Source organism: Hemiscyllium ocellatum, chromosome 35, assembly GCF_020745735.1.
Source record: "Hemiscyllium ocellatum isolate sHemOce1 chromosome 35, sHemOce1.pat.X.cur, whole genome shotgun sequence".
NCBI classification, from domain to species: domain Eukaryota; kingdom Metazoa; phylum Chordata; class Chondrichthyes; order Orectolobiformes; family Hemiscylliidae; genus Hemiscyllium; species Hemiscyllium ocellatum.
The window spans coordinates 27127341-27199429 of NC_083435.1; the positions used below are offsets into that span (position 1 = coordinate 27127341).

The 72089-nt window shown below is 39.3% G+C and overlaps 1 protein-coding gene and 1 pseudogene across 1 annotated transcript; both read right to left on the minus strand.

Moving 5' to 3' along the window:
• Positions 1-7015: 7015 nt before the first annotated feature.
• LOC132832583 (muscarinic acetylcholine receptor M2-like) lies at positions 7016-13605 on the minus strand (annotated as a pseudogene).
• A 45783-nt stretch (positions 13606-59388) lies between these two features.
• On the minus strand, positions 59389-60543 carry LOC132832584 (muscarinic acetylcholine receptor M2-like). Its single transcript, XM_060850673.1, has one exon. The coding sequence runs from the start codon at positions 60541-60543 to the stop codon at positions 59389-59391; it is 1155 nt and encodes a 384-aa protein (XP_060706656.1).
• Positions 60544-72089: the final 11546 nt, after the last annotated feature.

A 72089-nucleotide genomic window follows, 5' to 3' on the forward strand; every position in this document is an offset into this window, starting at 1 on the left:
CAAACGACAATATGTCAACAACCTGCTTCATTTGCACCATCTGAGCAACTCATGTTCTTGGTTAGCAACATGCAGCAACTCGCTAAAATTATATCAATGCACGATCAAAATCTGTGAATTCTAAATCGTAGAGAGACCAGGGCATCAGCCATATTAAAATAACACCAAATGCAACATCTATTCTAATTCAGGCACCATACTCTCTTTGACTTAAATCACCATTAGTTCAGTTCATTGGGAAAGAAGATCTGGAGCTGACAGAAATGCAGTAACATATTCACCACACGGACTGCAATTTTTTAAGTAGACAAATCTGCACTCCCTGTGAAAAGCCACTGAAAGACTAGTAAGCAATCTGGCATTGTCAGTTAGAGGGGCAGCTGTCCAAATTACTCATAATAATAAGTTTTGCATCTTTTGATTCGGATTTCTGTATCAGTTTGAAAATTGTACAATGACACAGGTTTAAGTTTCCGGCGAAGGCCATTTTATCCACCGTGTAGACAGTCCCTATACAATGAACATTATGACTTTCCAACATGCATCTTCACATTCTGAATACCTTTACGCATTATTTAAGATCAACTCGCAATCTCAGGCCCTCTTAAATGCCTCATGGGAACATCTTCCCTCACCTTTCCAGATGCAGCATTCCAGGCCCTCACCTTTTATCGTGTGATTTGTTTCTTTTCTGATGTCATATTTGCCACCTTTTCAACTTCTTTTAAGTGTCTTCTCTCGTTCTCCATCATTTATGTAGGGAGGGCAGCTTCTCCTTAGTTACTTTCCAGACATCTCATAATATTGTAAACTTCTATCACATCTTGTGTGAGCCGTCTCCTCTCCAAGAGAACAGTTCCAATTTTTATAGTTAATTTCTTTACATGTACTCTTTCACCCCAAGATTATTCTGTTTTGAATCTATTCTGAATGCATACAACATTATTGGTTCGAAACAAAATTTTGGTGTGGGAGTTTTTACTATTTTGAAGCACCATTTCAACTCCAGCATTTATATTTGTTTAAAAGATATTCTTTCCTTTGGGAGTGATTTTATTAGTTTTTCGAGCTATGTTTCTTTCTGATACAATATATGGGAGACTGATTGCATTGTTTCATGATGTCTTGACACTAACCCTCCGCGCATGTTAATTAACTTAATAGACAAATATAACAAGGTTTTTGACATGCTTACATGCAAGAGAGTAGTACTTGGAAAATTGGTAATTTTATTGCTAAATGCACGTTTGAGTGTAGTTCTCTTTAAAGAATTATGACACATATAGGTGCATCTGATCGTGGTTCATTGATAAATAGGATATCGGTGAGAATCTGGATTATAATTAGATGTGCTTCCTAACTGTGTTGCAAATGAATTGATATCATACTCTTCAATACATTCAATAACGAGTAAGACAGAAAACCTTTGCTTCTACCAATCTAACATCAGAGGAATGCTGGTGGAACTACATGGTTTTCTGTTTTGATATTTAACTTCGTATCTGCCCGTCAAATGAAACTAGCGTTCGATTTTTGCACACCACAGACCTTTTCAATGCTCTATATGGAATATCTAACGTTTCGCTTTACCAGTATGATTTCCTTGTCATTTGAAATATATTTGTCACGTGAAGCCCTTCGCACTTCCAAATCCAACCTGAAACTTTTCCTTAATTTATTTTTGATTAACTCACAAATCAAAAGGGCAATTGGCTTCATGTTTCGTGAACAGAAATATTTAGAATGTCTGGAAAAGGTTAGGGCCCAACTTAGCTTGGGTCTGAGCAGTGATCTTTTGAACAAAGAGTGATTCCAATCTTGATGAAGATTTGAAAATGCCACTTCCTATCTATTTCACGCTGACTTGGAGCTGAACTCTGATTTACACCTCGAGCTGGATCTAACATACCTTATTTTGGAATTACTATTGATCTGCTTATAACTATTCAGCATGCATTTCAGTTTGTTTGTCTTTTTTCGCAATTTCCTTCCCCCTGAAGTAACAACATGATATATAGATGTAAACCTAGTTTTCACTGCTGTGGTTTCGATTAAATATGCAGCAAGGTTCCAGCCATTCTTTGAACTGGTATTCTTCAATTTGAATTTGTGGCATGTTTCAAGAATGAAACGACAGAGTGCTGCCTGTGATCCAAATAAAACTGGTGTGTTTGCAAATTTCGATGCAATAATTAACAATTTGCAACTCGCTTGAAACAAAATGTATGTTCTCTGCTGATCCATTGAAATGGAGAAAGAAAACAGGGCGCATTTTACAACATTGATCCCTGTACATTTTTAACGGAGGAAAGTAGGTAGGTCCGTTGACATTCTCAATTTCCTGTGAAACCCGACAAACAGTCGAGTAGAATTAGTATAATACCTTTTCCTTTTCAGACCATAGAAGTATCTTACAATGTCTTGTTATCATAAAGTTGTCCTTCCTATTCTGCTAAACATATCTGCAGCATGCACAGATGGTTGCTTCTATTCTACTGCGACACACCATCTATGCTGACAAATACAACTGTCTAAATCTGATTGAACCTGACAACCGTATGCTGGCATTTTCACAAAGGTCCTTGAGTGCCTGTCATCATGCTCACAAAAACAGCGTGAATGCAATTTGCTGTATTTGCTGCATTTGTCAATTGGCACATCATGTTCTGCATTTCAAAATGTATTGCTTTCGAAATCAATTATCAGCGTTGGCTGCCTCCTTGTGGTATAATCACATACCCTTTCCATAACAAAGTTGCTATATCATTAAAATTTCAGTGGGTAGCTTTACTCCAGGATATCCCAGATGCACATTTAATGAATACTGTTTGCTGTTCGCAAAGTATGTAGACAATTAACTTTGTCAAAGTCAGCTCGTGACTGTGAATGTAATAAGTATTTAGCATGCAAATTTGTCTGTCATGCTGCAGCCGCTTTGTAAATTTCCAAAATTGCAATGATCAGACTATTTTCTTTCCAAGTCAATGATAACGCCTCCAATGTCCTTACTTGATCGTATTGCTGAATGACAGATTTCTGCAATTTGGAAATCCCTGGAATTGCAGCATTGTGGTGTGTAATGAAAACCCCAGACAGGGCCCCGCATTTGGTTTTGCTGTGGGAACAGATTCTTGGCGGATTAAGTCAACTACAAACGCATTTCAGTCAAGAATGTTGCATTTTACTTTAGCATAAAATGTCCCACAGGCAGATGTCAGTATTACGATCTTGAAATAGTGTTCTTGAAATCAATATGTGCACAGATGTCATCTTTGGAGCAAGTAGGGGTTGAACCCAAGCTTTCCAGTTCAGAAGTAAAACATTCAATCTCAATCATAGTAGTCATAGCTATCACTGGTTGCTAATGTATTGCCATAATAAGAATAAGTCATGACTCTATTTTTGCTCTGACATCTCTTGCTGCAACTATATTTAAAGTCACCCCGCCCATATATGAAGATTTATTTTTAACCTGCTTTCTCATTTTCTAATTCTCACAGAAACAACACACACAAACTTCCTAATTGATCGTTCTGAAACATTTGACACCCCTCGAACCAACTAATGAATCCATGATGGTAGTCTGGTCAAAGGATCTGCAACCAATACCAAGAAGATATCAGTTATTTGGCTAAACGGTTGTTTTGAATTGAATCTGATTGGTTTGTAAACAGACCACCTGCATGACCAAAAGTAGGACCAATCGCATATAATTTCCTTATCAGGCATATCACTGCTCCCACAAGGTAACTGTGGAACGTTACCTATCTCCATTTCTGCCTAAGCGTGTCTGGTCCATTCCATCCTTAATATCTTTAAGTAAATATTGCAATTCTACAAAAGTGACAATTAATTTTTCTGGAATATCTGGCAGTCTGTAGTAAGACAAGGTCCACATAAAAAGCTTTCTGGATTAATGAAACAGTAAGGGATCATAAGAATGTAGATATGAATTAAGTTGGCAAATGCAGTGTTTGTTCCCTCAGCAGGGGAATGGAATCTCGAAAAAATGGAGAAATAATTGTAGAGAAAAATAAGACATTCCGTCCATTCCACACAGTAATTGTCTTCAGCTGAAATTCTTTTCTCCTTTAGCATTATACCATAACAATTGCAAAAACTTACAAACTCCACCTATTGTCCTCCAGTAAATATGTCTCATGGTCATCTGACAAATCTGTGAAATTTCTGCACAAATCATTTCTAGTGCTTCTCTTTTAGCTCTTCTGGCTGAAGTCACAACATGGCTCAGTGAGTTGTGTACACTTCAAGAAGTTGTCATTCCTCTGCCGAAATAATATTTTGATCAGTCACAGTGTGTGCTCACTTGATAAACTGGGAAGCCATTTGCGATTCAGCATACGAAAACAAAATTCAGCACTCAGCAGATGTTTTGATCTGAAGGCGAATAGATTCCAAATTGCACGCATTTTATCCCTTGATTGGGAATCGCAATGCCTTCAATTGGATCTCAGTGACTTTTGAAGAAATATTAAATAATGTTTACCAAGTATCTCTGGAGTTTGGAAGAATGAGCAGAGATCTGATGTTGGTATAGTAGATGTTAAGGAGGATTGACAAATTAGCCGGATGTTTCCCTTGTGGGGCAATGAGGAATTCGAGCATAGAGCGTAGCATTTCAAACAGAGATGAGGAGAAATTATTTCTCTCAAAGGATCATACATCTTTGAAAGTCACAACTCTGAGAGTGCTGTGGTAGCTGGGTCACAGCAGATAAAGGGAAGAGGTGGATTTTAATTGGTAATGGGTTAAAGGGTAAAGGAGAGTGTGCAGGAAAGTGCAGTTGAGGCCAAAATGAGATCATCCATGATTGTAATAAATGATAGAACAGACTCGAGGAGTTTAAGTGTTTATTTCAGATACAAAGCTTCGTATTCTTGTATCTGCATCTGTGGTGAGATGTGCAGATGACGAGAAAGAAGCTTAAGTGGCTCTCTATGTTACTGCAGATACTCACAACATTGTTGTTGATGGTACTGATTGGTTTTGTTATCCTGAGCAAAGGTAGAACATGCATCTGCCTCAGATGCCCAAATAGAAAGCTAAAAATTAGAAATAGGCGTTATGTCGCTGGAAAGAAGTGAGATTCTGGAAATTAAATGCATTCCACCAAGTTTTTAATTCATGTCACACAGCACAAGTACTCTCTGATGGCAGACAATTCATTAACAGTTTTCTCTGAATGTATATGAATGGAGCTATGCACTGTGACACGTCAAAACCATTGCTTATCATCAATTAAATTGAAAATCATTCGCCTCATTGGCAAGATTGAAAGGGTGCAGCTAAGGAAATAGCTAGCTGAGAAAGGCAGTTTTGTGTCATGAAAATGTTCATCATCAAATTAAGCAATGCGCCATACAGATATAAGTTTTCCCGTGAATTTCTTTTACACTAATTTGCCTTGAAAAGGATGGGAATATTTACAAAAATAACTATGTTTGTCTCTTCACTTAACCTATGTCACTGTGGAGCATTTTCATCCTTAGATCTTGCTTTTCTTCTAATTTTATCTCAGATTTCCAGCATGTGCACCATTTTACTTTTGTTCAGATTTCTTGTGAGAATGAGTGTTTGAAAATAAGATCAACATATGCTTGGAAAGCGTTTTATGACTGTATTTTGTTCCTATTTATAAATCTATGCACCCATATTAATTTGTTTGGAGAAACTAGTTTACTTCAGCCTCGATTGGACATGCTACAAACCAGTGGAAATATCACGGGTCACGATCGAAACTGAAAAACGAACACTAACATGTGTCCAACTATTAATTTCATGCAAGATCAATTATGCTTTAAGTAAGAGTATTATTGATAATAGTTTAATCAGAATAAATTCCTGGATATGTTGGGCTCTGCTCCATGAGCCGTGAAGTTTTAGTATCTACACTGCAGTTACTCGATAGTTATGTTTTGCAGTTGGAAAACATTAGAGCAATACACCTCATGTGTAATGATCAGGAGCTAATCCTAGAAACAAAACGAAAGTGTTCCTATCCTGAGCTGATTTAAGCAGGCATTATGGAAATAAAATTCTAAAACAATATGCAGAGGCGTTATTTTTCATTATTTTTCTATGCACAAGGCTTTGGCCCACAATCAGAGACGTGGCTGAATTCTTGCCCATTCTAATGAAGCTTTTAAAAAAAAATACATCATGTTCAGTGAGAATTGAACTCAGGATTGTACCAGTCTAAATAATTTGGAGGAAGATTTTAAAACCTATGCTCATGAGAAATTGATTCGAGGCAGACATTTGCGGTATTGTCATGTGCGATGATTTGAATACAAATCCCGAGAGTTACCAAGACGAGACAGTGATGCTTAGAATACAAATAGTTCATTTCCTTCATTTTTTTTTCAAAAGTATGAATTACTTGACTTCTTAGCAGCCCAGTTGGACTTGTTGCCTGATTTGACGGAATTAAAGGAAGATGCCTTACCCTCCTCCAGTGAAAGAAACAGATCTGCCAATATATTCCGTTGCAATATGTTATTTTCATATAAAGTTTGGATACAATTCAGAGCTACACCAGACAGAAGGGAGATCGAACTCTGCAATGTAAACATCATACAAATCCACGAGCAAGACATCAACGCCAATGGAGATAAACAGCAATAACTCATCGTTATACAATGTACTGGAGACTCAGTTGAATGTACTTGTAATGAATTCAGTCGAAATCGAAACGTTCTTCATCACAAGAACAAGACACTACATGCAATGATGGTTACAACATTGGGCAAAGGCTTTTCAGTTTACATTGCATATGTTCCGATATTCAATATCGACATTTTTCGGAAAAGACTTTATCATTTCGATTGATATAATTCAAATCTTTGACATTATGGCATATAAGCATCTTAATTTGACTAATAACCTTTTCCAATGAGCTTGAAAAAAACTTGCATTGTTGGATGTAACTTAAAGAAGTGTTCGCTATATTGTGATTAGAACTGACATTTTATTTTGTTGCACTTATATTCTTGCACTAACACAGGAAAAGATGTTTGAACGTTTTCTTGAAGGTCGTATTGCACAATGCGTAGCAGGCAGGGTTTAAGGTGTTATTTATATAACAGAGCCAGGATCCGATGTTCCAAACTATGCTGGGGACCCAGATTAAGCAGAAGGTATCCATGAAAACCATGGCATGGTACGGAGTCCATGTAATTATGAAGGCCAGGAGAATAGCCAGAATGGTCCTAGTTCCCTTCTTTTCTTGTAATAACGCATCCTTTGTCCTCTTAGTATGTGTTGTGGTCACATTAATAGAATTACTTATTGTTCTGCTCTCTCTGTAATTCATATTCCTGATGTTTAAACCTGATACCGTTCGCACCTTGATGCCACAGACATCATTCTTTTGAATTTTGCTGCAAATATTTATTGAAGTGAGTGTCAAGTTGCCTAACCCGATATCGTGGAGAGCTGTTAAGTCATTAGTGCTCTTTGGTGTAGCATCTTCCTTGTTCGAATTTGATGATGCCAAGTCGAGTAAGTCAGACTCCCTGAAAAGTGTCCACTCTTTTCTTTGAAACCCACTAATACCTGACATTTCATTACTTATTGTGGCAATGTTCGTTGCGACCTCCAGCAAATTGTCAAAAGTATTTGCTGTTTTGCTGTGGTTTGATTTAATTAATTTGCCATTCACTACACTTGCAGTAACGGTGGCCTTACATAATTCAGATTAATTTCTATCATCCTTCATTCAACTCTTGCTCGCACAAGATATGTACACATACAAAATCGTCATTATGGTAACCGGTATGTAAAAGGTAACTATGATAGTGAAAGGTGAATGTGAGAAGAACAGTACATGACACTCAGCCACTTGGAAAACCCGGTCCCCTACAATGAACTGCCTGAAATAGCTGGAGCCCACAGGAGAAAAGACAACATCCAAACGGTTACAACCATCAGCCCTGCCATCTTAGTTGTTCTTTTCTTGGGTAGATAAGGGCATTGTCACACAGAAGTAGCATTCAAAGCTTATGACAAGGAGGCTCAGGAGAGAGGCGTTACTGACAACATAGTCTACAATAAGCCATAAATCACATGCAACTGGACTCGAAGGCCATTATCCATATACATGGTAAATGGTGTAAAGATTCAGAGAGAATACTCCAATGACCAAATCAGCACAGGCTAAGCTGAAAACAAAGTAGTTGTTAGTAGTATGTAATTGTCTGTTTATTTTTATAGAAATAATGACCAGAATGTTTCCAGTGGTGGTCACCAAACTTAATTTTCCTGTCACAACCACAATGCAGATCACTTCAGCCATTTTGTAAGGACACCATCCTCCAGTTCCAGACAAGTCTATTAAGATGTTGAGAGATTGATTTGCTTATGTTGCATTTGCCATAAGTCTCCTCTGATTTGTAGTTAGCACTAAGAATGCATGCATGAATAGGATAAAACCAAAGGATTAGGAAAATAATATTTCACAGTTAAAAAAAAATATTTCTACGAATTAAAATTCAACAAGGAAGACGTTTTAAGTAGTGCTGTTGTAAGCCTTAAGTATTTCGTGTTCGGATAGTGTTATGTTAAATGATCATTTCCACAATGTTCAACATTTGCAACTCATTTTAAGTTGTATGTAGTAATGAGTTAAACATATGACGGATATTCAATAAGTTGGCTGATGATTGGAAAACTGGCATTTTAAAACAAATGATGACAGCTTTGTGATCACCAGTTTGAGATTAACTTTATATTCGATATTTAAGGAGTTATTTTTCGCATTTTCCATTTGTGGAAGAGGAGCACCTACCCAAAGGAACGTAACTTTGGCCTTCGATTTCTAATGAATTGATTTGTCCACATCATTCTGGTCTCTCCATACCTTTATGTGGCAATGAAAATTGAAAGGTAATTAAATCATGCATTCGTGCACTTCGCACTCATCATCGGAGGTCTAAACTTCAAGAGCAGGAATGTTAACCTGGAGCTGCATGACTCATTAATTCTGCCACAAATTGAGTAGCATTTTCATTTGTATACATTATGGAAACAAAGTCATTGCAGTAATGGCATCGCAGAGGATCTATATTTAAAGATATGGTAGCAGAAACAGAAAAGGTGATGATTTGATGTGAGCTAAGTTGGCATTTCGCTCTTTGGAAAAGAAAGGTGTATGCAGTGTTTCTTTGGAGATGTTGAAAATTTGAGTCTGGATAATCAAGCCATTTGTTTTGTAGAATAACACGTTGTCAATAGGCATTAATAAAGTGATCATTCCAAATATCACAGTGGCTGACTGGGATTCGCAGATACATTTTTTAAGGCACATAAAGATATGAAAATATGAATTAGTCGCAGGAGTAGGACTTTCAGCCTACCAAACCTCTTCTAGCATTCAATAATAGAATGGTTATTTTTTTGTGCACGACAGCCTACCATTGATGTAATTAAATATCCATGATTCACAACACTATGTGTGCTTTCACGTTAGAAATATTCAAATGCACTACTCCCCGCCTCCTCAGGAAGTGAGTTTTTCGCATGTTTGTGTGAGTTAGTATGCATATGTGTGCGTCTATGGGGAAATATTGAATAGGGATTATAATTTAATTTCCAAAAGATGAACTCTAAAATGATGTGGTTACAGTTCGAGCCTGTCCAATCTTTCCTTATAAGACAACCCACCTTATACCCTCCCTCATTTCAGTGATCAAGTGATTCTTCTCAGAACAGTCTCCAACATTTTTGTGTCATTCTTTAAGGAGACGCACAATGTTGTGCACATCACATTTGATACAGTTACACCAATGCATTGCAGAATGACGCTTAACATTTCAATTTTGTATGCCACTCGCTTCAGCATCAGTTGTACATTTGCAATCGCTTCTCAAATTGCTTCTTGTAACTGCAGACTGACATTGGCGATTCAAGCATGAGATACTCAGAGCTTACTGAAAATCAGAAATCTGCAATTTCTCCCCATGTTGATAATATTCTTCTTTTGTTTCTCTTTTTGCATGGCAAATGGCCAATTTACTTTATTTCTGAACAACAGAAACATGACAGCTTGAATTTTATAAAATGTTCTGCCAGTTAATTGTCAATCATGATTAACTGACGTATGCTGCATGGCACATACTCTGCTTAGTTCATTTGTCCGCGAAATATCACACGCTTTTCATTCAGTGAAAGTGATAGTTCTCCTCAAATTACTGACAGTGAGTGAATTTTTTCCAAAAGCTTCGAAGCAATGTACATTTTTACAGCAGTATTTGAAATCAGTTCTATAATTTATCGTTAACATCTGGCGTCGAAATGAATGAAGATTTGTTGAGTGGCGTTGAAATGTTGTCTCTAAAGATTTTAGGTCCGTTAGTTGAAGAATTCTTGTTAAAATAACTTAATATCAGCGAAAATTTAGCTGGTGAGGGTAGAATATTTTCAGACATTTGATTGATTCCCTTAACTTCATGCATCATAATTAGAAGCTCAAGGAGAGAATGGAGAAATAGAATAATTTCAGTAAGATGGGAAAGAAGAACATATGCATCACATTAAGATCAGCTCGCAGACACCATACCTGATCACTTCTCAATCTGATAAATTTGTGAAGCCAAAATAAAACGTCTGGGACACTTAGAACTTTCCAAGGTTGAGTAATCGATTTTGATGTTGAGAATTTCTCATTGCTAGCAGTGGCATATTAAATAATGTTTAACAAAACATTATTATTTCCTATTGAAGTAATTATAAACATTTTATGAAAGAGGAGCTGAATACAATACTAGTATCAGATTTCCAATTCCTGTTTCTTCTCAAAGCTTAAAAAATGCAAGATTTAGAGTAACAGAAATTTTATCTGATTCTTCTCCTCTGAAATGTATGCTAACGATTTTTTTGCATTTTTTAATGCCTCACTTTCAGTGTATTCAAACCTCTGACAGAAAATACAATATTTACCAAGTATCTGCAGGCTAACTGTTCGTCTGCCATTTATCAAATGTTGCAATCGAAAAACACAGCAAAACGATGTTGTACAAACAATTGTAGGCAAGGAAGTTAGTGGCATGCGAGGAAAAGGAAAAACGTGAGGTCTACATATGCTGGAGAGGAGCAGTCGAAAATTGTGGCGCTGGAAAAGCACAGCAAGTCACGTAGCATCCAAGGGCAGGATAGTCGACATTTCACGCATTTCATTGTGAATGTCTTCATTCAATAATATTTGCAGTCGGGTTACAAATCGTTACCTTTCTACATGCCATGAAAAATGAATAATTTGAGCATTCATCGTGGGCTGTGGATATTCAAAAGTGTGCCAAAGTGAATTAATTACATTTTCAATGGCATATCTGTTGAAAATAAAATGAAACAGCTAATTTGTGTACAGCGAATGTCCAAAAGAAGTTCTGTGACAATGCCAATATGATATTTTTTGTAAACTTTATGATTCCACGCTAGAATATAAGCCAGATATTCAACAAAAGAGTGGCAAGGAAAATTTCACGCCATGAATGGAGGTCTGCAAGATCATTATTTTGGCATCTCAGTGCACCAATCCTGTTACATTCCCCTTGCAACTGGGCAGAATATTGTTTCAATCCTCTCACCCAACACTTCAATGTTGCCTCTTAATAGTAATGTGTCACCCGTAAGCACTGACCCTCTGATATCACAGAGCATTTATATCCCAGCACTGATCCCCATGCTACATTATTATGTCATACTGCCCCACCAACTGTACAGTGTTCTTTTACTGCTTTTGTCTCCGACAATACAACCCACTAAATTCTTAATGAGTTGTGGAAACATCTATTTGACTACCCAAAAGTGAAAATCTCAGCAGGACTGGTAGCATCTGTAAGGAGAGAAAAGAGCTGAAGTGTCGAGTCTAACTGACCCTTTTTCAAAGAGTTGCATCGTGGTTTGACTGCCTACAACAGTTCTTCATTAAGCAATATCAACACTTGAAACAACTGCTTAAAGACCGGATAGAGTATACCTCGACAGTATTAGAAAAGCAAATTTATGATTTTCTCAAAAGTGCCTTGCATAACGAGCATGCATGTCAAATTGACCTGAATTTTCTCGGCTTGTCATAAGATTCTGCTTTTTTTTTCCTGTTAATGTCCTTCTCCTCCACCCTCTCCACTTTCAGTTACTATTGCCATGGAGCTGAAGGGCCGCTGTGAAAGAGCCTACCAGCAGTGGTTTCTGCTGCTGACATACATGAGTTTAAATTAGTCAATGGCTTAACTTCTGACTGTTTGCCTTAGTTTATTATGATTTTGCTCATTGTTCCAAAAAGAGTGCACTGTTTTTAGATTCATGTCGATAACGTTTAATCAGCCAGGTGGTTGCACATTTTACCGGTCAATATCTGATATTACAAGCTTGTTTTTATTAAGATTGACTTCTGAATCTTCACTAGCATTGAATGCTCCTTGTCGAGAAAACTCCTTGTCAGTAAAACATCCAGAAAGGGTAGTTTCTACATGAATAATTCTTGGAGTCATCATTATAAAATTCAAATAACCCAATTCATCACTGGAATCTGCTTCATATCTCATATGGAATTGGTAACTGGGCTTTGTTAATCATACAGGCTCCCAATTAATTTTGCTAACTAGTCGATCATGATGTACTTTATCAAAATAATGTCACGTTTTAAAATGTTTAAAGACTTCTATTAGAACAATTACTAATAATAAAACTGAGCACGAAGAGCTAATGAATGGCGTTGAAAGAGGAATTGCTGAGCATGTTCCTTTTTAAAGTCAATTTTACATTCATAATGTAAAGTGATTCTTCTTCTCATAATCACGCTGGCATGTATCTTTATTTTTTCAGCGAATTATGCCCAGACTTTACTCTTTTGGACCTCGTTCATACTCACTGGGTCACTATCCGTTCATTCGTTTTGGGCAATAGACAAAACATTTGGGAATTCCTGTCTTGCCGAGCTCTGAAATTTCTACTCGTCCACAGGGCGGGTTCTGGAAGGCTGACTTGTGCTCTGATGGAATTTGCATTAAGAATTGTGCAGGAGAGGAAATGCCTCACGTGGATGATCATTAATATCTTTCCTTCCTTAAGGTATGATTTCTGACCGTGCTAATCAGACCTGAGACCTGAAATAAGGACTGCGCACAATTGTAAGGGTCTAAATTATGAGTCACATTTGTTCTACTCATTGCCTTCCTGCAATTGATATATTCAGCCGCCCAAGATCATACAACGGTTGACATCATAAGACCTCACTAAATTCTGAGCCTGTTATGATACTGTCCCTCAGGTGACACAACCGACCCGAAATAAATTGTGTTCTGCTTGTGGCTGCGTTATGTGTTTGAGGCATTAACTATCTCAAAATAAACATATGAAATAATGACTACTTAGGATAAAATCGCGCATGCACGTCTGCAGTGTGTTAAGGCTGATTTCAGTAATACAGTTTATTCCATGTTCAAGGAAGAAGATCTGATTGTTGAACAAAATATTACATTGGAGAAGGCAGCATCCTCAGTCAAGGTGAGAATGACCAGTTGGATTATTACCTGTGGAGGCAACTGACAGAATCATTCGTAAGTGAGCGAAAACGTAAAGTGTCATGATATTGAAGCAATGATTGGAAACGGCACAATTGAAATTGAATGAAATACATCACCTGCTTTGTGAAAGACAATTCATACTTTTTTATAACATCAAACCATGTGGAAGGTGAAACATTGGAATGAAATTGAAATGGAACGAAGTGAGCTGCAGACTGAAACTGCTTTCTGAATCGTTAAAGCAAACGGTTTCAACATTTCTCCTTGTTTTACGTGTCATACCTGCTATCCAATGCTGCAAGTATTCCATATATTTGTTGCAATATAGCTTCTGATTTTTATGTGTTGCATGTTCAGAAACGTTTTACTTGATTATGAAAAGGAGCCATCGAAACATATGGCGACTATGGGCAGATGTTATTGATTGGATTCAGAAGGAACGAAAAGATGTGTGGTAATCAAGTCAAGTCAATTTAAAACATTATCATTCACAGCAGGAAATAAGTTCGCATAAAGATCAAAATATCTGCATTTGCTGAATTACAATTGTTCGATCTGCATACTGTAGACAAAAAGTATGGAATGTGCAGATTCACCAAAAATACCAATGACTGCAACGAATGTGCAGGGAAGGCTTTCCACATGAACGATGATACAACTTGTCTTCCACGCATTCATTCCTGTCTTAATATTGGGGCAGTTTCACTTTCTTTAAGTAAGCGATATAATGCATCGAAAGCGGCCTCTTATTAATAAAGGAGGAAAACCTCTCGTGGCACAGTTTAATTCTACAGAGATTGGTGTTGTAGTCACTAGGAAAAAAACATAACAGGTGCAATTAAACAAGGCCAATTCAACCATTTGATTATCATAGCATTTACTGAATGTAGCTGTTCATAGAGTCCACGAGAGAAGGCCCAAAACGTGACCTATTCTTGAGAAACAATGCAGGACAGGCGACTGACATGTCAGTGGGGGCGCACTTTGTGGCCAGCAATCAAAATTCTATTATTTTTATTAGTACTATTTGTTTTATAATAGTAATGAGAAAGGATAGAACAGATTTAACATCTGAAGTTATAAATTGGAGGATACTAATTTTGATGGTAATAAGCAAGAAATTCCAAAAGTTGATTGGAGAATATGTTAGCAGGTAAAGGGGCAGCTGGAAAATTGGAAGCCTTTAGAAATGAGATCATGAGAATCCAGAGACAGTATATTCCTGTTCTCGTGAAAGGGCAAGCTGTTAGGTGTAGGGAATGCCGGACGACTGGAGAAATTGATTGCTTGGTTAAGAAATTGAAGAAAGCATATGTCAAGTGTAGACAGGAGAGATTGAATGAATCTTGAGAAAAGTGTAAGTTCAGCAGTTATATACCTAAGAGGGAAACCAGAAGGGCGAAAAAGGCGTCAGAAGTTAGGTTTTGTAAATAGTATTAAGGTGAACCCAAAGTCTTTTCACAAATACATTAATTTGGAACGAATACCAATAACAAGGCAGATTTTGTGTGGAGCTGCAGGAGATGGGGAGATAAGAAACCAGTATGTTGCATTAGTGTTTACTGTGGAGAAGAACATGGAAGGTATAGAATGAGGGAAATAGATGGTGACATCTTGAAAAATGTCCATATCAAAGAGGAGGACGTGCTGGATGTCTTGAAACGTATAAAGTTGGATAAATCCCCAGCAACTGACCGTGTGCCGTAGAACTCTGTTGGAACCAAACAAAGTGATTGCTGGGCCCCTTGCTGAGATAGTTGTATCATTGAAAGTAACTGGTGAGGTGTGGGAAGACTGAAGGCTGGCTAACGTGTACCAATATTATTTAAGAAATCTGGTCAGGGCAAGCCAGGGAATTATAGACTGCTAAGCCTGCCGTTGGAGGTGGGCAAGTTTTTGGAAGGGATCCTGAGGAACAGGATTTCCACATATATGGAACAATGGCTTTGTGCGTGTGAAATCGTGTCTCATAAATGCGAATGAGTTCTTTGAAGAAGTAGCAAAGAAGATTGATGAGGCAGTGTGGTAGACCTAATTTATATGGACTTCAGTGAAGGTGTTCAGGAAGGTACCCATAGGAGACTGATTAGCAAGGTGAGATCTCGTGGAATAAAGGGAGAACTAGCCATTTTGATACAAAAGTAGCTTGAAGGGAGAAGACAAAGGGTGGTGGTGGAGGGATGCTTTTCAGACTAGAGGCAGGTCATCAGTGGAGTGCTACTGATGGAGTGTCATCAGTGGTGCTGCGTCCACTACTTTTCATTATTTTATATAAATGATTTGAATATGAACATAGCAGGTAAGTTTACCGATGACACAGAAATTAGAAGTGTATGGACAGTGAAGAAGGTTACTTCCGATTACAATGGGATGTTGATCAGATCAGCCAATGGGCTGAGGAGTCGAAGATAGAGATTAATTTGGATAAATGTGTTGTGCTGAATTTTGGGAAAGCAAATCTTAGCAGGTGATCTACACTTCGATGTATGCTCCGAGGAGTGTTCCCAAACAAGGTGCCTTTGGAGTGCAGGCTCATACCTCCTTAAAGTAGAGTCACAAGCAGATGGAATAGTGAAGAAGGCGCATGGCATGTTTTCCTTTATGGGTCAGACAATTGAGGAATGTAGTTGAGAATGTTGTGGCTGTACAGGACGTTGGTTAGGGCACTTTTGGAATAATGCGTGCAATTCTCGTCTCCTTTTTATCTGAAGGATGTTAGGAAAGTTGGAAGGGTTCAGAAAAGATTTCCAATGATGTTGGCAACGTTTTTGGATTTGAGCCACAGAGAGAGGCTGAATACTCTGGGGTTGTTTTGACTGGAGGGACCAAGGCTAGAGGTGGGGGAGAGGTGGGGGCGGAGCCGAGACCACACTGAGATATGTGAAATCATGAGGGGCATGGATAGGATAAATAATGTCTTTTCCCTCGGGTGGGGGAAGTCCAGAGCGAGAGACCATAAGTTTAGGATGAGAGGGGAAAAATATTAAAAAGACCTGAGAGGCACCTTTTGCACACGAAGAGTGGTGTGTGTCTGGAATCAATTGCCAGACGAAGTGGTGGACGCTAGTATAATTGCAACACTTAAAAGGTATCTGGATGCGTATATGAATAAGAAGGGTTTAGAGGAATCTGGGCCTCGTGCTGGAAAAAAGGACTAGATTAGGCTGGCATATCTGGTCAGCATGGATGGCTTGGACTGAAGGATCTGTTTCCCTGAACTACATCTTTCTAACTCCATGACTGTATGATCTCTAGAGCAGTTTGGATTTGAATGTTTATTTCTTCGGTCAGTGATTGGGACATTAACAAATCACCTTGTAGCATAGGATTTATATTGATTGTGTGTGAATTGTGTGGCATTCACAACCATCAACTTCAGTTATGGTATCGAGCTAAACACAATCTGTTTCGAAATGTCTCACTCGTTTTCTTTATCTCATAACTTTGTTGCTCGATGTTGTATTAAGATCGCCTAGTATGGGTCAGTCATCCAATTTTTTTTCCACTGCTTTCTTTGTTTAAGAGGAACAAAGGATCTTGTGGAAGTGAGCAAATCACCGACGTTTATTTTCCCAGGTGGTTCTTCTGAGCCACCTTATCTTTCTATTTCTGCTCACGTACCCACATATCTCTCCAAATACAGAGCGTCCAGAAGTCATGACTTTCTGTGGCGATTCATCTCGATCGATCCTGCAATCTTCACACTCTTTTCTCAGTTTCCTGCTACTGAAGCCATGGATTTTTAGCTGAAGTCACCATTAGTGTCAGTTCACTGTCAAGAGGTCTTCATGTATACAAACAACGTCTATCCTCTGAATTTCGTTGATGTTGCACACATGTCTTTGGCTTAGGAACTGGTGAGTTCTTTTTAACGTGAGCTCCTGAGTCGGCAATGTTTTTCTGTGTTGAGCACTCAAGGATTTGACTGAGACACTAAATCTGACAATTGTTCATTCGTTTTCCTCTCATACTTATGTTGTCCTTGTGTCACCACCGCAAAGGAGAACACCGAAATTTGTTGCTGTTAAGAGTTTTGATTCTCAAGTTAGTTTATTGTTCGTACACACTTTGTGACTCAGCTTGCAAATAACAGTTTTGGTCATGCAATGTACATTTTTCTTTCCAAAAATCAAAATGCTTCTAAAACCTACATAGCTAATGTTAACGACAATGACTTGAAAGATTCTGTTATTATAGATGGATGGCAGCATGACAGTTTTGACGATCATGACAAAGGTATCTCTGATGTTGATAATCGAAATCGTTATGATCTTGATTGCTCTATCTGATTGCACCACTAGTTGTTTCTTTGACGTGGAATGTTTATTTGACCTCATTGAAATGTGGAATTGACGCAGCTTGACTTTGGGACTCTGGCAAACACGGTCACATGTCTTCCTGAATTCAGAGAATAGAGCCAGGTAAGGACTCCTTGACAGTCAGTCAGCATTCCTGCGGAGTGACGTTGTGGATCTGCACAAAGAAGTGGAGTAGGCCACTTTAGGAATGGTTTGAGAGAGCCTAGGCAAAGATTTTTAATGATGTAGCCAGAGAGAGCACATCGCAATTGCAGAGAGGGACGTTGGAAAACTTGTCTTGAATACCGAGGAAGGACAGGAAATTTAATAAAAGAGCAGTGCACGCCGAGAAGTCCCAGAAATAGATGAACCAATGGCAGCCCTGAGCTGATCTGGGGAGAGGAATCAGGAAGATCAAATAATCATTGACCTGGAAGTTCCCAAAAAAATAGCGAAAGGTGACCTGGGAATGGTAGCACCAAATTGTAAAATTGATGATGCCCCAGAAGATGTCACTTAGTCCAGCACATTTCACAGAAGTCGAAATGTCAGCTCACTGAGAAACATGATTTTAATTAATAGTTGTTTCTCCCTTTTGTCCAAAGACTGGATACTGATGTAAGTTAATGCCTTAAGTGCAGCGTGTAAACTTAACAATTCGTTTTGTTTATGGTGCTGCCTGGTTCTGGTTATTTGTGTGATATACACTAGAGCAGAAAATATGCTGCTGGAAAAGCGCAGCAGGCCAGGCAGCATCCAAAGAGCAGGAGAATCGACTTTTCGGGCGTAAGCCCTTCTTCAGGAATGAGGAAAGTGTGTCCAGCAGGCTAAGATAAAAGGTAGGGAGGAGGGATTTGGGGGAGGGGCGTTGGAAATGCGATAGGTGGAAGGAGGTCAAGGTGAGGGTGAAAGGCTGGAGTTGGGGTGGGGGCGTAGAGGTCAGGAAGAAGATTGCAGGTTAGGAAGGCGGTGCTGAGTTCGAGGGATTTGAATGAGACAAGGTGGGGGCGGGGAAATGAGGAAACTGGAGAAATCTAGGTTCATCCCTTGTGGTTGGAGGGTTCCTAGGCGGAAGATGAGGTGCTCTTCCTCCAGCTGACTTGCAAAAATTTAAGCAGCAAATCAAGCTATATTATCAAATGCAAGTAACTGATCAACCTCTTGCTGCTGCTTTATCGCCTGTTCAACCGCTATATACACGTTGAAAGAGGGAATGTTTAAGGGAGAAGTGTGAGGGAAATTTTTCACGCATAGAGTGGTAAGTAGGAGGCTGGAAAGCAAGTCAAAAGAAATGGTAGAAGCAGACACGTTGGCGACATTTAAGAGGCATCTGTTTGGTTACAAGTAAAGGGAGGGAATGGAGGGGTATGGACCGAATCAACAAGAAAGTCGTTTTTAGTTTAGTTGATGATTGACACAGACTTGGAGGGACAAATGACTTCTTACTGTACGGTATTTCTCTTTTATTCTTTGTGCTCTTTTATGCTCCATCAAACTAACTTTACTCTTCTGGACTTAGTTTCCTTTCCGCTTTTCTAGCATATACTTTCAGTTCCACACTTCAAGTGTTAAGAGACATTTACTGTAGCATGTAACTTGATAAAATTGTGAGATTTCGCTATTTTGGCAGAACCCTTCGCACTCTTTGTTTTGCAAGGTATAATTGAATAATTGGATTATAAAAGCTTTCCAGACATGTGAAAGTGCAACTATCTCCACGTTCTGATCTGCATCAGAAATTCCAGCAGCTGGAATACCTTTTACATGGAAGCACAATATTATTGGTTGGTTCCAAATTTCTTGTTCCGAAAAAATAACTCCATGGATGCCGAGGACGTGATTGTATAATACCTGACTGAAGGAACATTGTTAGCAAATACTAACACGTTCAGCACAGAACTTTTGGTTCGTGACAGGAAATTGGTATTTTTCTTCAGAAAAAATGAAATTTAAGTAATCCATTATAAATCACACAGCTGAAATCTTTTAATAAAATTATAGAATAATTATTAAGTGATATTGGTTTGTACAACAGAGGGAGGAAGTTCATTTTTAATTCCAGCATTTTTCTCTTAGTTATTCCTTTGACCAATTAAAATTAAGTGACATTTCAAGACAGTGAACAGTTCCTTTCTGAACCTACTTTGCGTCACAGCATAAATGACGGTATTTGTGCAGGAGCTCAGAAGCTGCAGCATGATGCCCACACTTTTGAAAATATCCAAGGTGTTGAACATGAATCTGAGTTTAAAATAGCTTTTAATTCTATAATGTACGAATTCTGCAACTGTTGTTACCCACAGGAGGAGAAAACTAATGGATATTCCAAAAAGTAATACAATGGACCTTCTTCGCTTCTTCATTTCAAGGTCCTCCATTTTTTGCCCATTGCTGTTTTGGATACGCAGCTTTTTTCGGGCTTGACTGGCCACGAAAATGCACTTGACTGTAATAATGTTAAAGATTAAAATCAAAACAAATGGCAGAATCGGGGTTAAGAGTTGATCGAACGAAGAAAATGCTATTCCGGCAAATTGAAAATAGATAGTTGGTGACTCGACACAGCCCCGTGGTTTATCGTCAATTGTTCCAGTTGGAATATACAAGAAAACCCATGATATGTTTTTTATGCAAAATAAAACATTCATTGTGATAATAACTCGAGTAGCAGTTTTCTCGGTGCAATATTTTGGTTTCAGCTTCTGACAGCAAATGGCTACAAAACGATCAAAAGTAAAGGCAACTGTGAACCAGACAGAAATGTCTATGGCAGTTGGAGATAGGAATAGAATAAGTCTGCAGACGGATGTGTAAATCGGGAAGAAGTTCAAGAAATATAGTGCAATAATCCTGTGTAAAATCACATTACAAAAGATCACCATGAGATCTGCGGTTGCCATAGCCAGTAGGTACTTAGTGATACCTTTAGATAAACCACATTTTTCTTTCAATAGAATGAGAATTGCTAACAGGTTAACTATGGGGGAAAACAACAAGCAAAAGTTAAGCAGCAAATAATAATTAATGGCAAAGTTAACTGTGTTAATGTAAGATTTAACATTCATCACTTGCATCAATTTATCTTCTTCAGAAGACTGTTTTGAGAGTTTCTCAATTATGTCACATATGAATCTAAATTCGATCATAATATAACGCACCAGTCATTATTTGATGGCACCAAGGATATTAGTTTGAGAAATAAAAGGAGCACTAACAAATGATGAAATGAAGGAACACAAAAATCAACATTTTTTCTTTAAAATGGATAGTAACAACATAGGGAATAGAAGAATGGAAGTAATTGACAGTACAGGAGAAAGCAATGCCTGGGATAAAAAAAATATGGTAGACTGAATCGGGAATAGAATTATATTGTAGCTGTCAATAAACATAAAAAGACAAAAGTTTTCGCAAGTCAGTAGTTAAATACGAATAATAGAAATGTTCAGATCAAAAAAAGAGACGAAATAGGAACAGAAGAGCGTGAGAAGGTGACGATAATTGAGTATTGGATGGACGAAAATAGCAAGGATTGAAACTTTTGAAGTGAATAGATAACGAGAAATGAAAATACTTTTAGAGAAAATTTAAATTGGGAGGAGCGAAGAGAAGATCAAAGATGGAGTTCAAAATTAAAAATTGCAGTACACCAGCTTATAATCCAACAGGTTTTATTGGAAACACTAACTTTTGGACTGCCGCTCTTTCATCAGGTTGTTGTTTCATCAGGTCCACACCCACCTGATGAAGAAGCGGAGCTCCAAATGCTAGTGCGTCCAATTACATTGGTTGGACTATAACCTAGTGTTGTGTGAGTCTAACTTTGTACACACCAGTCCCACACCAGCACATCCAAGTCAAAGATGGACATTGCTATGTGAGTGCATGGCAAGTGAGAGATCAACGCAACTGATTTAGCAGGCAAAAGGCATAAGCAACCATACAATTTAAGTATGTGATAGATGCACAAGAACTACCTTACCAGGTACTCCCGCTACTGCGAGGAGAGGGTAGTATATGGCCTCAAGCTGAGCTGTTTGTGTCCAAAACATTTTAATCCTGTCCTCCATTTTTGAAGTTGTTCAAGGCGACCGATCCATCTAAAGTGCTGAGGTTTTGTTTAAATATAAGGCAAAATTAGGAGCTGATTTATTTTGCATTCTGAATGATGTAATGATGTTCAATGCCTAAGGTTGTTTATTGCAAATCTTTGAACACAGATGGTTCTTACAGCATCTGGAGTTTCTTTGATGAAGTCATTAGGCAATTTAAAAAGTTCATCTACACCTTTGGGAGAAACAGGAGCAATTTATAAGAATAACATATTATCTTGCCAAGAGAAGTTTACTTCAGAACGAACAGACGATATCTGAACGTAGATGATCAATGAGGCATTTTCATTTGAATTCTAAAAACATCCTTTATAATTCCAGTCTGTATATTTTTTTAAGAACCTCGTACACGTCTCTTTCATTTTTAATTCTTAGTCATTCTTAGTAATTCTCTATTCTTGGTTAACAGTTTCCAACATTTCTCATTTCAAGTTACTTTCGCTCAATCCATCTGAACCTCTTTCCCTGCAATATTCACGAGGGCATGAGAAATTAGGAATTATGAGTTTACGGGTGCATACCATGAGAGAGTGTGTTTGTGTTGTAAACTCCAGCTCTTTTGAAAGAATTCAGCAATGACTCCCTCACAAAGATGTTTTCCTGCCATTGAGTCAGTTTGTATCAAACCGATTTGGAAGCAATGTCATCCACTGTTTCACTTCCAAGGGAAGGACATTCTTCCTCAAATACGAATATGGGTGTTCTCTGCTCACTCAACAAAACTTTGTAAAATTAAAGCAAGACTTTTTTTTATTCGAAACTGCATGAAGTAAGAAAGGCAACTTGCTATTTACATTCTCAACTCATTCATGGATCAGTTGGAAACCGTTTGTGTTTCTTCTCCGAGTACATCTGCATTGTACTGAACATTTAAAAGCCTGACTTATTTTAGCAAATATTGTACTTTTTTTCGTTGTCCTATAGAAGTGATCTTTCTGACAGTTCACACACTATGTATTATCTATTACTTTGTGGTGCTGTCACGTGTACTGTTCACTCCTCTTTGGGGCTCCATGTATCGATGCATGGCATTGTCACAGTGCCTTGCATCTTCAGAGAATTTGAGAAACTAATATCATTAAATGCAAGAAAGCTTATTCTATATGATTGTTTTTCAGCATTAAACCTTTTGCTATCCCAGTCCACTTCACTACTAATATATGTCCCAAATGAGTCGGCATATTCCCAAAGCCTTCATGTACACTCATACAGTTCTTTGCTATTTATTCTACCACAACTGAAGCCACATAGAACACATATGCATGTTTGCTCTTGATTTCATGGCTGGATATTCGGGATGAAGTCACTCGCCTGTTGGTAGATGCCAGTGCTTGAATGAACCCATTCTGTAATGAGCATGGCAGAGAATCAGACTTCTGTTTTTCCACCTACATCAATGTACCAGAAGTAGTTGCAAGTTGAGAACCAATATGTCCAGTGATGTGGTGACATTATCGACTGAACTATCATCCTTGCCATACTCAAGGCGTTACATCCCAAAAACGTTCCAAGAAGTATGATAAGCATGGTTTTCATTCAAGAAAGCCATGTTGACAATGTTTCTTTTGATCTACGTCTATTTGAAGTTATATGTATTGAACAAATATTCTGTTCAGTGGGTTTCCTTTGTGCAGTGAATGTTTTCATGTTTTGCCATTTTTAAATTTAATTTGCCAAATCTCAATTAATATATAAATGTTTCTTTTGAATTGTCGTACTTTTATCTACGCTGCCTAAGTTATCACTTCATTTCATCAGCAAATGTGTTTTGCACGCTTTCCATTTTATAGATTTCATCTTACTTGCCAACATTTTGACATGATATTTTCACATAATACTTTATGTGTTTTTTTTAAGAGTATGGGCACTAGTACAACTGAATCCGCCTTGAAAGATCTCCGTAGTTGGTAATAAAACAATTGAATCAAAACAATCAAAGCCATTCATTTATAAATGAATCCGTGCTTTTTTCCGATTTAAACGATGATGTCTCAATACTGCTGTCAAGTATACATCGGGTTCTTCTTTAGAATGACAGAATCTTTGATTGATATGGTTCAAAAAAGGTCCCTTAGGCTCAATGAGTCTGCATCACAAATAAAAACAAACATCTGGACGATCGACAACTCAACTGCGCATCCAAATACCTTTTAAAGTTTTCTCACTCAAATATATTCTCAGGCAATGTAGTGCCAACTCCCATTGATATAGCAATGAATTTTCTTTCATCAAATCTCCTCCACGCCTTGTGCAATTTGCCTGAAATCTACACTGCCTCGCTATCCATCCTTAAACAAGGAGAACAGCTGCAATACCTGTCAATGCACCTCATAGTGTTGAATACATCAATTTGATCCTCTCATAGCTTCTTTTGCTCAAACGAAAGCTGCATGAGCAAATCTAGACCCTCTTCATAGCTAAATTACTCCATCAGTGGTGACATCATGGTGAGCCTAGTCTGCGCGCTTCCAGTGCAATCATATGCTATCCAGTGCATCATGATCGGAACTGCATAACGAACTTCAACTGTCGCCTAACCACAGTTCTGTACAACTGAAGCTTTAGCTCCTTGCTCTTATAAATCGTTAAGCTTTCGCAGCACTGCTTCTCCTTCCAATAGACGAAGAAGCAGTGCCTGAAAATTTGTGGTTTTAAATAAACCTGGTGGACCACATCCCTGTATCGCATGACTTCTGAAATTGTCCACCTACTTCCACCAATGGCAACTCCACATTATAAATCTATACTGTGAAGAGAAATGTCTCATATGTCTTCTTAACTGCCCAATTGACCATTCCTGCTACTTCCTGCTTGCTCCCTCATTTATTGGGGATATCCTTGCCACTTCTCTGGACAATGTGTAAAAGTTTCAAACATCCTGACCGTTAGCACAATGCAATCACCTTGAGGCAGTTCTACACACACTTGTTAAACCTTTAGTTACCAATTGGGGTCCTTTCGATTGTGTCATAATGAGCAAATTTAAACAGAGTTCTTGTCTGCCCTTTGTCACAATGCTTCCCTCATTCATTGTCTCAACTGCGATATTTTCACTACAGTTTAAACGTAATTTACTGAACAGAATGGCTTCATTTGGTGGCCAGTATTTATCATGGGTATAGTATTGCCTCTGAGTCCGTCCCATGCATAGACGTGAATAAAGGATCTCATCCGATGTTGTCTGAAACATTATGAGGAAGGCTATTCGACTAGCTGCGTTCTCTTTTGGATAAGATGTCAAACGGGGAGGCTGACTGTGGCTTTAGAAGACGTGGCATGTCCCACGAGCATAATTTCGAAGAAGAGAGTTGTGAATATCGTTGCAGTCTTGAGGCCAAATTTTATCTCGAAATAATATCTAACTTTTTGCGACACGCCTGTGGACACAACCGTTGCTGTGTTTGCTTTTCTTCAGTACAGCAAAACTTTGGCACCAATGTCATTTATAATAGATTGCAATATCTTGAGGTAACAACAAGAGCTGCATGAATGTAAGTTTGCTTCCGATTCACTATCATAAGCTGTCCAGGTCTTCTTTATTGTTTTGAATTTATGTTCTCAGAGAGAAAGCTAATTCTAGTTAATGGATCTTTAAATGTTGGTGGCATAAAAAAGAAATCAATAATAACCCCATTGATGCAAATTAATGTATTGATCTTAATGGCTGTTTTGAATTAAATTTGAACTTCCATCCAAGATACAATCCCTTCATTTGTTGGTTGTTCCTTCCAACTTGACTGAAACTGCGTTGCCATATCCAGTCGGCAGCATTTTCAATATTGCAGTTTGCTTAAACCAAACATATGAAAAAGTTCTTATACATCGTGCCAAACAGCATAATCGTTCAAAAATCTGGAACAGGCAAAACACCAATCATAGCCAAAAAAACCAATCATGAGCACATGCTTGTAAAAAAAATTCCGAAGTGGGATGTGAATCTGTGAGTGGACAACATTTGCTGAATGACCCTGATTATGTAAAGTAAAAACAAATCTTGCTCTGAATTTATATTGGCAGGCTTCACAGCATAACACACTTACACTTACTTGTAGCTACATATACTGTTACCTGTGGCCCTTTTTGATTGCAGGCAACATGGAATTGGGTTCCTCTAATTTAACGAAATAGGTTAATCATTGGCACTAGTAGGAAAAGTAAATATTGCTGTGACTGTCACTTATAGAAATAGTTGAGGTATCAGAATTTTGACGTAAAGAACTGGGGAGAGGTGTTGCACAAGAAGATTTGGAACAGATATATAGATACAGACGGAGCTGGTAACGTGGAAGGAATAAAAGGACTGAACCAGTATCTTCTTGGTTACTTCCTCAAAAAAATCTGAAGGTATGTTGTAAGGCAAAATTTCCCTACCGCGAAAACATTCTGACTATCACCAATCATTCGTTGCCCCTCAAAACAATTTTGTCAGGAGTGGAGTGTTTCATATATAACGAGAGGCTTGAAAGACTGAATGTCTTTTTTACTGCTGTATACGATGTTGAGGGGGAACCTTATAGAGGTGTATCAAATCATGATGGGTATGGATAAAGTAAGTGATAGTTGTCTTTCAATTCGTTTGGGGCATTTCACGAATGGAGGCATATTTTTAAGGTAAGAAGAGAAGGGTTTAAATAAAGCAGATACGAGGGAAAACTTTTTTACACAGAGAGTGGTTCGTGAGTGGAATCAATTTCCAGAAGAAGTACTGAATGCAGGTACAGTTATCACGTTTAAAAACACTTTTAGATAAGTGCATGAATAAGAAATGTTTGGAGAGATAAGGATCATGCACAGGTCAGTGAGACGAGTTGAGTTTGTGTCTATATTCGGCATGGACTCATTGGACTCAAGGGTCTGTTTCCATTTTGCCTAACAGCCTGTCTTGATGAGTATTGGCTTGATGAGCAATACTTGTCTTGTCTGTTTTTGCAGGATGTCCCCACTTTATAGTCCGATTGAAAACAATTTCCGATAGTAGCAGTACTGAGACACATTGTTTTGCCGTCATCCGTCCTACACGAACCCTTTTACCTTTACCAAATTCATTCACCTATTTTCTGCCCTTCTTTATTTCTGACTCCCCTATTCACCCGTATACACAATATTTATTTCAGTACATTCCTTCAAAAATAATTTCTTTCCCCCTTTTTCCAGTGTATAAAACACTACATGCAGGTGTCAGAGGGTTGATTTAAAGTATTCCCATTGATGATTCCTCAACAACCGATCGTGATCAGAAATTCAGGTCTTGACTGAATTGGAAAAGTGATTTCTCATCTCTCAAGAATTTGAAGTTACAAATACAAAGATTAAGAACACATTAAATGTAATTTCAACACCAGATCAAGTGCTGAAACCAAAATGGAAAGAGAAATAATAATGGAGATTTTTTGTTCAGAGCTTGGAAAGACCTGAATTCGCTCACATATTCCCCTTTGCTTAAGTACCTCGAGTTTTGAATCTCGATGCCTTCAGCTCGATCTCAGTGTCAAACATTGTTTTATGAAGACATATTGAACAGTTTTCATCAAATAACTCCGTAGTTTAGAAAAATGATCAGAGATCTAAATGAGATATAGAAGATGCTAAAGGCGATTGACAAACTTAATGCTTTCCCCCCTTTTGTGGCAATACAGAATTAGAGAATATAGTGTGATAGATTTCAGACAGAGATGAGGAGGAATTACTTCTCTCAAAGTGACATAAACCTGTGGAAGTCACCATCCCCGAGGGCTGCGATGGCACTGAGTTAATTTAAGGAAGCGGCAGATTTTATTTAGTAATGAGTTAAAGGGCCTTGGCTTGCAGGCAGGAAAATGGAGTTCAGGCCAAATTGAGATCAACTATGATTGTATCAAATGATGGAACAAACTTGAAGAACTGAAATTCCTACTTCAGTTCCAACTCTTCATGCTCTTACATCTGTCGTTGTGGTGGGGCATGCAGTTGATGAGAAAGCAGTTATGCAGTTCTCTGTGTTACTGAAGCTGCGCACCGTGCTGTTGGTCATGCTAGTTTTGTGAATCTGAGCCAAGGTCGAATACGCAACTGGCTTGGATATCGAAGTGAAAGGATGAAAATTGTAAGAAATTAGTGTCTTGCTGGAAAGGCATGACATTCTGAATACACAAAATGCATTCCATTGAGTTTGCAATCCCCTATAAAGCAGTGTTGTCTATGAATATATATGACTTTATGCACTTTGACAAAAGAAAACAGTTCCCTTTCATCAATTTTACGAAAGAGCACTTGCCTCATTAGCAATGATGAGAGCCGACAGCAGTGAAAGCCCTGAGCTGGGAAATAAAGGTTTGCATCGTGATGAGTGTAATAATTAAATTCAGCAATGGACCATGCAAAAATAAAATTTCCTGAGGTTTTCTATTCCACGTAGGTTGTCTCAAACAGGATGGGAACATTTAAACAAACAAGTACACTCTTCTCTTCACGTAACGTGTCACAACTCTGGAGTTATCCCCTGCCAGCTTTAGCTTCACCGGTTATTTTCTCTGACTTTTCCAGTACCTGCACCATTTTGATATTCTTCAGGTTTCTCGAGAGTTGGAATGTTTGAGCATAAGGCCAACATGTGCTTGGAAATTGGCTCATGTCACTCTCTTCTATCTGTAAACGTGTGAATACACGTTGTTTCCTGGACAGCTTTTTGTTAATTAGTTTACATGGGCCACAATTGGACATGCTACATGCCAAAAAATAATATCGTGATCAGCACTGAAACTGCAAACAGACGCCAACCAATGTCCATGTATCAAGTACCTGCATCGTGAATTCTCAGTTGAGTCAGCATTTTTGATAATAGTTTGGAAAGAATCGTACTCAGCACTTTTGTGTTCCACTTTACAGTGCGGAGAAGTTTTTGTATCTACATTATAGAAAACTGTGTTTTGCAATTGAAAACTGGAAAAGTAGTACACCCCTTGTGCAATAATCAGCGGTCATCCCGAAAAACAGAACGAAAGTGTTTCTATCCTCAAATGACTCATGCAGTAAAATGCATTCAGTCAAAGAGCAGCACGCATGGGAAAATGTTCTAGTACAAATAATTTTGAGGAATTGTTTAAAGCTGATATGCATAAGAAATTCATTAGAGGAAGAAGTTTGTTATATTGTCAACAAAAGAGATTTGAATACAAATTATGAGACGATCGGTGGAACTAAATACTGTTTCGAATAGAAGTTATCCTTTTCCTTCAAATTCATTTCTCAAAAGCATATGAATTGCAGCTGCTCAAATGGGCTTGTTAAAAATGCTCTCATCAGAATCACAATGTCCTTTTTATCTGATTTGGTTGAATTCGGGAAGATTCATTACCTTTTCCAGTGGCAGAAAACGGATCTGCCAATATATTCAGTTGCAATACGTCACATTTATTTATACTGGAGATAGAGTATAGGATCTGCTCCAGATAGAAGGGAAATTGAACTTTGCATTGTTGCTCAAGTTAAACCTCAAAGCTAGTGGAGATATACAGCAAAAGCTCACCCTCATCAAACACAGTAGAAGTTTAGTTACTGTTTCACTTTATTAAAGAGGGTTGCAAAGTGAACATTCTTCAACAAAATTTCTTACACGTCGTTTCAGTTTAATCATGTATACTTTCTAATATAAAATATACGAGTAAAATGTGAGGTCTGCAGATGCTGGAGATCAGAGCTGAAAATGTGTTGCTGGTTAAAGCACAGCAGTTTAGGCGGCATCCAAGGAACAGGAAATTCGATGTTTCGGGCCAGAGCCCTTCATCAGGAATGAGGAGAGGGTGCCTGGCAGACTAAGATAAAAGGTAGGGAGGAGGGAATTGGGGGAGAGGCGATGGAGATGTGATAGGTGGAAGGAGGTCAAGGTGAGGGTGATAGGCCGGAGTTGGGTGGGGCGGAGAGGTCAGGAAGAGGATTGCAGGTTAGGAGGGCGGTGTTGAGTTCAAGGAAATCGACTGAGACAAGGTGGGGGGAGGGGAAATGAGGAAACTGGAGAAATCTGAGTTCATCCCTTGTGGTTGGAGGGTTCCCAGGCGGAAGATGAGGCGCTCTTCCTCCAACCGTCGTGTTGTTATGTTCTGGCAATGAAGGAGTCCAAGGACCTGCATGTCTTCGGTGGAGTGGGAGGGAGAATTAAAGTGCTGAGCCACGGGGTGGTTGGTTGGTTGGTCCGGGCGTCCCAGAGCTGTTCCCTGAAGCGTTCGGCAAGTAGACGGCCCATCTCCCCAGTATAGAAGATATGGAAGGATCCGCCACAAATTCACCTGCACCTCCACACACATCATCTATTGCATCCGCTGCACCCAATGTGGCCTTGTCTGTATTGGGGAAATGGGCCGCCTACTTGCAGAACGCTTCAGGGAACACCTCTGGGACGCCCGGACCAACCAACCCAACCACCCCGTGGCTCAGCACTTTAACTCTCCCTCCCACTACACCGAAGACATGCAGGTCCTTTGACTCCTCCATCGCCAGAACATAACAACACGATGGTTGGAGGAAGAGCGCCTCATCTTCCGCCTGGGAACCCTCCAACCACAAGGGATGAACTCAGATTTCTCCAGTTTCCTCATTTCTCCTTCCCCCACCTCGTCTCAGTCGATTCCCTTGAACTCAGCACCGCCCTCCTAACCTGCAATCCTCTTACTGACCTCTCCGCCCCACCCCACTCCGGCCTATCACCCTCACCTTGACCTCCTTCCACCTATCACATCTCCAAGTCCCTCCTCCCTACCTTTTATCTTAGCCTGCCTGGCACCCTCTCCTCATTCCTGATGAAGGGCTCTGGCCCGAAACGTCGATTTCCTGTTCCTTGGATGCTGCCTAACCTGCTATGCTTTAACCAGCAACACATTTTCAGCTAATATAAAATATAGACATTTTAACAATAGATATTACCAGTTCGTTGGATACAATTATTGCATATTGAACGTAAAAATCTGTACTTGACTCACAATCCAAATGGGCTTGCAATTTACTTGCATTGTTAAATGGAACTTACGGAGATGTCTGCTATATTTTATTCTTACTGAGATCCCATTTTGTCACTTTTTTTTGCTTGCACTAACACAGGAGCAGATGCTTGGACATTTTCTTGAAGGTCTCAATGCAAAATGCGAAGCGGTCTGTGTTATGGGAGTATTGATAAAACAGAACTAGTATCCAATGTTCCAAACAGTGCTGTGGACATATATTGAGCAGAAGGTATCCGTGAGAACATTGACGTTGTATGAAGTCCTTGTAGGTATAAAGGCCAGGAGAATTGCCAGGGTGGTCCGAGTTAACTATTTTTATTCGTATAACAGCACTAACTGACCGCTTGGCATGCGTTCTGGTCACATTCATAATGTTGTCTGTTATTCTGCTCTCTCTCCCATTCCCATTCTTGATATTCGTATCGGATATTTTTCATATTTTGATGTCACTGTCAACATTATTTTGAAGTTTGCTGAAAATATTTATTGAAGAGCGTGTCAAGTTGCCTAACCTGAAATAGTGAAATGCAACTAAACATTCGTGCTCATTTGTGCAGCATCTTCATTGTTCGCAATTGATGAAGCCAGGTTGAGACAGCCAGACCCTTTCCAGAGCAACGTCTTTTTTCCTTGAGTAAAGCGGCGAGGAGAGATGGTAGAGAGAAGGCTGCAGTGTAAGTCAGTTTTTCCCACTTAGAAATTGCCTGACCTCGAGAGTCGGGCCTCAATTTTGAACAGAGAAGCGAGGAGAGCGGGCGGACAGAAGCAAAAGCTGCCGGGTAAGTCAAAGTTTCGCACTTCAAAATAGACTCACCTCCAGAGCTGCCTGGAAGTTTTTAAGTTGGTAGGATCTCCCTCCCACTCACCTCCTCTGACCTTACTAAGGTAAATTTTCAGGTTTTCCTTTTTTTTCCTTTTTTCAGATTAGCGGGTTTATGGCTGATAGGGCAGTTGCATGTTCCTCATGCAGAATGTGGCAGATGAGAGACATGGCGCATGCCTCTGCCAACCATAGCTGCGGGAAGTGCGCCCAACTCCAGGTCCTCGAAAACCATATTGTAGAATGGAAGGTTTAAAAAAAGGTTAGAGAAAGAAATTGTGAATAGTGGTTAGTTAATTATTCGCTGAAATACTTTAAGAATTAAAGTTGTTAATTTTACTTTATATTGTTCTTGCCCACGAGAATTTTTACAGATTACTGAACTGGGCAAATCTTTTCAGTGTTGCTGGTTTTAAAATAAACAAGAAAGTTTGCCCCGTGTCATAACATTGAGTGGCATTGCCAAATTATCTCAAAAGACTTTAAGTCCAGTAGTCCAATTGTGTTTATTAAAATACTTTTGTGCTCTTCAAGAAAACAAAACTCAGAAGTGTAGGATATTATCAGACGTTTGACTGATTCTTCTAAGTTCATGCATTACCAGTATAAGTTCAAGTAGTAGACTGAGAAACCCAAAAATATAAGCAAGTTCAGAAAAAGACTATATGCAGCCATGTGAATACCAGCTCATGTCATCATCCCAGATAACTTCTCGGCCAGGTCCAACTGTTAAGAGAAACCAACAAAGGTCTAGGAGAGACAGGGATCTGTATAAAATGTTGAGTGTTCAATTTTGATGTTGTGACTTTCAAATTTCTGGCAGTGACATATTAATGAAGACTGAGCAACACTTATAGTTTTTCTGTTGATATAATTCGGTTATTTTATGAGAAGTGTTGAATACCACATGATAAGATTTTTGTTTCTTTTTAAAGCTAAAAAATAAACAATGCGACATTTAGGACAACAGAAATTTTACCTGAAGCTCTTTCTATGAAATGTATATTGAAAATGTTTGTTGCTGTATATTTAATGGTTCTGTTTATGTGTGCTTCTTTTCAGAGAGAATATGTAATAGTGATCAAATCTCTGTCATCTAACTGTTAATTGGCCTTTAAACATATTTGGAAGACAAAATACAGTAAGAAGTTGCAAACACAAATATCAATGAGGCACTTAGCGACATTAGAGAAAAATACCCGATCAAAGGGGAGTTAGCATAAGACGATAACAGAATAGAAAGTGAGTTGATTACTGAGAAACACAGTAAGATCAAACTATCTGTCTGAGAAGGTTGTCCTGCTGTCAGCATTGCAGGTTAATAGACTGTGAAGTGCACCACAGTCAGAAACACTGATAGTGAGGGAAGAGTTTCCTACGGTCTTAATCTCAGCAACTTAGTCAAGAAAGGGAGTCCTGTGGTCAGTAGGCTGTAAAGTCGTCTCCAATGTGTATCTCACACCATCACAGTGAACCAGTCTGGAAACAATATCTGCAGTCAGCTTCGCATAAACCGCCAGGGATGTGTATCCCGCGGTCAGCGTCACAGTGAATCATTCAGAAAACATTTTACGAATTGAGATTCACAGCAAAATAGTCTGGGAACAATTTCCTACAGTGAACATCACAGCAAAATAGTATAAAAATGTATGAGAAAGTAATGCCATGCAAATGGGAGGAATGAATGGGTAATGTACAGTAAGGTGCGTTTATATGCTATTCTCAACAATTGCAGTTTTTAAGATATTTGTTTTGAGCTTTCAGTTTTTCAGAACAACTGTGCAGCAATGTGGAGAAGAAGGTCCTCGAGGTTTTGACTTTATTTGATTTCAAGGACAAAGTAAAATTTTGACTGAGAGGGGTAAGTCATGGAAAGCCCTGGCGGCTTGTCCTTCTTCATGTTAGGAATAGTTCCATTTCTGGGCATCGAAAGGTGTGCCAAAAATATCTGAACGTGCAGCCCATCCTAGTACGAGTTTCAGAGCTGACACAGGCGTTGAGGAAAATGAGGCATATTACTAATTCTGAGAGTATGGTGAATAATGCCTGCAGAGAGGTTGTCACTATGCATGCTAAAACGTCTGCATTCAGGGTAGGACCTTTGCAAATTCCTGATTTCACGGGACACTTCAGCCTCCCATTCTTATGTAATGGCAAATAGCAAGATTCTGAGGTTTTCTGAGTCTTTCATAGTATTTACAGGTTGTCTGACATAAAAAACAAAGCAAAAAAAAACAAAGTGTACTGGTAATGGTCGAAACTAGGAATCAAGGAGTGCTGGATTAACAATTTAGGAATTTACATTCAAATGACATCATGGCAGATGGGAGAACATCAACTTATTTCAATATTACTCTCATATCCCTGCAACTGCCATCGATTGTGATAAAAGTGACTAGTTTCACGACGTTCTTTAGGAATGGAATCTATAATTGGTACCTCGTCTGCAATCTCCAGCACTTTGTTTCACATCTAACTACAATCTCCAAGTGCCTGCAAATTGATTTCATACAAGAACATTTACAGTGTGTTAACAAGTTACGACTTTGCAATGTGCCAATAAAATGGATGAATTTTTATCATCCAAATGTGCACCAGAGACAATTAACGACATTTTAAATATCATATCTGTTGAAACAAAAAGGAAACAGCTAATTTTCACAAAGCAAGTGTCTGCAAGAATTTCTGTGACAATGCCATTTTTTGTGGTGGTGGGAGCGAGGGGAGGAATTAATCATTGTATAGTAGAACAAAAGCCAGATCTTCATCGAAACAGTAGTGTGGAAAGTTTTGCCTCACCAACGCAGGACAACTATATCACGATTTTGGCATCTCATTAAAAAGAGATATTTTCAACAATGCAGCAATCCATTTGCATTGCCATTTCAACAGCACAGAATATTCTCGTCGTCTTCCACCCAAAATTTCAATGCTGCCTCATTCCTAACCCTAACTACGACATACAGATTGATCTTCTACTATAGCAGAGCTTCTTCCTGCACTAATCCCAGTCAGTACTGCCAGTGATTTTGTCATTACTGCCCCACAAACAGTGCCCCAGAAATGTCCTTCACCGATCTTTCTGCTGGGCTCCAGCAATGTAACCCACCATCAAATCTTAATGAGATGGAGAACAATGTATTCTATGAGGTTGCATTGCAGTTTTATAACCAGTTTTTCAGGAAGAAACAGCAACATTTGAAACAATTGCTGAAAGACTCGTTACTGTATAACAGGACATTATTGGTGAGAAAACTGACAGAATAAATGCAACATTGTTCCTAACGATGCCACGCAAAACAATCATAGATGTCAAAATATTTTGAATTTACTCAGCTTACCTTACATATAACTTTACGTTTTTAACTTCTCATGATCTCCTCTTACATTCTCCCTTCGTATGAAAGACCTATCTGCTTTGAGATACTGCGTATCATGGAGGTAGTGGGCAGCTGTTTACTGTTCATCAGTGCAACAGTATCGAGATGTGGAGAAGAGCCCAAGAGTTATTGAAGTTATTTGATTTTAAGGATAAACTATGATTTTGACTGAAAGGGGCAAGTTATGGTAGGCCCAGGTGTCCTCTGCATACTCTATACTGCAATTCAGATACAGTTCTAGTGCTGGGGATTGGAAATTGCGTCGGAACTATCTCCAGCTGCAGCTCCTCCGAGCATGGCTTTCAGAGCTGGAACACTGGTTGGAAACAATGCGGTACATCGGTGATTTTAAGAATATGGTGGACAGTGCCTGAAGAGAGGCAGTCGCTCAGGAGGCTAAAACGCCAGTTGTCGGGGTAGGACATTTGACAGGCGGTGCAGGAGTACAAATCGGCCGCTAATTCCCATCTCACCAGGCCAGTTCAGCTTTCCATTTGTGTGTAACAGTCCTCAGCAAGACGAAGTGATATTCTGTGTTGATTTCTTATGCACTAATTCTTTCATAGTATTCACAGGCTGTTCTACCCACGAAGAAAATAAAGTGGTGCAATGACAATAGACTTGTCTACGAATCAATGAATGCCAGATTAGCAATCGAACAAATTGCATTCAAACTTCACCAAGGCAGGTTGGGGAACATCAATTCATTTAAATACAAGTCTTTGAAATGGGAACTCTGCAACTGCCATTGGTTACTTCAAAAGTCATTTGATTCACAACATCCTTTGAGGAAGGGAATCTGCAGTATTTACCTCGTGTGCAATATATCACACTTGGTTTGACATCGAACTACATTCTGAAATTGCCTTGCAAGTGATTCGACATCAGAGCATTTAGGGTGGGATAACATGTTATTTCATTGCTTCATGCCATGCAAAATGGATCGTTAGAACATTCCTAATCAATTACAGGGCGTCCAAGCTTTCTCCAGAGCCAATTAATTAATCTTTAAATGGCATATCTGTTGAAAAAGAATGAAGCTGCCAATTTGTGCAAAGCAAGTGTCCTCTAGACGTTCAGTGATAATGCCAAGATACGCGTTTTTTTTGTGAAATTGATCATTCCACAGCAGAACATAAACCCAACCTTTATCAAAATAGTGGCGTGGGAAGTTTTGCCTCATGAAAGAAAGTCAACAAAATAATTCTTTTGGCATCTAATCGAAAAGAGGTATCTTCACAAGTGCAGCAATCCTTTTGCTTTGCTGTTCCAATATCGCAGAAGTTTCTCTCACTCCTCCCACCCTCAGTCCTCCCACTCTTACTCCGTGGGGCGGCACACTCGATTATTGGTTAGAACTGCTGCCGCACAGCACCAGGGACCCAAGGTTGATTCCCACCTCGGGCGACTGTCTGTGTAGAGTTTGCACATTCTACCTGTGGTTGCGTGGATTTCATCTGAATGCCCCGGTTTCCTCCCTCAATCCAAAATCATGCAGGTTACGTGAAGCTGTCATGCTCAATTGCCCATAGTGTTAGGCACATGAGTCAGGGGTAAACGTGTAGTGGGGGAATGGGTCCGGGTGGGTTACTTTTCGGAGGGTTGGTGTTGAACCGAAGAGGTTGCTTCCATACTGTAAGTAGTGTAATGTAATACTGTGGCACTGCACATGCCCTGATCCTTCATACTGCAGAGCTCATTCAAACACTAATCCTGGACAATTCGTTTTTTTTTTACTACTGCTCCACAAACCGTTCTTTTTACTGCTGATTTTGCTGACGCTCTGACAATGCAACCAGCCATCAATTCTGATCGAAATGAGCAAAACTTTGTTCTGCAATGTTGCATTGCGTTTTTCTAACCTGCACCAGCACTTCAGGAAGAATCAGCAACGTTTCAAACAATTACTGAAAGGCTGAGTAGAGTATAAGAAGCACTATGGACATGAAAACTGACAAACAAATGCCCTGTAGACCTCCATCCCCCATCACGAAGGACTCAAAGCTCTCCACTTCTTGCTTTCCCGCCGCACCAACCAGTATCCTTCCACTGACACCCTCCTTCGACTGACTGAACTGGTCCTCACCCTGAATAACTTCTCTTTTCAATCCTCCCACTTCCTCCAAACTGAAGGAGTTGCCATGAGCACCCGCATGGGCCCCAGCTATGCCTGTCTCTTCGTAGGATATGTGGAACAGTCCATCTTCCGCAACTACACTGGCATCACCCCCCACCTTTTCCTCCGCTATATCGATGACTGTATCAGCGCTGCCTCGTGCTCCCACGAGGAGGTTGAACAGTTCATCAACTGTACTAACACCTTCCATCCCGACCTCAAATTCACCTGGACTGTCTCAGACTCCTCCCTCCCCTTCCTAGACCTTTCCATTTCTATCTCGGGCGACCGACTCAAGACAGACATCTACTATAAACTGACTGACTCCCACAGCTACCTGGACTACAACTCCTCCCACCCTACCCCCTGTAAAAACTCCATCCCATATTCCCAATTCCTTCGTCTCTGCCGCATCTGCTCCCAGGAGGACCAGTTCCAACACCGCACAGCCCAGATGGCCTCCTTCGTCAAGGACCACAGATTCCCCCCTGACGAGATCGACGATGCCCTCCACCGCATCTCCTCCATCTCCCGGTCCACCGCCCTTGAGGCCCGCCCCTCCAACCGCCACCAAGACAGAACCCCACTGGTTCTCACCTACCACCCCACCAACCTCCGTATACAACGTATCATCCGCCGTCATTTCCGCCACCTCCAAACGGACCCCACCACCAGGGATATATTTCCCTCCCCTCCCCTATCAGCGTTTCGCAAAGACCACTCCCTTCGTGACTCCCTCGTCAGGTCCACACCCCCCAACCACTCAACCTCCACTCCCGGCACCTTCCCCTGCAACCGCAGGAAATGTAAAACTTGCGCCCACACCTCCTCCCTCACTTCCCTCCAAGGCCCCAAGGGATCCTTTCATATCCACCACAAGTTCACCTGTACCTCCACACACATCATCTATTGCATCTGCTGCACCCGATGTGGCCTCCTCTATATTGGGGAGACGGGCCGCTTACTTGCGGAACGCTTCAGAGAACACCTCTGGGACACCCGGACCAACCAACCCAACCACCCCGTGGCTCAACACTTTAACTCTCCCTCCCACTCCACCGAGGACATGCACGTCCTTGGACTCCTCCACCGGCAGAACATAACAGCACGACGGCTGGAGGAGGAGCGCCTCATCTTCCGCCTGCGAACCCTCCAACCACAAGGAATGAACTCAGATTTCTCCAGTTTCCTCATTTCCCCTCCCCCACCTTGTCTCAGTCGGTTCCCTCAACTCAGCACCGCCCGCCTATCCTGCAATCTTCTTCCTGACCTCTCCGCCCCCACCCCACTCCGACCTATCACCCTCACCTTGACCTCCTTCCACCTATCACATCTCCATCGCCCCTCCCCCAAGTCCCTCCTCCCTACCTTTTATCTTAGCCTGCTTGGCACACTCTGCTCATTCCTGATGAAGGGCTTATGCCCAAAACGTCAAATTTCCTATTCCTTGGATGCTGCCTAACCTGCTGTTCTTTAACCAGCAAGACATTTTCAGCTGTGATCTCCAGCATCTGCAGACCTCATTTTTTTTACCTAAGCAAATGCATCATTCTATTCAAATGTGCCATATATACCGAGTATGAATATCAAAGTTTATTGAACTTACTCAGTTTATCTTCAAATACCGCTTTACTCTTTTGCCTTCCATGGCCTGTCCTCCATCCAACTTAAGAGAGACTGATCCCATTTCGGTGGCTATTTATCATGGAGAATATGGGTAACTGTTGCTCAGCATCCAAGCATGGACTTCTGTTGCTGATGTCCATGAGTTTAAATGAACCTGTATTACTAGCCTCTCACGTTTTGACATAGTTTATTTTGCTTTTGCTCATTATTCTAAAAATAGTACATTGTTTTCTAATCATGCGGTTAGGTTTAATCAGGCAAGCTGTTGCACTTGCACCCGTCATTACCTGATATTGAAATTGCGATCATTTATTAAGGCTGACTACTGTGTCACTTTTAGCATCGAATATTCTTTGTTAACAAAACTGCAGGCTAGTAATATATTAGAAACAGTAGTTTCTGAACATAAAATTCTTGGAGCAATAATTTTAGAATATCTTTCCAAACTGAAAATCATCCAATTTCCCAATGACCTCTGCTTCATAACCCGGCACTGCTGATGTTAATCAGATTGGCTTCTCATTAATATTGTTAATCAGTCAATCGTGTCAGACTCTATTAAAGTAATGTATCGTTTTAACATGATTAAAAACGTTTTTTACACCAATTACAGCACAGCAAAACATGTTGAAATGCTCAGAGTTGATGAATGAAGTTTGGCTGAAGGTGCTTCTTTTAAAGAAAATTGTTAGTTTCAAAGTTCATAGTTTGGTTTCTCTTCATTGCACGTGACAGTATGTGCTATAATGTCTTGCCTCCACATTTCGCCTTACTCTGGTTGTTTTACCCATGGGCATTTTAATATTAAGCGAATTACCTAGTAATCTTTTGGCGATGGTATTTGTTTGGTCACGGGGTAAATACTTTGCACTATCTTTTAGCCATTGATCGGCAAGTTGGAGATTCTTCTCTGGCCACTGTCCAAGCTGTGACATTGGTCCACTCAGCCAAGGGAGTAAAATGTAAATCTGACTGGAAACCTGAATTTGTGTTAAGAAAAATGCACATTGTGCAAAGGAAGTAAATGCCAGAAGTGGGTGATCATTAATGCATCTCATTCCTTGACACGCGGTTTCAGACACTTCAAGTGAGATCTCAGCCCAGAAAACAATATCGGCGCAGCCTTTCAACGGTGAAGATCATTAATCATATTTGATGTATGCATTGTCATCGTCGGATTGACTTCTTCAGCGATTGAAAGCAATACATCGGATGACATTATGCAACTCACCAAATTCTGGGGCCTTTTTTCCTATTGTCTCTAACGAGACACTTAGAACCCGAAAGTAATACTAATTTATATTTGAGGCTGGGCTATCTTTTGGCGATATTAACTGCCATTCAACAGCAAAATAGTCACAGCATTACTTAAGACAAAATAGGGCATGCATGGTTTGTGAAGGTTTGTACCTCAGATTGACAACACAACTATCCTGGGACAGGTTCCGAAATTACATGCAAGAGAATTCCTAGAGGTCTGGCACTCCAACCACAACGCCATAAACAAACACATAGATCCAGATGCCATCTTTCAACCCCACAAAAACAAACAGGAAATGACATCACCACAAACCTCAGGAACCCCATCCAGGAGAAAGATATAAATAGAAAGCAGGAGACAACTGCATGATTCATTACTAGTGTCTGTGCATTGCAGCTTGCTCATTCTTCATTTTGACTGAAGTCTTCCCGTTTTGTAGTTTCATTCGGTGGACACTCTTTTGTGAGGAATATCTGGTTAGATTCCTCAGATGCAGTTGTAAATTTCTCACTGAACCAAGGTTGATTACATGGCCTGATTCCCTGTTCACGTTAGAAATTTGTTATATGGGCACATTAGTTACTGATTATGGCAAAGTACCTCACAGCAAATGCTGATTATCCACCGGGCTTTATGGACTCGCAGTTGTGAGATGCCTGATCAGTTCAAAATCTATCCAATTTAGCGTGCAGATATGTCGTCACGAGTGGACCTTCATACTGATACTGTCACTTGCAGAAGCATCTGTCGCTTGTGTTGGTGATTGCAAGTCATAATGCGTTCTCCCTTTTGTTGAATAAATCAACACTTGGTTATGGGACAGTTTTTTGATATCAGATATAATTTCTGAATAGTTGTGCTGGAATATTATCAGTTCAGCGATTTGTGCTTTTCATTTTTTTGTTGCAGTTTCGTAGTTCCTCCCCTAGTAGCAGTTCCTTCACGTTTCGTGCCCTGTCTAGGTGACATCCTCAGTGTTTGGGAGCCTCCTGTGAGGCGCTTCTGTGATGTTTCCTGCATCATGTTAGGAGGAAACATCTCAGAGGCGCTTCACAGGAAGTTCCCAAGCACTGAGGATGTCACCTAGAAAGTGGATGAAACGTCTGCAACACAAATTCCCAGCTCAGCGAACAGAATCACAACAATACAGGTTGGAGTATTTACTTGCAAAGAGTTAAGTAGCAGATCAGCCTTGTTTAAACAGATGCAAAGAAGTAATCACTTCTTTCTTCTGCGTTTCGTCTGTTCAACAACTACGCTCAAGCTGAAAGGTGTAAAATGTAAGGGAGATGTGCGAGGGAGGTTTTTCACACATAGAGTGGTAGGAGGCTAGAATGCACTGCCAGAGGGGTGTTTGAAGCTGATACATTGGCGACAATTAAGAGACATCCGTTGGTCTCATTTCAGAGGCATGAATAGGGAAGGAATGGAGGGATAAGGACAGACTAAGTCAGAACTATTGTTTTAGTTTAATTAGAGCATGACGATTGACAGAGGCTGTGAGAGGTGAATGGCCTGCTCCTGCACTGTATTTCTCTTTTGTTCTTTGTGTTCTTTTATGCTCAACCAAACTGAATTTACCCTCCTGAACTTAGTTTCTTCTCCTCTTTTCGGGCAGATGCTTTCAATTCTCCTCTTTAAATGTTTAAATGCATTTATTGCGACATGTAACTTGATACAACTATGAAATTTCTCTTTTCTGTCTTTCCCCTTCTCACGTTTTTTCTTTAAATTCAGATTGAATAACTGGATTAGAACAGCTTTTTAATTTTTTTGAAAGTGCAAATATGACCTTGTTCTGGTCTGTGAAAGCAATTACAAACAATTTGAACGACCTGCTGGAATAACATTTACAGGTAAGCACAATATTACTTACTGTAGATTCTTAAATATTTTTGTACAAAAAATATCTCTACAGATGCTGAGAACATGATTGCAAATGTATCTTAGTTAACGAATTTGTTTTTTTTATAGTAATGTGCTCAGAACTGATGTTTACTTTTGCTTTGCGACGGTAAATCGGTATTTCTCTTCGGCAAAAATGAAATTTAAATCAAACATTATAAATTACACAGCGGAACTCCTTTAATAAAATTGCATAATAGTTGTTAAACGGCATTGTTTTGATAAACTAAGGGAAGCAGTTCAATTTTAATTCTAGCACTTTTTCTCAGTTATGTCTTTTACCAACCAAAGTAAATTGACAGTTCAGGTCTTTGAACAGTTCCTCTCTGAACCTATTCTGTGTCACAGCATAAATGACAGTGTTAGTGCAGGAGCTCACAGTTTTAAAATTGTCCCAGGAGTTGAATATGAATCTGAGATTAAAAACAACCTTTACTTCAAAAATGTGAGAAACATGCAACTGTTGTGATCCACAGGAAGAGAAAACTAACGGATGCTCCAAAAAGTAATGGAATGAACCTTCTCCGCTTCTTCATTTCAAGGTCCTCCTCTTTTTCCCCATTGATGTTGTGATTACGTAGCTTCCTTCGAGCATGAATAACCACTAAAATTCACCTGACTGCAAGAACGTAAAGTCTAAAATCAAAACAAATGGAAGAATCGGGGTTAAGAGCTGTTCTAAACAAGGAAATGCTATCCCAGAAAATTGAATATCGATAGTTGGTACCTTGACACAGCCCCGTCGTATATCGTCAATTGTTACCTTAGAAATATGCAAGAAAGGCCATGATATTTTTTTTCTGCAAAAGAAAACATTCATTGTGATGATAACTCGAGTAGTAGTTTCTTCGGTGCAATATTTTGCTTTCAGCTTCCGAGTGCAAACGGCTACAAAACGATCAAAGGTGAAAGCCACCGTGAACCAGTCTGAAATGTCTGTGGTAATTGGAGATAGGAACGGAATAAGTCTGCAGACAGAAGTGTAAATCGGAAATCAATTCAAGAAATATAGCACAGTAATCCTGAGTAGAATCACATTGCAGAAGATCACCATGAAATCTGCTGTTGCCATAGGCAACAGGTAATGTGTGATGCATTAAGATCGACCACATTTTCTTTTGCATAGAATGACAATTGCTAACAGGTTAACTGTGGGGGGGAAACAACAAGCAAATGATAAGCGGTAGATAAGAATTAACGGCAAAAAGGTAACTGTACCTGCCTGCTTCTGAAGGCTGTGTTGATGAATTTCTCGTTCATGTTATATATTTTTCTTCTTCAATCTAGAGTCTATTGAAAAATAATGCATCGGCAAAAGTTAGATAACAGCAACATATTACTTTTAGAAATAAAGGGGGCACCAATAAATAATGCAAGGAAGAAACACAAAAATCAACAAAACTTATACAACATTGTAAGATAACAACTTAGAAAAGGGGAGAAAAAACTGTCAGAGAAAACCTGGAATTTTGATGTTGTGGCCATTTCAGAGAGACAGGTGGGGCAGGGACCAGAATGATTGCTGCAGGTTCCGTGATTTTGATACATCAGTAGGAACAAAGAAGATTGTAAATAAATGTCAAAGAGGGTGGCATTGCTCGTCAAAAACAATATTATGTTTGCAGAACGTCGTTTGAGATCTCATCTACTGAGATAGTATGAGCTGAGGTTAGAAGCAGGAAAGGAGAGGTCACCCTGTTGGGAGTTTTTTATCGGACTCAAAATAGTTCTAGAGATGTAGAGGAAATGAGAGTAAAGATTATTTTCGATAGAAGCGAGAGTGACATGTTAGTTTTATGGGGACGTTAACTTTCCCAATATTGACTGGCGATACTCTAGTTCAAACAATTTAGATGGGTTATTTTTGTTCAATGTGTGCAGGAGAGTTTCCTCACGCAGCTGGTAGACAGGCCAACAATGGGTGAGGCCACATTACATTTTGTACTGGGTAATGAACCGGGCCAGGTGTTAGATTTGGAGGTCAGTGAGCACTTTGGTGATAGTGACCACAATTCGCTTATTTTTACTTTGACAATGGTAAAGGATAGGTACATACCGCAGTGCAAATGTTATATCGGGGAAAAGGCAATGATGATGCGATTAGGCAAGACTTAGGATGCATAAGGTGAAAAGAAAACTGCGGGAGATGGGCACAATTGAAACGTGGACCATATTCAAGGGACAGCTACTGAGTGTCCTTGATAAGTATGTACCTGTCAGGCAGGGAAGAAGATGTCGACCCATGGAGGTGTGGTTTATTAATGTCTTGCCAAGTGGAAGAAGAAGGTTTACTTCAGGATGAGATGTGAAGCCTAGGTAGGGTGCTTGAGAGTCACAAGTTAGCCAGGAAAATCGTCATGAAAGAGTTACGAAGAACCAGGTGGGGACATGAGAAGTCATTGGCCGATAAGATCAAGGAAACCACTAAGGCTTTCTTTCGGTAAATCAGGAATAAAAGAATGACAAGAGTAAGGTTATGGCCAATGAAGGATATTAGTGGGAAGTTGTGCGTGGAGTCAGAGGAAATAGGGTAAGTGTTACAAGAATATATTTTTCATCAGTTTTCACACTAGAAATATCCAATGTTGTCGAGGACAATACTGATATATCGGCTGCTAGACTAGATATGGTTGACGTTCACAAGTAGGAGGTGTTAAAGTGTTAAAATAGTTAAGTCCTTTCTCCTGGGTGTGATTTATTCTCGGATTCTCTCAGAAGCCAGGGAGGAAATTGCCGAGGCTTTGCCTTTGATCTTAACTTCGTCATTGTCTGCAGGTATACGACCGAGGAGTGGAGGTTAGCAAATGTCGTTCCCTTCTTGAAGATGGGCAGTAGAGACAACCCTGGTAATTACAGACCAATGAGCCTTAATTTGGTTGTCGTTAGAATATTGGAAAAAGTTATAAGTCATAGGATTTATAATAATCGAGAAACGAATCACTTGATTGGGGATAGTCAACATGGTTTTGTGACGGGTCGGTCATGACTCACAAACCTTACTGAATTCTTTGACATGGTGAACAAACTAGGGGATGAGGGTAAAGCAGTTGAAGTGATGTATATCGATGTCAGTTATGCGTTTGATAAGGATCTTCACATTAAGCTATTGCACAAAATACGGAAGCATGGGATTGAGGGTGGTTTAGTGGTTTGGTTCAGTATTTGGCTAGCTGAAAGCAAACAGCGGTTTCGTGGTTGATGGGGAATGTTTGTCTTGGATTTCAGTTATTGGTGGTGTCCTGTAAGGATCTGTTTTGGGTCCACTATTGTTGATCATTTTTATAAACGAACTGGATGAGGCCGTAGTAGGATGGGTGACACTAAGGTCAGTAGAGTTGTGGATGTTATAGTTTACAGAAGGACATATATAAGCTGCAGAGATGGGCTTAGAGGTGCTAAATTGAGTTTAATGCACAAAAGGGTGAGCTGATTCACTTTGGCAGGTGCAACAGGAATGCAGAGTACTGGGCTAATAAGATTCATGGTAGATGAGCAGGGTGATCTCTTTTTCCGTGTACACGCATCCCTGAAAGTTGCCATGCATGTTGATAGCGTTACAAAGAAGACATACAGTGTGTTCGCTTTTATTTGGAGAGGAAATGAATTTCAGAGTCATGAGGTTATGCTACAGGTGTACCAAGCTCTGGTGTGGCCACACGTGGTAGATTGCATACAGTTTTGATCATTGCATTAAAGAAAGGATGTGGAAGGTTTGGAAAGGGAAGGATTTACTGAATGTTGCCTGGTATAGAATGGAGGTCTCACGAGGAAAGTCTGGGGGACCTGAGGCTGTTTTCGTTGGAGACAAGAAGGTTAAGAGTTGACTTAATTGGTATGAAGAAGATAACCAGAACGTTAGGTAAAGTGGAAAGTGAGAGCCTTTTTCCTCATGTGATGATATCTCACATGAGGCATAGCTTTTAATTGAGGGATGATGGACATTGGAGAGGTGGCAGAGGTAGTTTTTTATTCGGAGATGAGTAGGGGAGTAGAATGCACTGCCTGCAACAATAGGAGACTCGGCCAATTTAAGGGCATTTTAAAGGACATTGGATAGTCATATGGATGAAAGTGGAATTGTGCAGGTTAGATGGGCTTCAAATTCTAAGCCAATCCTTCCCTTAACTGATCATCTGCCAAATATCTTTTACAACTCCAGTCTGTTTTATTTTGTAAGAGCATCACCTACAACTCTTTCACGTTCATGCATGTTAATTCTGAGTAACTCTCCATCCTTGTTTCTGAAATTCCAACATCTCTCTTTCCAAATTCTTTTTACACAATCCATCTGTATGTTTTTCCCTTGCATGGCACAAAGAGAACATATATGAAATATTGAGGAGGGCGTAGAAAATAAGGAATTATTTTGTTTCACTTCCAAGACAAGGACATTCTAGTTTAAATAGGAAGATGTATGTTCTCGGCTTTCTCAACAAAACTTTTATTGAGTATTTGATTTTTCCCGTCATCCTGTAGAAGTGATCAATGTGACACTTTAGGCATTATGTATCATCTATTAACTTGTGGCACTTCATTTATACTTTTCGCAACTCCTTGAGGCTCTATCTGTCCTCACATGCCATTGTCACGGAGCATTGCAAGTTCTGAGATTTTGGGAAACTAGTAGGATAGCTGATCCTAAACGACTGTGACTCAGCATCTATCCTTTTGATATTCCATTCCAGTTCACTGCATCTGCTAATATATGTTCCATAACATTCTCATTCGTTTAGTATTTTATTTTAATCAGTTGACAATTTTCCAATATCTTAATGTACTCACCCACATTTTTACTTTTCTCCTTCCACAACTGAAACCATACAGGGCACATATGCATGCTTGTTCCTGATTTCATACATGGACATTCTGGATCTGGTAACTTGCCTATTTGTAGATGCCATTGTTTTAAGGATCCCACTCTGTAATGTGCATGATAAAGAAGCAAAATTCTGTTTTTTTTTCACCTGCATCAGTGTGTCAGAAAAGTTGAGAACTAATGTCGTGACATTACCCACGATACCATCTTCACTGTCATACTCTAGCAGTTACATCCACAAAAGTTCTAAGAAGTTTGATAAGCATGGGTTTCCTTCAAGAAACCCAGGTTGACAATGATTCCTTGTAACTGCAACTATCTGAAGCATTCTCTATTAACGAAATACTCTGTTTCGTCTGTTTTCAATTCGCAGTGAATGGTTTTCTCTTTGCCATGCTTTAATTTAATTTGCCAAAATTCAACAAATATATCAATGTTTCTTTTGAATTGTTAAACTTTTATCAGTGCTGCCTAAGATACCATTTCATGTCACCAGAAAATGTGACTGCCCACTTTCCATGTTGTGGATTTCATCTCGCTTGCCAACATTTTCTCATGATATTTTATGCTGCTTTTCTGAAGAGCATGGGCACAAGAACAACGGAAATATCCTTGAAAGATCTCCTGTGCTTGTCGATAAATCAATTGAATCAAAACAATTAAAATGAATTTGTTCCACTTGGAATCATGCATTTTTCCTCAATTTAGTCAACGATATCTCAAAACTGCTGTCAAGTATATATTGCATTCTTGTGTGGTATCACAGATTCTTAGATTTATACAGCTCAGAAAAGTCTCTTTGTCTCAACGTGAGTCTGCAGAGAAAAAAAGGAAAAAAAAACACGATTGTTATGTTCAGCTGCTCATCCAAATGCAGTAACATTTAAAGGTTTATCACTTCAAGTATACTCTCAGGCAGTGTATTACCGACTTTCATCAACATCACAATGAATTTTCTTTCATCAACCACATCCACACTTCCTGCAATTTATCTTACATCTATGCTGCCTCGTTATCGACCCTTCAACAAGTGAGAAAATCTGCAACCATTGTGAATACATCTTGTAGTGTGGTATGTATAACACTGGTCCTCTCCCAGCTTCCTTTGCTCAAATAAAAGCTGCCTGATGACATCCAGACCCAAGTCATAGCTAAATTTCTCTATCTCTGGCAACATCATGGTTGAGCTTCTCTGCAGACGTCCAGCATAATCAAATCTTATCATGTGTGTAGTGACGAGAACTGCATAAAGAAGTTCAACTGTCACCTAACCACAATTCTGAACAAGTTTAAGTTCCCTGTACTTATAAATCTATAATCTTCCAGAATGCTGCTCCTTCTTCTACTAGACGAAGAAGCAGTGGCCCAAAAGCTTGTGGTTTCAAATCAACCTGTTGGACTGTGACCCTGTGTTTTATGACTTCTGACTTTCTCCAACAATTGCAACGCCACATTATAACTTTATGCTATGACTTGTAAAGAGAAATGTCTCATAGTCTTCTTAACTCTTCTATTATCCATTCTTGCTACTGTCTGCTTGCTCACCAGCCACATTAAACTGAATGTCCATCATTGTTGGGGATGTCCTTGTTCATTCTATGCACAATGAGCTAAAATTTTCAAATATCTTTAGCACAATGCATCAGCTTCAAAAATTCTACAAGCACATTTAAACCTTTAGTTCCCAATTTGGATGCAGTCGATTCTGTTACAGTGACTAAACTTAAGCATAGCTGAAAATGTGTTCCTGGAAAAGCGCTGCAGGTCAGGCAGCATCCAAGAAACAGGATATTCGACGTTTCGGGCATAAGCCCTTCTTCTGGAATTTTTAATCCTTGTAGAGGGAGGAAGAGAGCTTCTTCAAGGAAGGCATCCTTGCAAGAGGATTCTCAGTAGGTTAAAATCTTCGAGGAGAAAATGATGTGTGCAGATACTGGAGATCAGAGCGGAAATGTGTTGCTGGAAAAGCGCAGCAGGTCAGGCAGCATCCAAGGAACAGGAGATTCGACGTTTTGGCACAAGCCCTTCTTCAGGAAACATAAACTTAAGCACAGTTTATATTTCCATAATGCTCTGAGTACCAATTCTCCCCTCATTCATTGTCTCAGCTATGACTTCTTTTAGTGCAGTTTAAACATAGTTCACCAAACAGAATGGCTTCATTTGGGGGTAAGTTTCATTTCACGTTCATACTTCTGCCGCTGAATACATCCCATGCAAAGCTGTGATTAAAAACTCTCATCTGATGTTTTCTGAAGCAGTATAATGAAAAGCATTCCACCCGGCTGTGTCCTCTTTTGGATAAGATGTAAAAGTGTGATGCCTACTATGGCATTGAAACATATGGCAGGTACCACTAGCACAATTGCGAATGATAGAATTGTGAATGTCCTGCCTGTCTTGAGGCTAAAGTTTAAGTCATAGCCATTACTGGAAAAGAAAATCTGACTTTGAGACACACCTGTGAACAATGCAGGTATTGTGTTTACTTTTGTACAACCACAGCAAACCTTTGACAGCTGTGGAAATTGAAAAACTTTGCCGCACCTTTCAATTGCAATATATTGCAAATGTGTTGGAAAATGAAAACGTTCTGACGATCCATAATCATTCGTTGTCTGTTAAAAGTATTTTGTTGGGAGTAAAGTGGGTGGGGTTGGTTTGAGTTATAAGGAAACGGTGGATTGGCTGGGTGGTTTTTCTTACGTGAGCAAAGCATGTTGAGGGTAACCTTTTAAAAATGCACAAAATCATGAGGAGTTTTGGATAGAGTGACTGGGAGTTGCAGTTTTACTTCTTTGAAGTATTTCAAGACTAGGGGGCATACACTTAATGGGAGAATAGAAAGATTTACACAAGAGACAAGAGTGAAATTATTTTTTGCACAGAGAGTGGTTCGCATGTGGAATCAACTTCCAGAAGAAATACCCGATGTGGGTAAAGTTACAACGTTTAAAGGACTTTTGGTAAGTTCATGAATAAGAAATCTACGGATTACCACTGGTACGTAAACAAGGCGCCTCCTTCAGACACATTGTCTTACTTCCTGTTACAACGACATATAGAGTAGCAGAGATACTGCAACACAAACGGAAATACATATTAGAAGACTCAAGAGTTTCCACTGAACCCAGAAATTCCTTAATATCACCAAATATAACAATGTAGAGGATGAGAAGGTCATAGTTTCCTTCGAAGTGACGGCCCTATTCATATCAATAAACATCACTCTCGCCAAAGAAACATTGAGTTCACACCGAGAAGAACCAAGGGCACAAACACCTGACAGCAGCAGCTCCATCAGCAAGGACAATAGCCTGAAAATGCTACTTCTCTACCTCACAACTCACTTCACCTTCAGCAGCAAGATCTACAAGCAAATCAATGGACGCCTATGTGATCACCAATATTAGGACTAATAGCAGAAGCAGTTATGCAGAGTTTAGAATAAGCATCTATTCCAATGATCCTGCCCAAGCGATGGATCTGCCAAAAGTACGACACCTTTGTCATCACGAAAGCAACACATTAGAAGAAACCCACTAACACATAAACATCCTTCCTGGTATAAAGTTTACCAATGAGTCAGAGAACAACAACTGATTCCACTTCCTAGGCATCACGGTCGACTATAAAGCCAATGGAGAACCGCAGACCTGTGCCAACAGGAAAGTCAAACATACTGACCACATACTCTACTACAGAAAGTATCATGCCAACACCCACAAATGGGGCAGCATGAAGACATTACTTAATCGAGCCATGACACACATCAGCATCCCAGAACTACGAGAAACTGAGGAAAAACTTCAATATGTATTCAGCAACAATGGGTACGCGATAAACACAATCCACCAATTGATGCACAGCAGACATAAACGAGACAACATAACACCCCCAGAGATTCTAGCCCTCCTGTCATACATTAATGAAATCTCGTATATGACGAACAGACTACATCAGCCCCTGGGCATCTTGGTAACGCAAAAACCTAACACCATTGTGAAATCCTTACTAATAAATTTAAATGACCTGATACCAACAAGCAGCAGAAATAATGTCATGTGAAAACTACTCTGCAAGGACTGCATCAAACATTACATTGGACTGACAGGCATGAAAGTAGCCACCATGATACATGAGCACCAACTAGCCAGCAAAAGACATGACCAACATTACTGGTATCCATACGCACAGACAAAGAGGGACACCAGTGAGACTGTGAAACAGATCCATCCTGGACTAGGCTAAACAAAGACATGCACTGGAATGCTTGGAGGCCTGACATTCAAACTGGAACTCCATTAACAAACATATAGATTTGGACCCCACTTACCATACTTTCAGAAACAGAAGTGATATCACTCACCACAACAGATCAAGACACGCAAATAGCAAGCAGGACAAAATACCAGCGCTTCATCAGAGGCTTAGTGATTATGTCATCTTTGGAAATTGGCGTGTATGAGATGAGATCATTGAGAGAATGGGATTGAATTAGTGGTACAATGACCAGGCAATGTGCAAGCACCATTGAAATTTTTTCCCGTAAACAGCTGCGGTAGGGCTTATGATCTCATGTGTGTGCAGTGATATATAAGCTGAATAGTTCTCAATGCGAAACCAAGAGTACACAATTTAGTGGGTATCAAGTATAAGAAAAGCTGACGTGAAATGTTTGTTATGGGGAAGGAAGAGAAAATCAAAGTAAATGAAGAACAGCAAAGAAGCAAAGGAGACAAACAGAAAATGTTGGAAAAGTCTCAGTAGGAGATAAATCAGACTTATAATTTTGGGAACAGTGAACGTTATCAGAATTAACGGGAGTGAGATAATTTTCTTGCAGAAGATGAGTTTGGTGAAGGGTGGAGTATAAATGGGAGGTGGAGATAAAGCCCAAAGAGAGGTGAAAACATTTAGACAGACACTGTACTCAATGCAGTCTACTGTATTCACTACTCATGTTATTGTCTCCTCACACTGGGGAAAGGGCGCGTTGACTGGTTGATTACTTTGCAGAACACCTACGTTTTATCCCCTCAAACATGTCCTGAGCTTCCAGTTGCCTGTCACTTCAACATATAACCGTATTACCGAGCCAGTTGTGCTGCAGAAAGCTCAGTGCAATCTGGAAAAACAGTACATTATTTTCTTCTTGGGAACTCTGCAGCCTTTCGGACTCAATATTGAGTTCAGCAACTTTATGGCTCATGTCACGTCGTCCCATGTCCTGACCGCAGACTCCACATACCAGACTTTGTCATCACGTGGGCTGCTAACACACTCCACATTGTGAGCTGCTTGTCATCACCATTATTAACCATTCATTTCTCAGGCTGACCTTTACACTGTCCTTTTTCTATACAACTTAATAAATCACTAAACTCATTAACTATGATTTCAGTCCACAGATGCCGCAAGACCCATCGAATATTTGCAAGAATTTCTTTTTCCGATTTCCAACATCCACCGTTCTTTTATTTATTTTTGTTTGTTTCCACAAGTAGGGAAACGGGTTACTCTGCAAGGTAATAACAATATGCTCTGCATAAAGTGTATGGGTCAGTTGCTCTTAAATTGCTGAAATTTATCTTAGTACCTTCATCAGAAAAAAAGCTTCGACATCAATGAACTTTATTGTAGAACTATACATCTCTATCAGTAAAAGAGTTAAATGCTTGAAAATGTGTTAAGACATAGCTTTAATAACGTTTAGCTAGATATCTATGGATAACCAGTTGCATGACATTCCAGAAATCATTTGATAAGATGCCTCATAAGTGTCCGTTGACTGCTCTTAAGACTCCTGCAATTGGCAAAACATTTGGCATAAAAATGCCATTTGACAGATATATGGAAACAGCAATTACGCGAAATTAAAGGATGTGATATGTAGTATCACGACAATTTACTGTGCTAATTAATTACTTGGGCGGTGGGATTGAAAGATAATCTCAAGGTATAAAGTTTTAAAAACATCTGCAAATTGTTAGGTGTGTAGATCTCTATTGAAAGATCTACTAAAGCTGTTTGTGAAATGTACAAAACCGTAAAAGAAGTGAACTTCAATGTTGGTAACTATTTTTAAAAAAGAGGATTAAACAGAGCATATTGTAATTCTAATTTTTCTCAGAATAATGGAGGTTCTCAGACTGGTGGCATCCAAATATATAAATTATCAAGATGTGAAGTAAAGATAAAGATGATAATCAAAGCATTCAGATGGAAAACTGCCTCATATCTGAAGCTCTAGAATACAATAATGCTCCTGTATAAATTTTTGGTCAGAAGACACTTGCATTACCATGGGAATTTATGTGAAAGATACATTATCTTAAATGTATTGACCTTGCAGTTAGGGATGCCTCTATTTTCTAGATTAGCAACTGAGCATCGAGATTTCCAGAAGCTCCGATCAGAAGTGAAGCAATGTGATATCAAACTTTTGGATGTTAATTTTCAGTGCCAAAAATGATAAATTTCCATGTATTTAATAGCGTACTTAGAATAGAATAGATGCCATCTCATGATATTGGCATGCACTTTCTATCTGTGGTGCAAATATCATACTCTTCAATACATTCAAAAATGAGTAAGATAGCAAGCTTTAGCATCTTCCATTGTAGCATCAGAGGAATGCAAGTGGATCTAGATATTTTTTCTGTTTTGATATTTGAATTCGTACCTGTCCGTCAACTGAAGTTACTCTTTGATTTTTGTACACCACAGACCTCTCCATTATTTTTATATGGAATACCTAACATTTCGCTTTCCCTGTATAATTTCCATGTCTTTTCAAATATATTTCTCGCATGAAGCTCTCTTTTCGCTTCGCAGAATAAAAATAAAGTTGATTTCTAACTCAAATATGAACCCAGTTCTTGATTTAGTTTTATTGATTCACAAATCAAAAGGGACCATTATCTTCATATTGCATAGACCAGAATATTTCTAATATGATTAGGACCCAATTTGGCTTGAGTCTGAACAGCGGGTTTCTTGAAGAAAGAATGATACTAATCTTGACCAAGATTTGAACCTGCCACTTCATCACACATATTTATTTCACGCTGACTTGGAGCTGAACTCTGACTTTCAACTAGAGTTAGATCTAGCATGCCTTATTTTGGATTTTCTATTGACCTGCTTAAAGTTAGTCAGCATGTATTTCTGTTTGCTTGTTTTTTTTTCACTATTTCCTTTCTTCTGAAAAAACGACATGATATACAGATGCCAAACTAGTTTTCACTGCTACAGTGATTGATTAAATATGCAGGAAGTTGGTAGAAACCTTTCCATTTCTGCAACCAAATATTAACAAAATTGTGAGGGGCGACATATTTTCATTTCTCTGGACAGTCAGGCCAGTGATGATTCTTCAATCAAACCTTCAGTCTTCCCTCTGTCCCATTATGCTCATCATGACTTTCTTTTTGTATTGCTTAAGTCTTGTATCTCCGCTGTGCCGACCTTGCCTCCAGCAAAGAAGCCTTGGCATGTCTGCGTCGTAAGCATCATTTGAGCCAATATTTTTGGCCAAAATTTGAGGTGTGTTCAAGAAGGGAACGAAATTTTGCTGTTTATGATCCAAATAAAACTGTTTTTCTTTCTGCAAACCCCTACGCAATAGTTAACAATTGCAACCAGCTTCAAACAAAATTTATGTCCTCTGCTGGTCCATTGAAAGGTACAATGAAAGCCTGGTGCACTTTACAGCATTGATCCCAAAACATTTTGTGGAAGGAAAATGAGAAGATCCATTGTCAAACTCAATTTCCTGTGAAACCTGACAACAATTGAATATTATTAGTATGATACTTTTTTTTACACCTTTTCAGACCCTGAAAGTATATTAGAATGACTTGTTATTATAAAGTTGCTTCTATTCTGCTAAATATATATGCAGCATACGCAGATGATGGGTTCTATTTTACTGTGACACACACTCTATGTTGACAAATACCACTGTCTAATTCTGTTTGAACGTAAACACTATATACTGGCATTTTGCACAAATATCCTGAAGTGCCAGTAATCATATTCACAAAACAACATGAATGCAATTTAGAGGACCTGCAGCATTAGTCAATTGTCATATCATTTTCTGCATGTCAAAATATATTTCTTTCGAAGTCACTTATCTGCGTTAGCCAACTCTTTGTGGTATAATCATACACCCTTGTCATAATAGGGTTCCTACACGCTTCCACATTAAATTTCAGTGGGGTGATTAACTCCAGCATATCCCGAATTCGTATTCAATGATCAACATTTATTTGTCCCAACGTATGTAGACAATTAACTTTATCAAAATCACCTCGTGACTGTGAATGTAATAATTATTTGGCATTCAAATTCTTCTTTCCCGCTGTAGCTACTTCTGTAATTCTCCAAAATTGCAGGGAACAACCTTTTTTTTTCCATGTCAACGATAATGTCTCCAATGTCTTCACTTGATCTTATTGCTAAATGATAGATTTCTACAATTTGGAAATCACTGGAATTGCAGCACTGCTGTGTGTAATAAAAAAACCCCGACAGTGCCCTACCTTTGGTTTTGCTAAGGAAACCGATTCTTGATTGATTAACTCATCTCCGAACGCATCATCAGTCAAGAAGTTTGGAGTTTGGGTGGCATAAAATGTCCCGCAAACAGATAATATTGTTACGATCTTTAAATACAACGTGATTGAAATCAATCTGTGCCTAGCTATCATCTTTGGAGCAAGTGCAACTTGAATCCAAGCATTAGAGTTCAGAGGTAGAACTCAGGGTCATTCAGAGATCATTCTTAATAGTTCTCGATATCACCAGCTGCTCATGTAATGCCATAAAAAAAAAGTCATGGCTCCATTTCTGCTCTCACATCAATTACTAAAGCTATAATTCAAAGTCACTCCACCCCGAGATGAGGATTTTTTTTAAAATCTGCTTTCTCATCCTAATTCTCATAGAAGCAACTCACACAAATTTATTGATTGGGCAATATGAAAACTTTGACACCCCTCAAACCAACTAAGGAATCCCTGACAGTATTCTGGTCAAAGCATCTGTAAACGATATGCAAAAGAGGTCAAATCTTTGGGCAAATGGTTGATACGAATTGAATCCGATTGGTTTTGTAAACAGACCATCTGCATGACCAAAAGAGGGTTAAATTTCATATCATTTCCATATCAGATGTATCACTGGTCCCACGAGGTAACGGGTGGAATGTTGACTATCTCCATTTCTGATCCACTCCACCCTCCACATTCTTAAGCAAATATTGCAATCCTTCATAATTGACAAAATTTATTCTGCAGTATCTGACAGTCTGTAGTAAGACTAGGTTTACAGAAAAAATACTCTGTAGAAATGAAACAATAACGTATTATACGCTTGCAGATATGAATTAAGTTGGTAAATGCAGTTTTTGCTCCCACAGTGGTAGAATGCAAAATTGAAAATAAGGAGAAAAAAGTAGAGGAAAAGAAAGCACACCCGCCATTCTGCACAGTAATTGTCTTCAGCTGAAGCAATTTTCTCCTTTAGCATCACAACATAACAATTGCAAAAACTTTCAAGCAAACTCCGCCTACTTACCTCAAGTAAATATGGCACATAGCCAGCTGCCAAATCTGCGAAATTTCACCTGCTGCACAAATCATTTCCATCCCTCTCAAACGTCTCTTTTCACCTCTTCTGGCTGAAGTCACAGCATGGCTCAGTGACCAATAAGTTTGTTACTCCTCTTCTGAATAATGTTTTGAACAGTGAGCATGTGCTCGCTTGATAAACTGGGATGCTGTCTATGATTCTGGATGCGAAACAAAATTCCACACTCAGAAGATGCATTGTTCAGAGCCTGAAAAAGACACCAAATTGCACATATTTTGTCCTCTGTTTACAGACCCTGCGTTGGAAATCTCTATAGCTTCAATTGGATCTCACTGTCAAACATTATCTTTTTAATAAATATTAAACAGTCTTAACCAAATATCTCTAGAATTTAGAAAAATGAGCGGAGATTTAAATTAGGTCTACAGGATGCTCAATGGGATTAATAAATTATATGGATGATTCCCTTGTGCAGCAATGCAGAATTAGATCGAGAGTGCCAGATTTCAAACAGAGATGAGGAGAAATTATTTCTCTCAAAGAAACATGAATCTGTGGTCGTCAGTGGTGGGTGCAGTGGTGGTTGGGACGCAGGAGATTAAATGAATTGATAGATTTTACTTAGTGATGGGTGAAATAGTAAAGGGAGTGTGCGGGAAAGTGGAGTTGAGGTCAAAAAGTGATCATCTATGATTGTATCAAATAGTAGAACAGACTCGAGGAGCTGAAACGGTTATTCCAACTCAAGTCTTCTTGCTCTTACATCAAAAGCTGTGGTGAGATATGCAGAGAATGAGAAAGAAGCTTAAGTGGCTCACTATGTTACTGCAGGTCCTCACGAAATTGTTGTTGGTGGTACGGATTGGTTTTATGATCCTTAGCAGAGGTAGAACATGCATCTGCCTCAGATGCCGAAATAGTAAGATAAAAATTGGCACTGGGAGTATGGCGCTTGAAAGAAGTGACATTCCGAATAACGAAATACATTCCATCAAGTTTCCAATTCCTCTAAAACAGCATACGTACTCTCTGGTGACAGGCAGTTCTTGAGCAGCTTTCTCTGAATGTAAATGACTGGAGCTACACACGGTGACATATCAAAACTTTGCTTATCACCAATTAAATTGGAAGTCACTCGTCTCAGTGGCAAGTTTGAGTTTGCACAGGTAAGAAAACAGCCAGCTGCGAAAGGCAGGTTTGTGTCATGAAAAGTCAAAGCATCAAAATAAGCAATGGATCATAGAGAAACAAATTTTCCTGAGATTTTCTATTACACTAATTTTGCCTCGAACAGAATGGGAATGTTTGCAGAAAAACCTATGCTTGTCCCTTCACTTAATGTGTCGCAACTATGGCGCATTTCCCCCTTTACCTCTTGCTTTTCCTCGCGTTGTATCTCACATTTCCAGCGTCTGCACTATTTTGTTTTTTTTCTGATTTCTCATCAGATGCAGAGTTTGAAAAGAAGGTCAACACATGCTTTGAAAGCGATTCATGGCAATATTTTGCTCCTATTTGTAAATGTGTGAATCCATGTTCATTTATTTGGAAAGTCACTGTTAATTAGTTTAATTCGGCCTCAATTGGACGATACTACATACCACAGGAAATATCACCTGTCATGGCGGAAAGTGTAAAACGAGTACCAATATGCATCCAACTATTAAGTACGTGCAATGTGAATTCTAGTTTAAGTAACTGAATTGTTGATAATAGATTGATTAGTATCAGATCTCAGTTATATTGGTGTCTGCTTATTGAAATGTGAAGTTTTCATATCTACATTGCAGGTGCTAGATAATTGTGTTTTGCAGTTGGAAAACATAAGAAAAATACGTATCATGTATAAGGATCAGGAGCTAATCTTAGAAACAGAACGAAAGTGTTTCTATCCTCAGCTGACAGATGAAGTTGAAGATATTAAGTCACCGAGCAGACATTATGGGAAATAAAATTCTTAAACAATATGTAGTGACATTATTTTTCATCATGTTTTACACACAAAACCTTGGACCACAAATGGAAACGTGGCTACATTCTTGTTCATTCTAATGAAGCTTATTGTTTCATAATTGCATCATGTTAAGGGAGAATTGAACTCAAAATTGCTTCAGTCTAAATAACTTGGAGAGAGCGTTTAAAGCAGATGCACACAAGACATTTATTAGAGGAAACGTTTACTACATTGTCATCAGCAGGGATTTGAATACAAAGTCTGATAGAATCAGGAGAACTGAGTGATGTTGAGAATATAAATAATTCATATCCTTCTTTTTTCAAAATTATGGATTATTTATAACTTCAGCAGCTCAAATCGACTTGTTACATATGCTGTCTTTTATATCAGGATGTGCTTTGCCTGATTTGACGGAATTAAAGGAAGATTCATGGGTATTCCAGTGAAAGAAACAGATCTGTCACTATGTTTAGTTGCAAAATGTTTTTGCCCCCGATATCCTTGATACTTTCATATCAGGGATAGATAGAGTTCAGGCGTTGCACCAAACAGAAGAGAGATCGAACTCTGCAATGTTAACATCATACCAATCCATAAGAAAGACATCAAAGTGAATGGAGATAAACAACAATAACTAGCGTTTATGCAACAACTGGAGGGTCAATTTCATGTATTATTAACGAATTCATTTGAAAAATAAAAGTTCTTCAACATAAAAATCAGACACTACATGAATTGATGATTATAATGTTGGGCAAAGGCATTTGAGTTTACTCACACATGTGCTTCGATATTCGATACAGAACCTTTTTTTTCAGGGGAGACATTACCATTTCGATGGATATAATTCAAATATGCTGATATTATGGCATATAAGCATGTTAACTTGCTGATAATCTTTCCAAATGAGCTTGAAGTTTCCTATTTTGGTCAGATGTAACTTAAAGAAGTGTTCGCTGTATTGTGATTATTACTGGTATCTTACTTTGTTGCACTTATATTCTTGTACTGACACAGGAGAAGATGTTTGAACGTCTTCTTGAAGGTCATATTGCACAATGCGTAGCAGGCAGGATTTAGCGTACTATTGATATAACAGAGCCAGTATCCGATATTCCAAAGTATGCTGGGGACACAGATTAAGCAGAAGGTATCCAGGAGAACCATGACATGGTACGGAGTAAATGTAATTATGAAGACCAGGAGAATAGCCAGAATGGTCCTAGTTACCTTCTTTTCTCGTAATACCGCACCATTTGCCCTCTTAAAATGTGTTCTGGTCACATTTATAATGTTATTTGTTGTTCTGTTCTCTCTGTCATTCCTATTCCTGATGTTGACCTCCAGCAACTCGTCAAGAGTATTTGCTGTTTTGGTGCGGTTTGATTTCATTAATTTGCCATTCACTACAGTTGGAGTAACGGTTGCCATACATAATTCAGGCTGAATTCTATCATCCTTCATTCGAGTCTTGCTGGCACGAGATATGTGCACATACAAAATCGTCATTATGGTAACTGGGATATAAAAGGAAACTATAGCAGTTCCAAAAGTGACAGGTGGATTTGAGAAGAATTGTACGTAACACTCGCCCTCTTGGACAATCCGCTCCCCTACAATGAACTGCCAAAAGAGAATGGCAGGAGCCCACAGGAAAAAAGACAAAACCCAAGCAGCTGCAACCATCATCCCTACCATCTTAGTTGTTCGTTTCACTGGGTAGATAAGGGGCTTTTTCACACAGAAGTAGCGGTCAAAGCTTATGATAAGGAGGTTCATAACAGAGGCGTTACTGACAACATAGTCTACAGTAAGCCATAAATCGCAAATCACTGGACCCAGAGGCCAATATCCATTTACAGTATAAACAGTGTAAAGATTCATAGAGAATGCCCCAATGATCAAATCAGCACAGGCTAAGCTGAAAATAAAGTAGTTGTTAGTAGTTTGTAAATGTCTGTTTATTTTGATAGAAATAATGACCAGAATGTTTCCAATGATAGTCACCAGACTTAATGCTCCTGTCACAATCACAGTGCAGACTATTTCAGCCGTTTCGTAAGGGCACCATCCTGCACTTGCGAAGAAGTCCGTTGAGATGCTGAGAGATTGAATTTCTTCTGTTGCATTTGCCATTAGTCTTGGCTGATTTGTACTTAGCACTAATAAGGCATAAAAAAAAGGAGAAAAGCAAAGGATTAGGAAAAAAATGTTCATTTTAAAAAACACATCTTTTAGAATTAAAAAGAAGACCTTTTAAAAAGTGTTGTCATAAACTTTACAGATTTTGTGTTCTTGTAGTATTATGTTAAATGGGCGTTTCGACGCGTTCAATTTTGAAACTTTCTTTCAGTTGCATGTCATTTGAATTGGACATATGACAGACATTGAATATGTTGGCAGATGATTGGAATACTGGCATTTTAAAACAAATGATGACAGCTTAGCGATCAGCATTTTGAGCTTAACATTATGTTCGACATTTAAGAAGTTATTTTTCGCATTTTCGGAATCAAACACCAATCCGAAGCAAGTTGACCTAGGCCTTTGATAACTCATGAACTGATTTGTCCACATCCTTGTGTACTCCCCATACCTGAATATGACAATGAAGATTAAAAGGTAATTAACTCATGCATATATGCACTTTGCATTCACCACCTGTGGTGTAAACTTCAAGAGCACGAATATTAAGCTGAAACTGCATGACCCTTAGTTCTGCCGCAATTTGAGGAGTATTTTCATGTTTTCCATTACAGAACCAATTTCATTGCATTAATGACAATACAGAGCATATATATATATATATAAAGATGCGCTAGTTGTGATGCAGAAAAGGCGATGAAAAGAGGAAAGCTAAGTTGAGTCGAAAAATCCCTCTTTGGAAAGGAAATGTGAATACAGAATTTAGATGGAGATGTTGAAAATTTGACTTTGGTTGTTGTTCTGATCGCCAAGCTGCGAATTTGTGTTGCAGACGTTTCGTCCCCTGTCTAGGTGACATCCTGCGAAGCGCTTCTGTGATCTTTCCTCCGCCATTTGTAGTGGTTTGAATCTGCCACTTCCGGTCGTCAGTTCCAATTGTCCGTGGCAGTGCCCGGTATATTGGGTCCAGATCGATATGCTTATTGATTGAATCTGTGGATGAGTGCCATGCCTCTAGGAATTCCCTGGCTGTTCTCTGTTTGGCTTGTCCTATAACAGTAGTGTTGTTCCAGTCGAATTCATTTTGCTTGTCATCTGCCTGTGTGGCTACTGAGGATAGCTGGTCGTGTTGTTTCGTGGCTAGTTGGTGTTCATTGAAGCGGATCGTTAGCTGTCTTCCTGTTTGTCCTATGTAGTGTTTTGTGCAGTCCTTGCATGGGATTTTCTACACTACATTGGTTTTCCTCATGCTGGGTATCGGGTCCTTCGTTCTGGTGAGTTGTTGTCTGAGAGTGGCTGTTGGTTTGTGTGATGTTATGAGTCCTAGTGGTCGCAGTAGTCTGGCTGTCAGTTCGGAAATGCTCTTGAGGTATGGTAGTGTGGCTCGTACTTTGGGTTGTGTTATGTCCTCGTTCTGTTCTCTTTCCCTGAGGCATCTGTTGATGAAATTGCGTGCGTATCCGTTTTTGGCGAACGCATTGTATAGGTATTCTTCTTCCTTTTTTTGCAGTTCTAGTTCAAGACACTATTCAAAAGAGCCACAACAAACTGCAGTACACCAGAACTGCAAAAAGAGGAAGAAGAACACCTATACAATGTATTCACCGAAAACGGATACCCGTGCAATTTCATCAACAGATGCCGAAGGGAAAGACAAGGGGACGAGGACATGCCACAACCCAAGTACTAGCCACACTACCACACATCAAGAGCATTTCCGAACTGACAGCCAGACTATTGCGACCACTTGGACTCATAACACCACACAAACCAACAGCCACTCTCAGACAACAACTCACCAGAACGAAAGACCCGATACCCAGCATGAGCAAAACCAATGTAGTGTACATAATCCCATGCAAGGACTGCACAATACACTACATAGGACAAACAGGAAGACAGGTAACGATCCGCATCCATGAACACCAACTAGCCACGAAACGACACGACCAGCTATCCTTAGTAGCCACACACGCAGATGACAAGCAACATGAATTCGACTGGGACAACACTACTATTATAGGACACGCCAAACAGAGAACAGCCAGGGAATTCCTAGAGGCATGGCACTCATCCACAGATTCAATCAATAAGCACATCGATCTGGACCCACTATGCCGGCCACTGCAACGGACAGCTGGAACTGACAACCGGAAGTGGCAGATTCAAACCACGACAAATGGCGGAGGAAAGATCACAGAAGCGCTTCGCCGGAGGCTCCCAAGCACTGAGGATGTCACCTAGACAGGGGGTGAAACGTCTGCAACACAAATTCCCAGCTTGGCGAACAGAACCACAACAACGAGCACCCGAGCTACAAATCTCCTACCAACCTTTGAATTTGACTTTGGATAATCAAGGCATAATTTCTTTGCAGAATAGCACGTTACCAGTAGATATTAATAAAGTGATCGTTCCAGTTATTACAGTGGCTGACTGGGATTCTCTGGTGCATTTCTGAAGGCACTGAAAGATGTGGAAATATGAATTAGTTGCCGGAGTAGGGCGCTCAGCCTAACAAGCCTGTTCTGCCATTAAATAATAGCATGGTTGGTCCTTTGTGCACGCCTGCCTGCCAGTGATGAAATTTTGCGTCCATGTTTCACAAAAATTCGTGTGCTTTCAAATTAGAAGTTTCAAAGTTCTCCCCTCCCTGCCTCGTCAGGAAGTGAGGTTTTCACATATGTGTGTGTGTGTGTGTGTGTGTATATGTGTGTGTGTGTGTGTGTGTGTGTGTATATGTGTGTGTGCGCGTGTGTGTTTGCGTGTGTGCGCGTCCATGTGCGTGCGCATGCATGTGTGAGCGAGTATGTGTATGTGTGTGTCTCCCTCATTTCAAGTATTGATCTAGTGACCCTTCTCCGAACTGATTCCAACACATTTGGATCATTCTTTAAGAAGGCGAGCAATGTTGTGCACAGCACGTTAGATACAGTTATAGCAATGTCTTGCAGAATCTTTGTGTGCCACTCGCAACAATTATATATTTGCAGGACGTTCCCAAATTACTTCTTGTAACTGCACACTGGTATTGGCGATAAAAGCATGAGACATTCAGAACCTAATGCACATCAGACGTCTGCTGCAACTTCTCCCCATGCAGGTAATATTCTTCCATGTTTTTCTTTTTGCATGGAAAACAGACAATTTATTTTTTCCCGAACAAATACAACATGTCAGCATGAACTTTATAAAATGTTCTGCCAGTTATGTGTCAATCATTATTAACTGATGTATAATGCATGGCAAATCCTCTGCTAAGCATAGTTCATTTGCCAGCGAAACATCACACTTTTTATTCAGTGAAAGTGATAGTACTTCTAAAATTAGTTATGTTGCAATATATCCTGGTGAGTGAAATTTAAAAAAAGAGCATCGATGCAATTTTCATTTTTACAGCAGTATTTGAATTCAGTACTATCAAAGAATACATTTCATCGTTAATTTCTGGTGTTGAAATGATTGAAGACTTGTTGAGTGACGTTGAAAACTTGTCTCAAAAGATGGTAAGTCCGTTAGTTGAAGTGTTCCTGTTCGAATAACTTTATACTCAACGAAAATTGAGCTGGTAATGGTAGAATATTGTCAGACATTTGACTGATGAGCTTAACGTCAACTATGAGCTCAAGCAGAGGTCCAAGAAAGGCAGTAATTTCAGTTAGTTGAGAAAGAAGAACACATGCATCATATTAGGATCAGCTCACAGACATCACATCTGATAACTTCTCGTTCTGATAAATTTGTGAAGCCAAATTAAAACGACTGGGAGAGAGACAACTCTCAAAGGAAGAGTATTCGATTTTGATGTTACGAAATTCAAATAGTTGGCAGTGGCCTATTAATGAAACTTTAACAAGATATACTTTTACGATTTTTATACTTATAAGTATTTTATGAAAGAGGTGCTGAATACCATGCGAGGGTAAGATTTCTGTTGCTGTTTCTTTTCAAAGCTAAAAAAAGGCAATGCCAGTTTTACAAAAACAGAAATTTCATCTGAAGCTTCTCCTTTGAAAATTATGCTAAAGACGTTTTTGCTGTTTTTTAATGCCTCACTTCATGTGTATTCAAGGTTGTGATGGAAAACACAATATTTATCATGTCTCTGCAGTCTAACTGTTAATCTGGCATTTATGAAATGTTTTAAACAAAAAATGCAGCCAGATGAAGTTGCACAAACAATTATAGATAAGTATGTTTGGCACATGAGAAGAAATGGGCTGAAAAATGTGTTGCTGGAAAAGCACAGCAGGTCAGGCAGCATCCAAGGAGCAGGTGAATCGACGTTTCTGGCATAAACCTTCTTCGGGAATTTCCTGAAGGAGGGCTTATGCCCGAAACGTCGATTCTCCTGCTCCTTGGATGCTGCCTGACATGTTGCGCTTTTCCAGCAACATATATTTCAGCTCTGATCTCCAGCATCTGTAGTCCTCACTTTCTCCTACATGAGAGGGAAAGGATAAAGTGAGGTCTGCATATGCTGGAGCGTCTGAATCGAAAATTGTGGTGCTGGAAAAGCACAGCAAGTTAGGTCGCATCCAAGGGGCATGAGAGTAGATGTTTCAGGAACTTCATTATAAATGTCTTCATTCAATAATATTTACAGTCGGGTAACAAATTATTACCTTTCCACATGCCATGAAAAATCGATAATTGGAGCATTCAACATGGGCTACCAGATATTCAAAGTGTGCAAAAGCAAATTAACAAATTTTCAAATTTGAAAAAGAAGTAAAACAGCTAATTTTCACACAGCAAATGCCCAAAAGAAGTTCTGTGACAATGCAAGAAAGCCTTTTTTTGTAAACTTGATTATTTCCCAATAGAACATAAGCCAGGTGTACAGCGACAGAGTGGCATATAAAAGTTTGCCCCATGAAGAGAGGTCGACAAGATCATCATTTTGACATCTCAGTGCAGCAATCCTTTTGCATTCGTCTTGCAACAGGGCAGAACATTATTTTAGTCCTTCCACCCAACGCTTCAATGCTGCCTGCCAATATTAATGCAACATCCTATAAGCACTGACCATCTGATATTGCAGAAATTCTTTTACCCAGCACTGATTCCTCAAGCCATGTTATTTTGTCATACTGCCCCACCAACTGTACAGTGCTCTTTTAATTCTTTTTCCTCCGACAATACAATTCACGCTGAATTTTTAATGAGATGTGGAAACATCCATTAGACTGTGTTGCATTGTGGCTAAATGACACCATTTATTCATTAACCAACATCAACGTTAGAAACAAATGCTTAAAGACTGAATAGAGTATACCCAGACGTTATTGGAAAGAGAACTGACAACGAAAATTTATCACTTTTCTCAAATATCCCCTGCATAACGCGAATGGATGTCAAAATTCTGTGAAGTTTCTCGTTTTGTGTTTAGAGTCTGCTTGACCTTTTTACCTTTTATGTCTTCCTCCTCCACCATCCCTGTGTCAGACGCCACTTTCAGTTACTATTGCCGTGGCGCTGGAGGGCAGCTGTTGCTCAGCATATCTTGCTGACATCCGTGAGTTTAAATTAGTCTACTTATTAACGTCTGACTGTTTCACTTAGTTTATTTTGATTTCGCTCATTTTCCCAAGAAAGAGTACATTGATTTTGTATTCATTTCTAATTCGTTGATTCAGCCAAGTGGTTGCACATTTTACCTGTCAATACCAGATATTACAAGCTTGCTTTTTTAAAGATTGACTACTGCATTTCCATTAGCATCGAATGTTCCTTGTTGAGAAGACCGCAGGTCAGTAAAACATCCAGAAAGTATAGTTTCTGAATTAATAATTCTTGCAGTCACAAATTATAGACGTTCCTTCCAAACTGCAAATAACCCAATTCACTACTGTAACTGGGCTTTGTTAATCATACAGCATCCTGATCAATTTTTCTAATTAGTCGATCATTATGTTCTTTCCCAAAATAATGTCACGTTTTCACATGTTCAAGGACGTCTAATAAAGCAATTACTCCTTAGTAAAATTGAGCAGTAAGGGTTAATGAATGGCGTTGATAGAGAAAATGCTGAGAATGTTTCTTGTTAAAATCAATTTTATCTTCATAATGCAAAGTGCTTCTTCTTCTCATAACCACACTGGTCTGTATCTTTATGTCAGGTGTAGACAGGAGAGATTGAGTCAATCCTGAGAAAACTATAAAAGCAGCAAGCACATGCTTAAGAGAAGGAAGAAGATCTAGATGTTGGACAAATAGTATACTGGACAAAGAAACATCCTCATTCAAGGTAAGAGTGACCTCATGGGATATTATTTGTGTGGCCGACTGACAGAGTCACTAGTAGGTTAGCAAAAACATAATATTTAATGATATCGAAGCAATGATTGGGAACGGCACAATTTAAAATGAATTGAACACATCACCTGATTTATGAAAGACATTTTATACTTTTTCTAACATTACACCATGTGTAAGGTGAAACATTGGTGTGAAATAGAAATGGTAGGAAGTGAGCTGCAGGACTGAAAATGGTTTCTAAAACGATTTCAATATTTATTCTTGATTTACGAGTCCTACCAGGTATCTAATGCTGGAAGTATTCCGTATATCATCTGCAAAATAACATTCGGACTTTTATTTGCATTGGAGATTGAGAAATTTTATTTTTAATCTTGACAAGGACCCATCAAAACATATGGCGGCTATGGGCAAATGCTATTGGATTCAGAAGGAACGAACTGCTGAGTGAAAATTAAGTCAAGTCAATTTGGAACATTATCATTCACAGAAGGAATTAAGCATCTGTGAAGATCAAAATATCTGCATTTGCAGAATTTCAATTGTGCAATAAGGAATACAGTATACAAAAAGTATGTGGATGTGCAGACTCACCAAGATAACCAATAACTGCAACAAATATACAGTGAACGCTTTTCACATGAACGACGATACAAGTTGTCTTCCAGTTGTTCATTCCTGTCTTCGTATTGGAGCTGTTTCGCCCTGTTTCACTAAGACATAAAGCGCACTGAAATCGGCTTCTTATTAATAAAAGATGAACCGCCTCTAGTGACACAGTTTAATTCTATACAGACTAGTGTTGTCGTCACTGAGGAACAAAAAAAACAGGTGTCGTGAACCTGGGCCAAATCAACCATTTGATTAACATGCATTTACTAAATCTAGCTGTTCCCAGAGTCAGTATTGTGGATGCACCTACTAGAGAAGGTCCAAAACTTGACCTACTGTTGGGAAACAATGCAGGGCAGCTGACTGACGTTTTAGAGGGGGCGCACTTTGGGACCAACGATTATAATTCCATTAGTATTAAAATAGCAATAGAAAAAGATAGACCAGATCGAACAGTTGAAGTTCTAAATTGGAGGAAGGCTAATTTTGACGGTGTTAGGCAGATATTTCATCAGTTGATTGGGGGCAAATGTTCACAGGTAAAATGTACTTGGAAATGGGAATCCTTCAGAAATGAGATAATGTGAATCCAGAGCCAATAATTACTGTTTGCGTGAAAGGACAAGCTGATAGGTGTGTGGAATGCTGGATGACTAGAGAGATTGAAGGCTTGGTTAAGAAAAAGAAGGAAGCTTATGCCAGTTATAGATTATTATTCCTGATGAAGGGCTTTTGCCCGAAACATCGATTTTACTGCTCCTTGGATGTTGCCTGAACTGCTGTGCTTTTCCAGCACCACTCTAAATCTAAACTAGGGTTTTCAGCATCGGCAGTCATTGTTTTTACCTTATGTCCGGTGTAGACAGGAGAGATTGAGTCAATTCTGAGTAAACTATAAAAGCAGCAAGCGCATGCTTAAGAGGGAAATCAGGATGGTGAAAAAGGAGTCATGAGTTACCTTTCACAAATAGTGTTAAGGTGAACCCAATGGCTTTTCACAAATACATTAAGGACAACAGTTTAACTTGGAGCGAATACCAAGAGCAAGGCAATCTTTTTGTGAAGCTGAACGAGATGGGATAGATATTAATCGAGTATTTCATTCGTGTTTACTGTGGAGAAGAACATGAAAGATATAGAACGTGAGGAAATAGATGTTGGCATCTTGAAAAATGTCTGTTTTACAGAGGAGGACGTGCTGGATGTCTTGAAATGTGCAAAGGTGGATAAATCCCCAGGAACTGTTCAGGTGTATCTCAGAACTCTTTGGGATGCTAGCAAAGTGGTTGCTGGGCCCCTTGCCGAGATATTTGTAGCATCAATAGTCACAGGTGAGATGCCAGAAGACTGGTGGTTGGCTTAGGTGCTACCATTATTTAAGAAAGGTGATGAGGACAAGCCCCGAATCTGTAGACTAGTAAGCTTGCAGTCGATGATGGTCAAGTAGATGGAAGGGATCATGAGGAACAGGATTTGCACATATTTGGAAATATGGCTTTGTGCGTGTGAAATCATGTCTCACAAACTTGACTACGTTTTTTGAAGAAGTAACAAACAGGATTCATGACGGAAGAATGGTAGACGTGATCTATATTGACTTCAGTAAGGTGTTCGACGAGGGTCACAATGTGAGACTGGTTAGCAAGGTTAGATTTCGTGGAACAAGGGGAGAACTAGCCATTTCAATACAGAAGTGGTTTGAAAGTAGATGACAGTGTGTGGTGGTGGAGGGTTGCTTTGCAAACTGGAGGCCTGCGATCAGCGTTGTGGAGTGCCATCAGTGCACGGTGCAGGATCCATTACTTATTGTCATTTTGTATAAATGATTTGACTATGAACGTAATAGGTATAATTAGTAAATTTGCAGATGCCACCGGAATTTAAAGTATGGAAAGTGAACAAGGTTACCTCAGGTTGCAACAGGATGTTGATCAAATCGGCCAATGGGCTGAGGAGTGGTAGATGGAGTTTAATTCAGATAAATGTGATGTGCTGCATTTTAGAAACCAAATCTTAGCAGAATGTATACACTTAATGGTGAGTTCCGAGGGTGTGTTGCTGTACAAAGAGACTTTGGAGTGCAGGCTCATAGCTCTTTGAAACGAGAGTCACGGGCAGATACCACAGTGAAGAAGGCATTTGGTATGTTTTCTATTGTTCAGATAATTGAGGAAAGGATTTGAGAGTTAATGTTGTGGCTGTACAGGACGTTGGTTAGACCACTTTTGCAATATTACCTGCAGTTCTGGTCTCCTTCCTATTGGAAGGATGTTAAAAAAGTTGAAAGGATTCAGAAAAGATTTACATCGATACTGCCAGCGTTGGATGATTTCAGCTATAGAGAGAGACTGAATAGACTGGGGCTGTTTTGCCTAGAGTGTCAAGGCTGGAGGGTGACCACATTGAAGTTTATAAAGTCATGAGGGTCATGGATAGCATAAGTAGAGAAAGTCTTTTTTTCTCGGACAGGGGAAGAACTAGAGGCCATATGTTTATGGTGAAAGGGGAAAATATAAAAAGACCTGAGGGGCAACTTTTTCATACTGAGTGTGCTGCGTGTCTGAAACAACCTGCCAGATGAAGTGGTGGAGGCTAGTACAACTGCAACATTTAAAATACATCTGGATGCGTATATGAATAGGAAGGATTTAGAGGGATATGGGCCTAGTGCTGGAAAATTGGATGAGATTAGTTGATATATCTGTTCGGCATGGACCAGAACGGGATGGAGCTAAGTGGATTGTTTCCCTGCAGCACATCTCTAACACTCTAAAAAGTTTATACATGAACTTGGGTCTCCTTGGTCAGTGGTCAGTACATTAACACTGGACCTCAATGCACCCTGTAACATAGCATTTATATTGATTGTGTTTGAATTGTGTGGAATTCACAACCATGAACTACAGTTACCTTACTGGGTTAAACACAATCTGTTTTGAAATGTCTCACTCATTTACTTTATCTCACAACTTTGGTGCTCGACCTTGCGTTTAAGATCAAGATAAAAACAATGACTGCAGATGCTGGAAACAAGATTCTGGAATTGGTGCTGGAAGAGCACAGCAGTTCAGGCAGCATCCAATTATTTCACTGTTTTCGTTGATTTAGAAGCACAGAGAATCTTGCAGAAGTGAATGAAACACCGACGATTTTTTTCGTAAATGGTTCTTCGGAGCCAGTGAATCTTTCTATTTCTGCACATGGCCCCAACCATCTATCCAAATAGACAGCGTCCAGAATTTATGCCTCTCTGTGACATCAACCTATTCATCTCGATCAATGCTGCAATATTCACACTAAGTTTCTAGGTTTCCTGGTACTGAAGGCCTAGATTTCTTGTTGAAGTAACTATTCGTGTCAGTTCATTGTCCAGAGGTCTTCATGTATACAGTCAATGTCTATCATGCGAATGAGGTTGTACAGATGGGTTTCGCTTAGCAACTGTCACTTTTTGACATGAGCTTCTTAGTCGGCAATATTTTTCTGTCATGTATACTCAAGGATTTCACATGGCACTAAATTTGACAATTGTCCAGTAGTTTTTCCTCTCATTGTATATTGTCCTTGTGTCACCGCTGGAAAAGAGAACACTGAGAGTTGTTGGTGCTTAGAGTTGCGATTCTCAAGTCAGCTTACTGTTAATGCACACTTTGTGACTCAGCTTGTATATAACATTTGTTCTTGCAATATACATTATAATTTCAGCATTCCCGCCAAAACATGATCTAATGCCGAAATAGCTCATGTTAACGACAACGAGTTGAATCATTCTGTTATTATGGATGGATGGCAGCATGGCAATGTCGACGATCATGACAACAGTAACTCTGAGATTGATAGTCAGAACCGTTACAGTCCTGATTACTCTATATGATTGCACCACCAGGCGTTTTTTGTCGTAGAATGTAAGTTTGACTCATTGAAATGTGGAATTGATGCAGCTTGAGTTTGGGATTCAGGGAAGCAAGGTCGAACGTATTCCTGAATTCCGAGAAGAGGACTATGAAAGGACTGCTTGACAGTCTGTCAGCATTCCTGGGGAGTCAAGTTGTGGATATGAACAAAAAAGTGGAGTAGGGCACTTTAGGAAATGTTTGAGACTATGGAGCCAAGGCAAAGATTTTAAATGATGTAGCCACAGAGAAGACACCCCAATTGTAGAGAGGGAGATTGGAAAACTTGCCTTGTATTCCGAGGATGGACAGAAAATTTTAAAAAGAAGAGCAGTGCAGGCCGAGAAATCCCAGAAAGAGATGAACCAGCGGCAGTCCTCTGCTGGACTTGGGAGACGAATCAGGAAGTTATAATAATCAATGAGCGTGTAAGTTCCCAAAAGAAGCAAGTGGTGACCTTTGTGATAGCAAGATTAAGAAAAATAGCAAATGTGATGATGTCCCAGAACATGGAACGTAACCCAACATGTTTCATTAAAGACAAAATGTGAGCATACTGAGAAACATGATTTTAATTAGTGGTGCATATCCAAAGTACAAGATCCATGTTGGTACACCAACACAGGAAGAAAGAAAAATATGATTCTGCAAACAGATCTTAGGGAATTGAAAAACAGTTTGTCAGCAGTAATATTATTCAAATCAGAGAGCCCTGCTTATAGGAATAGATAGATGGAATAGATAACTGCAGAGATTGTTTGGGGAGGACGT

Coding starts and splice junctions, on each gene's coding strand:
- LOC132832584 (XM_060850673.1), bottom strand. CDS start 60,543: ATGGCAAATGCAACAGAAGAAATTCAATCTCTCAGCATCTCAACGGAC.